Source organism: Saccostrea cucullata, unplaced genomic scaffold, assembly GCF_032062105.1.
Source record: "Saccostrea cucullata isolate Sc308-1 unplaced genomic scaffold, CSIRO_AGI_Scuc_v1 ctg128, whole genome shotgun sequence".
Lineage (NCBI taxonomy): Eukaryota > Metazoa > Mollusca > Bivalvia > Ostreida > Ostreidae > Saccostrea > Saccostrea cuccullata.
In genome coordinates, this window is record NW_026935471.1 from 587195 (window position 1) to 659283 (window position 72089).

The 72089-nt window shown below is 32.3% G+C and overlaps 5 protein-coding genes across 5 annotated transcripts in view; 3 read left to right on the top strand and 2 right to left on the bottom strand.

Annotated features, from left to right (window-relative positions):
- Positions 1-458, top strand: part of LOC134242959 (T-box transcription factor TBX20-like) — a 9202-nt gene extending 8744 nt beyond the window's left edge. The window contains exon 7 of the mRNA XM_062725171.1: positions 1-458. This exon is cut by the window's left edge and continues 612 nt beyond it. The gene's annotated coding sequence lies outside the window, so the exon portion shown is untranslated.
- Positions 459-32901: 32443 nt separating this feature from the next.
- On the top strand, positions 32902-38052 carry LOC134242960 (ras-related protein Rab-22A-like). The gene is made up of 7 exons (XM_062725172.1): positions 32902-33054; positions 33346-33425; positions 33677-33758; positions 34210-34281; positions 34627-34750; positions 35093-35185; positions 36629-38052. The coding sequence occupies exons 1-7, from the start codon at positions 33019-33021 to the stop codon at positions 36751-36753; spliced, it is 612 nt and encodes a 203-aa protein (XP_062581156.1). The 5' UTR covers positions 32902-33018; the 3' UTR covers positions 36754-38052.
- A 1033-nt stretch (positions 38053-39085) lies between these two features.
- On the bottom strand, positions 39086-50462 carry LOC134242961 (uncharacterized). The gene is made up of 4 exons (XM_062725174.1): positions 50313-50462; positions 41630-41942; positions 41339-41540; positions 39086-41255 (listed from the first exon to the last, which is right to left on the bottom strand). Exons 1-4 carry the CDS (start codon positions 50382-50384, stop codon positions 39092-39094), a joined length of 2751 nt encoding a protein of 916 aa, XP_062581158.1. The 5' UTR covers positions 50385-50462; the 3' UTR covers positions 39086-39091.
- A 1888-nt stretch (positions 50463-52350) lies between these two features.
- Positions 52351-58009, top strand: LOC134242962 (DENN domain-containing protein 11-like). Its single transcript, XM_062725175.1, is given in 10 exon segments — positions 52351-52541; positions 53102-53201; positions 53656-53735; positions 53738-53828; positions 54154-54301; positions 54517-54655; positions 55157-55279; positions 55363-55513; positions 55604-55672; positions 55779-58009. Coding segments are annotated over 10 exon segments (1278 nt in total). The 5' UTR covers positions 52351-52363; the 3' UTR covers positions 55978-58009.
- Positions 58010-62034: 4025 nt separating this feature from the next.
- LOC134242971 (exosome complex exonuclease RRP44-like) lies at positions 62035-71941 on the bottom strand. Its single transcript, XM_062725184.1, has 22 exons — positions 71658-71941; positions 71250-71312; positions 70950-71044; positions 70581-70771; positions 69399-69472; positions 69044-69196; positions 68795-68950; positions 68445-68570; positions 68109-68246; positions 67720-67866; positions 67504-67620; positions 67309-67410; positions 66195-66259; positions 65873-65957; positions 65548-65675; positions 65335-65421; positions 64801-64957; positions 64369-64589; positions 64155-64245; positions 63977-64054; positions 63577-63723; positions 62035-62115 (listed from the first exon to the last, which is right to left on the bottom strand). Exons 1-22 carry the CDS (start codon positions 71871-71873, stop codon positions 62035-62037), a joined length of 2718 nt encoding a protein of 905 aa, XP_062581168.1. The 5' UTR covers positions 71874-71941.
- Between the last annotated feature and the right edge of the window lie 148 nt (positions 71942-72089).

Genomic DNA, 72089 nt, shown 5'->3' on the forward strand with positions numbered 1-72089 from the left:
CTTCGATAGAAGAATTTGTTTTTATAAAGAAGATGATCATATTTTGTCGCAAGTGCATGCAACAGAAGGGAAACATTTTTGGACTATATATACATCATAAGTGAAAAGCTGAAACAGCCATATAATATAAATTAAGGTCACATGTCTTTATTTTTTTTTTGTTCTGAGCATGCGTTATCTTTTAAGATGTCATTTATATATTGTTTTCTCAGGTCAGTGATTGAGGAAATCTACAAGACTCTTGTTTACTCGTGTGACATAGTTGTTTTGTTGATTAGTGCTAATTCTATGTGCTTTAGAAGTTGTGATATGTTTTATCCTAAAGTATAACGTTTGTGATTGATTATTGCATTTTACTTAATACTATTAATAAACAAATGAGACACAACACAATTTTGAATGTTGTTTATTTCAAAGCACCACAATTAAGAACATGCAAAATATAATTGATCAATAGACTAGATGTAATGTTGATGATAAATAAAGACAACACATCTAATTTTTTTCTCATTGAAATGTGTTTTTGTTTTGATAAAGTGGATTCAGTCAACGTCTGTTTAGTTTATAAATAAATTACAAAATTGTTTAAAATGCTGTAGAAATTTATTTAAAAACTGCTTCTGATCTTGAAAAAGAAAAAAAGACAAGAATTTTGTTTAGGAAAAAGAAATACTTCACTATATTTATATGTTAACAATTAAATATAAAAATATTTATCCCTGAATCTATTTTGAAAGTTAAACCATGACCAAGGCAAGCAAAAATGTGAACATAGATTTGCTTACTTATTAATATTGTGAATTACAGTACTGTATATTAATCGATTTTCAGCCCCTGAAATGCAATTAAAACTTAAAAAAGTCTTGAAACTTAAATGAAATTTAAAAATAAACTCAACTTAAACATATTTTATCATTTTAATTCGCTTAAGTTAAAATTTTATTTCTTGGGTGAAAATCGATAAATATAATTCACAATATTATTAAGTTATAAACAGTAAAGACGTATCGATTTAAACAATAAATATACATTGATCTAAAAATTATCCAAAAATTACATTTTCTCAGTAGAACATTCAAGAAGATTTCAGTTAGTGGAATAAACTTATTCTATTATAATATTTCAACCACCATTTGCCAGATGTGTGTGTTGACGAAATTGAAATCTACCGAAACGAAACGAAACCTACCGAAACGAAACGAAATGGATGAAACGAAATCAAAAGGGCTCGAAACAAAACTTTTGTTGTATATTTTTACATCATATGAAATTTATATATATGGTCGGAAGGATATTAAAAGGGGGGGGGGGGGTTAACCAACAAAAATATGCCTATATTATCTTTGCGTCTTATCATTTTACATACTAGTATAAAAAAGTGTAAGTTAAACTCCTTATTTTTTCACATATTTTGAATTGTATTTAATTAAAGGCAACTTCTTTTGTTCAAAAGATTCATTGCTTTAAGTTTTATCGACTTATATTGATTTTCATTGATATATCTAGATAAATATTATAAGGACTGAAAATAAGAGAGAAGAAAACCCATATTGAAATTTTCTGGTAAACATGTAAATACATCATTAGACTGAGAAGGGAAAATATCAATAATTTAAATTTTATATATTCATATCGATATAGCTAAATATTTATTTTTCATTTCGACAATACCATATTGATATGATTAAATATTTTGTTTCATATTAATTGTAATAATATCAAATATTTTGAAAAATTAAAATAATATTTAAGTTTTATCGACTTAAACATTAATTGACAGATATAATGCAATAAACATATATTTATATGTATTAAACAGTACTATAAAAATGTTGCCTTTAATATAATATGTCTATAAAAAACATTTTAATTGCCTTTAAATTCAAAATATGTAAAACATTTTATAAATAATATGTTTATAAATAATATGTTGATAAGATGATAAAATATACGACTATCTCTACAAAGATATACATGTAACACAACAAGTACAGAGCCCTTTACTCACTAATTGAAATCTAAACATGTCATCCTAATATCTGACAAATCAACAATACATACTAATAATATTCTGACAAGTTTAAAACATAAATGTCTAACTTTTAGACATAATATTTCTGACAATTTTACGTAAATACCTAACAAATCGATATACATGTACTAGTATTTGTATGTGCTGACTGGTAAGATGTTATGTGTACTTATCAGAAAATTATGCCTGATGACTTGTTAGATGCTATTTCGAATTGTCAGATAATTATTTCAACTTTTCAGATATTTATATCCAAATTTGCCACATAATTATGATTACTTGAAAGAAAGGGATGTTTTAAAACTTGTAGTATGGTTAGTGTTGAGTTGTCATGCAGTTCTTCGTGTCAACTTGTCAGTTTATCAGAAAAATATGTTGTCAGCTGAGGCACGGAATGTGTACAGAGACGTTATTACGTCTATCCTTTTAAACACAGTCAAAAAATATATGGTAAATCAAAATATATCTGTCATACTGACATAAATTTTCTACAAGTCGACATAAACATCTGAGAAATAGATACATATATACAACTGATAAGTGGTAGCAGAACATGGCCACTATTCTGAGAAATAGATACAGATGTAGAACTGATAAGTGGAAGCAGAAAATGGCCACCATATTAAACATCAATATAAACAAATGTGAAGAAAACAAAGAGTGATTAATCTAAATAAATACACAATCAACACAAATAAGATGAATGGATAACAGAACACGATCCTGAAAATTCCAGCAAGGGATAATGTGTTTCGAAGAAGCAAGCATCCCCTGTTGACAGGTCACACCCACCTTGTGTCATTTGTATTTATCTGGTAAACAAAAAATTACGGGAAAGGAAAATTTCAGAATTCAATTTTTATTGACAAAACACTTCACTGTAATACTTAAAGGCCTAGAAATTTTCATTAATGGCTGTATAAAGTGTGGAAAATTCATCATTAAACGTTTTCATGTTGCTGACATTGGGAAAAATGCATTTTTAAAAAAAAAATTCTATAAGTTCTTTGAAGTTTTTGAAAATCCACATTTGATTATTACCATTTCTTCAATAGCAACAGAGTTCTTCTGAAGTTTTTTTCCTTTACAGTAGTTATTATTTTAGTGAGGAGTAAAGACAGGGGCTTGTAGAGCATAGCACATGTATATGTTGTCGGTGCCAGTAAATGCTCTTGCAGGACCCTGCTATACATGTATATTATGATCGCAAGCACTTTAACGAAAAACTTTAGATTTTAAACCAATATCTGACCGAAAGTTTCAAAATATGTCCCCATACATGATGGTTATAATTTCTTTTTAATTTCTATTTTATTATTTGTTGAAAGCGAAACACCCTTTTTTATTACTCATGCTTCTACCCTGAACCAATAAAATTTGCTCCCCCGATTTAAGATAATTTTTTTATGTTTAAGTTATATTCTAATTAACCAAAACATTATTAAAAGAAACCTTATTTTGATTGAATTCGGCGGGTGTGATCGTCAGTAGGAGATTCTTACTCTTCCATGGCACCTCATCCCTCCTCAGTTTTCAGAGGTCCTTGATGGCTCTGCTCACAACTTGTTTAAATAAATTTTTGAGAAGGATTTTTTTTCTTTATCTTCACATTTGACAAGGAAGAGAAAGGTTTTGATTTTTTTAAATTGATATTGATATCCTTTTAAAAATAAAATTTATATCAATCATCTTTTTTTCAACTCTCCTAAATTATGAACATGAAAATTGTTATGAATATAAAATTTAATTGTGTATGTTTATTTTATTCTTGAATTTTTTTTCTATGAAAAGTTATTTTTTACTCCCTAACCCTTTCCCTAACCTATTATCTTATTTTTTTTTCATTTCACAGAAATCTTTTTAAGACGTTTAATTTTGTTTTTATAGTTAGATTTGAATTAGAAGTGGATTTGAGCAAAATTTACGCTTGATTTGTTTTTATTAAATTTATTAACATCCATGAATACAACTGTAACATTAACATAGGTCTTAGGCTGTTTGAAGTAGTAGATTTGTCACATTCTGAATTAGTTTGTTGACCACATTCTTATCATTGCTGTGAACTTTCGGACTGGGTGTGTATTTTTTATACCAGCTCAAGAAATGATAAAAAATACCTCTATATACATGTATAAAATTACCTCTTATTCATTGAAATATTTGACTTTTCTGAAGAATTATTCCTTACATATATTGCTCTGTTGTTGTTATTTTATTACACAATTGTTGTTTTTACTTTTTAAAAATTACATTTTTTTTTTTTGAATACATCATTTTATCGTTCATTTTGACATTTTGTGTATCGCTCAACAACAACAAAAAATAATAAGATAATCTTGTCCTTACAAGCAATGTAAGAGTTATTCATTTTTATATGCCACCTCAATAATTAAAGTTTTCACACAACTTTTCTAAGCAACACTTTAAAACATTTCATATTTAAATGAGACTATCATTTTGAACTCGTTGTAATTGTTGTAATTTTGACAAATTGCAGTAATGCTGTTACCTTTTTTACCTTAAAACTCTAAATTTTGCACCAAGTTCGTGTCTTTTTCGACGAAAAAAAAAACATTTTCAAAATGCCACTCAATAATATATTTTTTGGCAAGTCTTTGTAAATTTGCTAATAGCGGACCAACATTGCCTCAGAGTTCTGGTAACCAAATGTTTTCCTTTTTGGAATTTTTGATTAGCTTAAAAGAGATATTTTGTGACGGTCATCGTTTATTTTAAATCTTAAAAAAGAACACAAAACAAATTTCTAACACGCAAAACTTATACAAAGATGCTAACGAGAGCAAAAAGTTTTCAGATCTGAAAATAAAAGTGTTTTACTTCGTTTTCCACGCCTGCTTATTATCAAATTCACTGAACAGAATTTGCAGATACCTTTTGTAATAAATCATTTTCACCCCTTTTTCAAATAATTTAAATGTTTGGAACAATGACTTGTTTTTCCCGAGACACCTGCGCATTTATACAGTGATAGTTCACGTTAATGCCGAGCAGTTCCGCATGTGTAGCATTTCATGTCTCTGCCTAGACTCCCCCTGTCGACCCACGTGGATACTGGAGGGGTTAACACGAGTCTGGATGTGTCAGGATTTCCTTGCATTAACGGGTTAGCGAAAACCTTTTGCTCAATGACACCTCCCTGACAGCCAACAAACAAGCGTCTGGTGAATCAGATTGGGTAGTTTAACAGTCATTTCACTTATTTTACAAGAATTCTTGTGACTAAGTGGGTCCTGTTTTACTTACCGAATCTTCTGACATATTAAGTTCATGTACTCGAAATACATAAATAGCTTGTTTTCTTGACAGTTTTCAGAGCATTTATTGTACTTTTGCATTATTATGTCAACTAATTGGTGTCTCTTTCATACAGACATTAAAACCCTCTCAATAAAATATGGAAACAATGGATTTAATGTTATGCGACTGCTAGCAGCCACCAAAGTCAATATTAATGGCCAGTGTCAAATGTGTACCTCTATAGCACCAAACAGTAATCGGTTGTAGACATTTAGTTCGTTAGCAATTCCTGATCAATTTTCTTGGCGCGCTCTCCCTTGCGATATTCGGAAGGCATCGGATGTCTTTGTGGTAATTTTATACGATCAGTGGGAGCTATATAGAGCATTGTTACCGGCTAATTCGATCACCACAATCGGTCATATTTACATCTTGTCAGAACTCCTTTCATTTACAATGAAAATGGACAAGAAACAGATAAATTTTATCTTGCCACATGAAATATGTAAATTTCCCTGTAATCACATTACCGTTTCTGGCAGCATCTCGCTTGCAGTATAAATTCGACTAAATGATTCTGTCGGGATAATGATTTGTCAGGCTTTGGTATCAATGTGCAAGTTTAACAATAGCACAGAGGAGACACAGGGATAACCCTAGGCGTTTTACTTATACATAAAGCTGACTCTGTCAATATTTACACCGTGTCACTTGCAAAGTCAATACAAATAATGGTACATTTGGAAACAAATTATTCCAATAAGAAAGACAATCCAAATTTTGTCTCTCTGAATAAACAAATGAGAAAGAAATTTTTAAATAAATGTTTTGCCTGTGGTGAGGGCTTATTTTTATTTTCAAAAATACAGGAAAAATAAAAATTCGTTATAATGCAAAAACGAAAAGGTGGAAGAAAATTTATTACACCTTTCAAATGCACCATAAAGCATTTAAGTAGAAAAAAATAGTATTACAAATTTCCAAAGGGAGTTGTAGAGCAAAGTGAAAAGCACTGTCCCGGCTTTCGATGAAAAAAAAATTGGAATGCGTTTTTCCTAAATTTAATGAAAGAAATTTATAATTTTATAAAAAATCAATGACCGTAAAACTTTAGACACAAAATTTATAATGAGAGGAACTTAGTAAGTTGCATAGAATTCGTTTCCAATCATTTTGATTTATTCAATAAAATATGTTCAAAACAACTTAAACAAATAAAAAAAAAATATATTGAAAGGATCTTCATTCATTATTCTAATAATCATTGAAAATTATTCCCCATCAAGCATTTTCTTCCATCAAATCAACTCGTAAATAATAATAAAAAGTAATAAAACATATATACATGTGATAATTGTTATCCTGCTACATAAAGGATAGAAAAACTGACGATGGAAAAGCTGGAGTCATCACGTTTATCATAAGCTTTTGTTGTCAGGTTACCGTTCACGCCTGTTTGTAGAAAAAAAATCCAAATGTAAAATCATATACATGTCAGACTCTATAGTATCTTTTATCCTTAGTTCAAAGGAATATATCAATGAAATAGTATGAAATTTAATAATCGTTTATTGAAAAAAAAATGATGAATTAAAGGCTACAGCCGTAGATTTCCTTTCTTCAGACAAAAGTTTTTTGAATGAATACTACTGCTTTATATGAGTACAAAAAGGTCTGCTAATAACAGATGCAGTCGGTTACCCTGAGAATTCCGGCAGATCGTTAGAAGACTTGATCTGCAAAAACTATAAAGATATTGCCAATTAGAAATTCAAGCATCATTTTTGTCCCCCGCTTTCGCGAAAGCGAGGGGACATTAAATCTCATTCATCTGTCCGTCAGTCTGTCCGTCCGTCACAAAAACTTTAACCTTGCCCATAACATTTGATTTAGTGGAGCTATGACTTCCATATTTCATATGTGTATTCCTTGTGACAAGACCTTTCTTTGGGTACCACCAAATTTGACCTTTTGACCTTGACCTTGGAGTTTGACCCACTTTTACACAAAAATTCCAATCTTTTACTTTGGCTATAACTTTTGAATCGTAAAACTAGGACTTCTATATTTCACATATGTATTCTTTGTAGCAAGACCTTTTATTGGATACCAACAACTTTGACCTTTTGACCTTGACCTTGGAGATTTCCGTACTTATGTAAAACTTTAACTTTGACCATAACTTTTGAATGGTAAGCCTTAGGGCTTTCATACTTCCTATTTATAGTTCTTCTGAGAAAACCTTTCATTGAATACCAAGAACTTTGCCCCTTGGACCTTGACCTTTGAGTGTCGCCAACTTTTCAAAAACTTTTACCTTGGCCACAACTTTTGAACAGTTGATACCAGGACTTTCATATTTCACATATGTATTTTTTGTGGCAAGACCTTTCATTTGATACCAACAATCCTTGACCTTTTGACCTTGACCTTGGAGATTTTTTGTACTTATGAGAAAACTTTAACCTTGATCATGACTTTTGAATGGTAAGGGCTAGTACTTTCATACTTCACATATGTAATCCCTTTAAAAAGACTTTTCATTGGATACCAAGAACATTAACCCTTTGACCTTGACCTTGGAATTCAGTGATAATTTCTAAATAGATGACTTATGATAGGGCGTTCATATTAGACACAAAATGTCACAGAAAATGACATCTCACCCAAAAAGACACCGAAAGCGGGGGACCACAATTCCTTGAATTTGCTTGTAATATAATGAATCAGGAGTACTTGTGTGTACAATCAGAATGTTTTTATCAAATTAATTTTCCAAATGACCAATGACAAAGTAAGTAATTAAATTTACGAGTTCCATTTCTATTGAAAAAAAGCAGTTGTCAGTAATGCAAAAATATCCCTGACTTTAAATTACTGTATAGGGAAAGGTTGTATAAAGTATTGAATAATTATACGTTTTGATGTTCAATTTTCTTAACTTTCTTTGTTTCAGCATATTTGAGAAATTGTGTTATTCCAATGAGGATTCTCAAAAATAAAAACTACAAACTTTTAGAAAAATTAAAATCGCATTTTTTTTTTTTATCAAAGTCAGTGACATCAAAACATTTAAATTTAACACTTAATACATATACAACATTTCCTCATTTTTTAAAATCATAGACATTCAATAAAACTGGAGCTCGAAAATTTTCCTTCCCTGTTAAAGGTAATCCACAAAATTACTTTGTTTAAAATAACCCTGATTCTACACACAAGTGCTCTGAGGTTGAAATTAAAATGATGCTGGATTTCCTTATAGAGATCATCTATATTAAGTCTTTGAGAACCGGGTCTTCCAAAAGACTCTCGATGGAGACCAATTGTGCTTCTTCATTTCCCGACCTGATTTAATATCCCTTTAAATTGGAATTTATTTATTTGTTTGTTTGTTGTTGTTTTTTTTAAACTCCTATATGAGAAGAAAAACAGTTTCTGTGCTCTTTATCCCGATAATCAGAACAATTTATTGAATGTCCACTCAATATTGAGCTCGAGGTTTAAAAAAAACGCCACTTAGACGTGTATCATGTATGGATATTTTACTGATTATAATTTTCATATTTTCTTTTGAGTATAATGAATGCTGATATTAGACATACCGGTACATGTAAATAGTTTTTTTCATCAAAGTTTGTTTTAATCAATTGCTGTTGAACTCTATTGTTTAGATCTTGTGTAGTTTGGAATCCAATATTTTTAAATAACTTACTAGTATCTTCTTCATTATTTGGAACCAAATAAAAATGACCAGAATTGAATTTTACCAATCGTTGATTCTGTTCTTCTGAATGAACTGTTTTAATTTAAAAAAAAAATCATCATTTATTTATTTGTCGTTTTATCTACTTTTTTAATTTGAAAACAGACCAATTCTAATCAAGATCAAGATTATCAGAACACATTTTTTTAATTTTACAGTTGTTGCGCCATGTTTTCGGATGTCTATAAATGCATAAAATTTTAAAAACTGTAATTGAGAGAAGTGATGCCCAATGATTTTTGGTTATCTTCAAGTTTTATAAAACTAAATGCGCAAACATTAATACAAACAATTTCATTTGATTTTTATCATTAACCTTTGAGAGTGTTGGTGTTTTTTTATTAATACAATATCATAAACGGAAATATGGAATAATAAGCATATTTAATATTAAAACTAAAATCATATTTATGCTGGTAAAGAATTAAATATCTTTTCTGGTATATATTTTGTTGCTCAATTTATTCTTTAAATACTTTTATGCCTTGTTATCAAAATTTCCATTAAATACAAAAGTATGGTAAATAACAATTACCTTTCTCTTTTTGATTATCAACATTATACTAATTTAACAAGAATTATATTTTAAACTTTTTAGTGGTTGACATATTGATATGTTTTTAAACATGGAGATAACGAACAGATTGAACTAATGCATTTTAAATTAAAACTCTACTAAAACGAAATTAAAGTACATGACATGTATGTTTAATTTTATAAAAGAAAATAATTATTGATCATCATGTTTTTATGCACATGCTCCATAAACAATACAATGACTCTATTGATTAGGACATAGGAAAATTATTATTCCTGCTTTAAAAAGTTTTGAGAATTTTTTTTAGTAATATCAATTTATTGCACATGCAAAATGACTCTATATATTTATGATACTCTTTTTCAAACTTCTTTTCTTTTATCTCAGTGGTAGTTTTGCAATAATGTTTAATTCTGTAAAAAGTTACTAGTATTTAAAAAATCTTAAACCCCAATTATGTAGCTTTAATTTACTATAGATTGTTTTTCAATGAAAACAAATTCATGATGAAACATGAAGAGACTGACAAATTTTGACATCCATGAAGTCATCACTGAGTCATCGATAAGTAATTCTTATTATCAAAAATTAACGAAAAAGACTTGTTGACAGAAAAGTTTTCAGCTGAGTGGATCGCTCTTTGTCAGTGGATACCGAGTGAGTCGTGACCACAGTGCCAGATGGTCATTTAAACTCAACAGAGTATCACAGCTAAAGATGGTTAAAACTTTCGTGATATTCTATGGTGGGAAATCTAAAATTCCACAAAAGCCCCTGTGTGATTTCATAGCCACATATGCAACACTGAGCGAAACGGGTTCTCATGCAGATTGTTTTGTAGGTCGGTATTCTAGTTTCTAGATTGAGGACCAGATAAGGTCTGGTTAAATTTTTGATAGAGATACAATCTGTAATACGTTCTGATATCAAATGATAAGGACTAAATTTCATGTTTTGGTGTGACTAAACTCTCAGGTGTGTTTTCGAGAGTTGGGAGGTTCATGGGTCTGCCATCCGATCCCCCTCGGTCCTACATACGTAACATACCGACTTCTGCCTTCCATCCCATATACTATGAGATACGTTTACATACATTTCATGCCCTGCCAGAAACTCAATGCATTTGTGTCATTGTGTGATGTTCAGAAAATTTAATTCCATCTTATTTTTAGTTTAACATCTGCACATTTCAAAATACAGGGAAAATTACATATCATATTTTAGAATTTTTGAGAACATCAACTGTGATACAGCAAAAGAGGCTTTGTCATATTATTTTTATCATAATTGTTTATCTCTAATTGTAAGAAAGATAAATGCTAAATGAGCTTTGAAATCGATTCATCTTCATTAAAAAATATCTTTACTAGAATCAATATTTATTTTATTATCAAATCTTCGAAATACAGTGTTTAAAAGGAAATCAAAGATGTGCTTTTGGCGGAACATATTAATAAGTCAAGTTAAACATTGATAAACAAGATACAAAAGAACAATTCTTACACTCTGAATATGTCATTTAAATATTTTTTAATTCAAGCAACATTTACAACATTGCCAAGGCGCAGAGATTTGGTAATGGAAATTAACATCAGTGCCTTGTATACCTATTAAAAAATCATATTGAAATGAAAGAACTATATGCGGTATATAGCATAAATTTGCCCCTACAGAAGTCAAATTTTGAAAACTTCCTGAAATGTGCTGAATTCAATAAATTGTATGAGAAATATAAATTAACAGAACATATTATAGTTTCATAGCAGTTTATCCACAATTTTTGTTTTTATGACGTCACAATTTAGTCCGATTTTATATCCTTTTTCAGAAAGAGGACAAAATGGACAAAATTTCATCAATTTTTGCTTTAAATTATAGAGCGCAAATTTGTTCAGGAACAATATTTACATATTTCATCGATATTATCATTCTTCACATTATATCAATATATTGATCCTGAACACACATGCGCTCGGTGACTTTTACTCAAAATATCGACGAAATATGTGCATTTTTCTGTGGAATTCATAAAAAACTTAAATTTACGTCATGTTTGTGACGTCATTACGTACATATGACGTCATTACTTCTGAAACTATTCAGTGCTTTGAAGTCAGCATATACTCCCCTGTTTAAGAACTTAATTAGATATACCTCCGTCAAAGTTTGATTTTGGGGGCAAATATTGGTTATTACCGAATAAAGTTCTTTAATTGATACAAAAAGGTTTCTAGTGACTAATTTATTATCTATCAAGATATGAACAATAATTTTAAGCAGGATTGATAAAACATAGGTAAAAACAAGAGGCCCATGGGCCTTATAGGTCACCTGAGCATTATGCAACAACTTTCCAGTGATTGAATTTGATTCATGTTTTAAGCCAGATATGGCATTCACAATTTTAAAGGCATTTGATCATCATAACAATACATTAGCAGTTGCTTAGTTTGTTTACTTAATACCCATATGCAGGGTAAGGGAACAAAAAATGCATTTCAACTAATCAGTAACATTCAGCAATAATCAGTAGTGCCCCTACCACACATGAACCCCTGACCCTTAGGCCTTGATATTTAATTAATACCAAGGAGCAGATTTCAAACCATTCATTTGTTTTCAGTATATAGGTACAGCCCCCCTTCTATGGTACCCCTGACCCTGGGGCCTTGAAATTCACAATTCTGGAAGATATGGGCCCTTGTCCAGCATAAATCTATAGGTACTTCATCAGCTTAAAACCCTGGAGCAGAGAAGAAAATTTTCAAAGATTTAATGTATTTTCACTATATAATCAATAGAGCCCTGCCCTAACACTAGAACCCCTGACCCTGGGGCTATAAAATTCACAATTTTGGAAGAGGCATTCTTACTCATTATAACTATGTACTTAGTTAGTTTATTTAATTGCTAGGAGCAGAGAAGAAGATTTTCAAAGAATTCAATTTTCTATATAATCAAAATGCTGACCCTGGGGCCATAAAACACAATTTTGGTAGAGGCATGCTCATCATAACTATCAATTAGTTTATGTAATACCCTGGAGCAGAGAAGAAGATTTTCAGAGAATTCATGTATTTTCACTATATAATCTATAGAGCCCCGCCCTAACACCAGAACCCCTGACCCTGGGGCCATAAAATTCACAACTTTGGTAGTGGCACTCTTGCTCATCATAACTATGTACTTAGTTGGTTTATTTAATACCCAGGAGCAGAGAAGAAGATTTTCAAAGAAATAATGCATTTTCACTACCTACTTATTTAGCCCCGCCCTAGCACTAGAACCCCTGACCCTGGGGCCATGAATTTCACAATTTTGGTAGAGGACTCATTGCTGATTACAATCATGCAAACAGTTTGACTGCTTGAACATTTTTTAAAGATTGCATTAAATTTAGTGGTTTTGGCCCCACCCCTCAGGCCCCAGGGGGGCAGGGATCATGAAATTCACAATTTTTGTTCCCCTTCACCCATAGATGCTTTAGGCCAAATTTGGTTGAAATTGGTTAAGTGGTTGCAGAGAAGAAAAAATGTTCAAATGTACAAATTTTATCTACGAAAACGCATAGCAATAGGTCACCGAGTTTACTCAGGTGACCTAAAAGATAAATGTGATGGAAAGTGACGGTAAATTTTATATAAATACTTTCATTTTAAACACATGTAACCTAATTTCTAATAAATTATTTTTTTTATCAAAAAGAATACTGAAATGAGCATTTCAGAAATCTTTTCCAAAAAAACCAATGTGCTGTGATCGACATTGAACATTTTTGTTACTTTTTCAATATACATGTATTTTCAAACCAAATATTTGTGTTTAAAGCATTTGTCTCAGTCAAATTTTCTTATGATTTTATACTACTTTAGTAGTCAGTATAAAATGTTTAAATTAATTTTCCAACAGTTTTATTCTATTTTGACAATCAACAATTTAATTTCAGTGACATTCTCATGCTGTTACACATCAAGAAAATTATTGTCTGGTAAGTATCCTTAAAACAAGAAAAAACATACCATTTTTGGCAAGAATTTCATAATCAAAATGCTTATACCTTTGTCATGTTATCAATTGAGTACCAATTAAAAAGCTCAACGATGAACTCTTCTTACTTCTTTTTTTTTTAGTGTTGATGGTGTTTTTATAAAAGCCTTGTCTTTGTTGATAAATTCTTTATCGGCAACTGGTTGTTAACATTTTTTTTAATTCATACAATATACTTTATAATATGAATCTTTTTTTCCTTGTGCTTTTTCAATATTTTCAATTCAAAAATGTTGTACGAATTTTATCTACAAACAAGAGTCTTTCCTACACTTTAAAATACTTCACAAAAAATTCAAAAATATATTGAGGATAAAGCTTATATCTAATATGTTCAGAATTTTTAAGAACTGTATAACCGACATGAATGGTATTGGATATACATATTTCTTTTCTGTAGCTTATATGATACTTAAATCATATTTTGATTATATATTGTGACTTTTATAGAATTCAGGTTGAAAGTTTAAAACAATCAAAATCTATTTTATTAACAGAAGAGTTAGTCTTTTTTTTCTTGCGTTTGAGCGAAATATTTGTATGCAGATACCAATAGATTGATTGATTGTATATTGTTTAACGTCCCTCTTGAGAATTTTTCACTCATATGGAGACGTCACCGAATGCCGGTGAACGGCTTCAAATTTAGACCTATACTCGGCACTCAGGGCCATTGAGCAGTGAGGGTTCTTTATCGTGCCAGCGCCTACCGTGACACGGGACCTACGTTTTTAAGGTCATATCCGAAAGACCCGTGACTTTCATAAAGCGCTTGGCGAAGGAACAACATTAAACCTTTGTTTACGTCTTAGGTATGACAGAAGAAATTGTCCCGGGCCTCTTGTGATCACGAAGCGAACGCTCTACCACTAGGCTACCGTGACCGGTCAGATACCAATAGAAAATATTTTTAAGTGCTATAAAGAAATTATTGTTGAATTCCAAATTTATAAACTCTGATCTTACACTTTAATGACATTGCATTAATTCAAAATCAATTAAGGTTGAAAATATTTTTGAGGGATCTGACCCTTATATCATTAAACGATTAAACAAGTTATGTATCCATGATGTTTATACTTATATGGCTTAAAATAAAACAGCTAGTCACGCGATAGTTAAAATCATTCTTCTATCAAAGCTTCGGTTTGGGCGCCTTTGGTTCTGGTAAAATGCGATCCTCTCTCAGATTCTTATCTTCCCTGGATATTGGTAAATCTAGTCTTCGCAGGGTGTAGTACTGATGTCACTGTATACATAGCTGGACAATAAACCCTGAGTGGCTGGGTATCGGATGGATTGTAGGTATACGGAATTTACCGGGGGATGCCAAGTGGATTGTGTTGGTATGTGTGATTGCCTTTGTGAGATATATAATAGGATGAAGCCAGATGACGTTGTCGCATGTCTTGGGTGACAGATTTGTAGTCTTGTGTCATGTCTAGAATGAGATTAATATTACATGAAAAAGGATTAACAAAGTACAAATTAAAATATGATATAGCTTCAATGTTTCGACCATTGTTTGAAAGACAATTAAGGGTTATAATGACAGTATTAGCGTGAATTATACAGGGCTCACATCTTGCTTACAGGTAAAAAGGATTTAGGAATATATGACATTGATAAAGCACTGGAATTAGTTTTATGAGTTCGATATTAAATGAAGTTTTGAGTAACATTTATTTTAAAATGCTCTCAATTTCCCCCAATAATTAATACAAAAAATACAATAATATAAAAAAAATATTTTTATTGTTTTGTATTTTTTCTTATTACATATGAACACAATTAAAATATTTTTAGAAAAAGATACGAACTTAATTAATCTTGATTACGAATATTCTCATTTTGACTATGAATATTCTAATAAATGAAAAGAAGAAAAAGGGTTTAGAGAAGGTACAAATGTACATGGTATACAGACAATATGATGAAATGAAAATATTGAATGCCAGTACATTTTGAAATAAAGTATACAATAGAATAAGAGTAAAAGGCTCGAGTCACATGGTTTGACTTTAATGAGGAGTGTTTGTATAGAATAAGGAATCAGTTCCAGTCCATCGCCTCAGGAACACACACTAATAAGTAAATAAAAAAAATTAGATTTTTTATTGGATGTTCAGTTTCTGCTTTAAAATTTTCGTATTCATATTTGGTATTGAATATCATTGAGCAAATTTTTAAACAAGTTTTTCTTGTCTAGAAAACATTTTTTTCAACCTTGTTAGTCAGGTTTTATAACATTTATTACACCAATAATGACCATGTTATGGGTACGTTTATATAAATTTATATGTAATATCCGAGTATAAACTGCTCTCTCCAGCGCCTCTACTTGGTTCCTGGGCTATTTGCATGTTCTCTTGCAATAGAAATTATGATTCTTGGAAGGTCACTCAGTTGATATATACGACACGGTCTATATTTGTATATGGTAAGCTTAAAATGTTCTGATTTCAATAATTTCAGTGAATATCTTATTTTAGAAGCATTCTTTAGGAAATGAAAATGTAGAGATGAATCCCCTTCCATGTAAGATCTGATGCCAGAAGCCACGATTAGATGATGGGTATTGTTAGCAAACTAAGTTGACTAGGAAGAGTGATATACACTCAAATGAGAATTTGTTTGTTGTTTAGCCAAAAACCATAAAACACAATGAGAATTACAAATAGATAAAAAACAAGTTTGAGTCTAAAAGTGAAGTGTCAAGGGTTAAGCATCGTATCACTTTAATAGAAGTGGAACATCAGCCAGGCGCCATGGAAAGGATTGAGAAGCCTTTACTCAACTGTCATGCCACACAAGAAAACTTTGTGGTGCACGTGTAGTGTTATTCCGCGATTTAACGAAGCGTGACTAGACTACTTTCACAATCATCTGACCTTTCTTATCCAGCACTTGATAAAATACAAAGGCAGTCTCGGATGGACTTTCAAATGTTCCGGTCTAATGAGAGTGAAATTGCCGGTAGACGATGTAAGATCTTGGAAATTGATTCAATATAAAACAGACAATATTGACGGCATAGGTAATTAATATCAAGCGCCTTTTACCATTCAAAGCTTTGAAACATACACGGATCCAACTATCTAGGCGATTTCCCGATAAGCCTTTTCTCTCTGCTTACAAGAGAACTTCTAGATGCGAACAGAGACTGTATAACAAATTCAGACTCTTGACTGCGAATTTGTTAAGCTAATCTGTTTATATGTTTTATCAGATTACAGAAGGTGAGGTTTTCCGCGCCAAAAAAGGCAGCATGTTGGGTGAGTGGTCACGCTATGGCTCAGAGTTCAGAACCAATGATGCAAACTCAAAGGAAATGAAAACACCAAGATAAAGCTGACAAACTGTCATAACAAAGGAAACGCTTTTATATAATAGAAGTTAAGTTTTTGTTTTATGTTTAAGATAATCTTTTTACAGGGCTCTATTGGTGAAATGGCAAGGAAATAAAATATTACCCGCTAGCTTTTATCATAGACTTAAAGCATCAACTTTAGGGCTATGGTTTTGTGTAGTGTTCGATTTAATTTTCGGTTTAAGTTACAAAATAGTCTTCTCTTTAATTCGTTTTAAACTTTTTTCGGTATTTCCTGTTTATCTAGTTTTTCATAAAATTGCAATGAAATACTAAACACTACTTTTTAGGTAATTTTTTTTTCTATAAGCGTGATTGCTTGTTCCTACATTGTGTTGAGCATACGACCCAGCCCGACATTAACCCGAGAAGCTCCCATGTTGTTACAAGTCCCACATTTCTTAAATTTCCTCAAAATCATTCTACAACAAAGGTTTATATCAGTTCGCAAATATTTTGGCAAATTACGCGATATTTGGTATTATTAAATAACGACTCCACTTCACGAAATATCGGGTTAGGCCACAGTCAAACACAGAAACAATGGCTTCCTTGGCTACGGTGTAACAGATACAGAAGTTCAGAAAAACTTGATCTTAGTCCTTGGTTTCAAGTTGTTTGAAATTGGTTAGATTTACAACAACAACATCTTAATTTTCAGACCATATCTACGATGAGTTTATATTTCTGTCTTGAAATATTAAATTTCTTTTAAATTTGAATTGGGATCAATTGATTAATACAGAACAAATGAACTTCTTGCGAAGAAGCAAAAATGTCATGAATGTCCATTTAACGTGCCAAGTTAACCACTTATTTATTATAAATTGAATAACACTCAGCAATTAACTTAAAATTGATTCACACTTAAAAACTTGTATTAAAAAATGTTTTCGTTTCATCGATATATCAAATAATTTGAGAGAGATTGTTTCATATTTTATTATTGAATTAAACAGAAATTTCGTAACGTTTTAAAAATCAATTTCATAAAAAAAAAAACTACATACGATGCAAATCTCTGAAGAACGGATAAACCACCCCTGAAAACTCCAGAGGTGTGAACAGATGCATAGGAGGAAAAAGTATCCCGTTAGACCAGCCACATCCGCCGTGGGCCTTATGTAGCATTGACCATGTAGACAGAACATTCCGTATATAGTCAATTTCACAATAAAAACAATTGGTATGAAACAAGTAAACCAAAATTCGACCCATCGATGTCGAGTGTACGAAATGCCCACTTTAAAAGAATTATTTGTAACATCAACTTATCTGCCAGTAGCCTTCTTCGGTTTAAAAATTGATTGTCTTGATTATCGAAAAAATTGGAAGATGTAAACACCATACCCAGGTGATAGCTTGATATACCTACAAAAATAAGGAAAGTTGACAATGTAAAAAAAGTTTAAGTTTGTCATATGTATAATTTAGTTCTTAATGTTGTTATAAATTAAAGGTTTACTTAAAGGAGACTTGCAATTAATCGCTTTTTCTTTAAGGTTAAGCAGATTTTATGTAGCAATATTATTTTTAAAAGTTTATAAGGTAGTGCTGTTAGACTGAATTGTTTTAATTAACTTTGCTTAAACAATATCAGAGTTTAGGGGTCTAAATATATGTATATCTTTAATAGCTTAATGAACTTTTATTGCCAAAAAAATAATATTTGGAATTAAAGAATTGCCAGTTAGAAAAGTGATATAAATCATATCTTTTTATTTATATAAAGGCAATAAATTTATTTGTAAAGCGTCCTGCTAAGTTTAAAAAGTCTTAAGGTTCAAAAGAGTCCTGATGCTAAGTTTAGAAAGTCTTCTAAATCGGCGACGGAGAGGTGAGGTATGCAGTACGCAATAGGTTCCGGCTTTTGATGTCAACATGACGGATTGTGCTTAATAACGCAGAACGGGGAGACTTTAGAGTAGAGTACATCACCTTGTCGCTGCCAGATGCTCTAACCAGTTTATCAGTTCATTGTATGAAGCTGGGATATCTGGCAAAGAAAAGAAAGCTTTGATTACCTTTATGACTATAAATTTATTTTCGATAATTTCATTACCTTTCATCTCTGATTATGGGAATAGCTCTAAAGAGCTTCTGTAGAAAAATTATTAAGAAGGTTTTTTTTATCAATAAATTTATCTACTTTACTTTAGAAAATATATACGTATTTGTCATTAAAATTATATTTTAAACAAACATATATTATCGTATACTTTGTATATAACTATACAGCGTGTGGCATCTACGTAAGTGGCAAGTGAAAGCCGTTTATATGTCTGTCGACATTTGACTTCCTCTAACTAGTTCTCAAGCTTTGCGGTATAAATTAAGAATATTGTCCGAGTTTTTGCATTACATAAAATGAGAAAAAAAACACATTAATATTAGCATACTATGCGTAGATACCTACCTCCCAAAATGGTGTTTTCTCCTGCAATTCTCTGCCTATTGAATGAATATGTAATGTGAATATAGAAAATGTCGCAAGAGTGTTGACTGATAGAAACAGACGGATTGAGTTAATGTATAAATAGCATTCAACTTTAATGCGGATTTCTAACAAGAAATAAGAAACGACGAAGAGGGGAGAAATAAAAACGTTTCGTTAAATTGGTATCTTATTGCATTTTCTTTCTTTTACAAAAGTAATTTTCAGGAAACCACATGCCCGTGAAACACGTAACATCAAACAACAGTTCTGTTACCAATGAGCCTTTATATTACCTGGATGTGAACAGACGAACGAAATAAGAGAACGATTTATCCAATAAAGTGTGTCTAATGAACAGATAATTTGACACTTTATCACTCTGATCTCATGGTAAGAAGGTGTTATCATATCATTGTAAGCATCTTTACAAGATTCGTTTCATTTTTTGTTACTGCCTCTAACTTGAAACAGATTTAAGTCAAATGTAAAAAGTCGAAATTTCCTGTTTTAAACAATGAGATACAGCGTGCGAAGATTTTGCTATTTTGGCAAAAAAGAATAAGCTGTAAATCTTTAATTTATATTTCTCTTCTTGTGTGGGTTTCACTAACTGTGAGTCGTTGAACATTACTCTCAAAACATTGAAACAGAATAGAAACATTTTTTTTGCGACCTCCCTTTGGTCACGAATCTTTTATGTGTCCCTCAGATAGATTCGATATCGGGTGTTTGCATTGTATCGAATATACACATTCAACAACAAAAACTAATAATATTGATTTAATGTGAAAAATGAAGATGTCAAACAGTTTTCAAGGCCAAAAGTCAAATCGAAGAAAAATCGAACAAATGTGGAGCTAGGCAAGCTGCAAGGACCCATCGACTGTATTTGCTAACAATACATTAATTTCGAATGTGGACTTTTTAAGTATAAGGGAATTTCGATATCTTCGTATCATTAAATTATTTGTCAACAGCTTGCTTATGTTAAGGCATTGTTCCAACGGAGATCATGGTCTTATGTATCGAATCAGCTGGGAGAAATTACTCTATATGCAGGTGATAATGCTATATTGCGACAAAGAAGGAAAACTGACGATAGAAATGTTTTAAGTCATCATGTTTTTTCATAAAGATTCGTTGTTCGTTTGCCATAAATGTCTTCCTCTAATACAATATCCAAATATAAAACATATGTGTCAGACTATATATGTGCATGGTGTCTTTTAATTATAAATTAACAATATCTTTTTCCATTCATGTACGTTGCTTGATATGTCCCATTGAACGTGGTATAAAAGACACCAAAGAGTCTGCCATATCTGCTTCATATTTAGATTTGTACCGAGTATAGACGGTAAGGGCCAAATAACAAGTACATTGTATGACAAACGAGATGACTTCATTTTTTCCATCGTCAGCTTTCCTTTCTTATTGTTTAAGTATTGGCCTCCAAACTTATTCGGTACTTCAGATCATGATCAATTTACAGACAATTTTTAACCTAGGGCAGGACATCCAGAGATAAATTTTTGCTGCAGCAAATTTTTGTTCAACAACCTTTTTTAAAGTCAACATTTTGTAAATTTTAAGGTCGTTATAATGAGCTTGTTAGCAAATATAACCTATCGTGGCTGTCTCATATACCAATCATTAGGCTACTTGATCTACTCGATCAATATACATAAAGCTCATGGCGGGCGTGACCAGTCAACAGGATATGCATTCCTCCTCCCTGACACCTGAATTTTTGGGGGTTCTGTGTTTCCACTTTTCAAAGATTTATATTCTTTGTAAATATTTGTAGACCAATCTCTATTAGATATATTCACCTTTTTCTATTCAAAGTGATATATAGAATAAAATAAATATTGTTAATTGATGAAAACGTGATCGATGTATCTTTTTTATCGAATTTGAGCCACAGCTTGCGACTTCTCTCCAAGTAATAGCTTTTGGATAAATATACTTTTCTATTATAATAAAATAAATGCTGCTTTATATGCATTAAAAAAATACTTGTATTCTTTTTTATAGATGGCTGCAAGTAGTAACCATGGGAATTCAAATATATTGTTTTAAACCTTGACTTGTTGTAAAACAAAAAGCACATAAATGGCAATCAGAAGCATCTTTTTAATATCAGATTGTGAGTATTTGTGTTTACAATCAGAATTTTCACAAAATAATTTTGCAGAAGAGCATTCTAAGTGAACTTACACTTAAGGTTTGTGACATAAAATTTTCTATTGTTCCTTGAAGATTTTTGAGTATCCACATCTGATTAACAGAACTTTTCAAATAATTGCTTTTTGTTTGCTGTATACTTATGAACTGCTGTTAATATTTTGTTTAGGAATGTAGAGAAGGTTTGATAAAACATTACCTTAACTCGATATATGTTTCTGAATTTGTGCTTGGAGATTATTTTATAGTATTGTATTGGAGTCCAGCATGATAATTCAAATTCTTTTGGAAGTATTTTTAAAAAGCTAAAAATTGGCATATAATTTTAGATAATTACCTCCTTAGAATTTGAGCTATGAGTATATGATGGATGTCACTTGCGGAATTAATTCGTAGATTCCCCTAAAATAAAATTAAAAATAATAATGAGCTTCACAAACAAGGCATTGTTGTTACGTGTTTTGTTAGCTGGGTACATATTGATTGTGTTTCATATAATTTTTTTCTCACTTCTAAATTATTGAATACAGAGAGATACATGGGTTTCAGATTGCCCTCAATCGTTCAATGTGAGATTTCACCGTCCGATACTTTTATTCTATTCTGACAATGTGTCTTCTTTTTCATGTTGGGTCCATCGCCTTCTTCTCTAATCTTCTACAAAATTCATAATATTTATAAAATTTTGATGGTGAATACCAGAGTTCCCTATTTTGGTCCTTTTAAACTATGCGATTCCAAGTCCTCATTATTAACTATATATACATCATTCGACTGTAATAACTTGTCCATAAGTAAATTGGTTATCACTGTTTGATATCCATGCAAACATCTAAAGTAAAGATAAGGAAAGGTTTGTTAACAATGATTTTTTCAAATACATGCGCACTCAAAAATAGTTCACTTACTGAACTTAAAAGGAAAAAATAAAGTGGAAATATCAAAATACATGCTTTTAGAATTTCAAAAGTTGCTGAAAGATGTAAAGATACGGTATCCGAATACACACCTTATAAAGGAGCTGCTAAAAATAAAATAAATACAACTTGTTGTTAATATTTTATCATCGGGACAATCAATGCACTTTATCGTGTTAAAAACAGCTTCCAGATCATATACCTTACCAGGAATTTATTACCTAACGCTGACATCAACAGTCATTTAGATTAAATATGATATAAACTATCAACGCATCCATCTGCCTACCGTATGGAATTATGGGATATATCTCGCATGTCATTGGATATCAGATGTCTTTCTGCTCTTCTGTGGTCCACGGATACAATACATGTTGGTGCCTATGATATCTCGTGGTTTTTATCATTGTATCGTGCGAAATCTCGTCAAGTTCTCGCCAGGGTGTTGAGTTTCCACAATTGGACGTGTAGTCATGGCGTTGTCATGGATCCCTGCAGCATCAAGCCTATCGTGATCTATATAGCGTGCGACCTCTGCCATCCTCTCGCCCTATGATTCATCCTACCTGTGATCAAACTTTCATGATCTTGTTTCAGGTGCTCTATAGGATAATATTATCATAAATTATGCCACTAAAGGCCCCATATGAACAAGCTATCTGACTCTGAGCATGGTTTTATTTCTATTTATGTTCTATTACGACAAGAACAATAAATATGAATTTTTAAGCCATATAACATGTATATTGTTTGACACAACCTGGATTAATTGTATGTGAGAAAAAAAATATTTCACCATAGACTACTAGCACAGTTTTTTTCATGAAAACCATGAAAACTTATTAAATGCTTATAAAAAAATCTTCAGTAACAGATGTATGTACTTTTCAAAAAAATATTTAAAAAATGAAAAAGGAATACCAGTCTGTGTCCATCACATGTACCTATATTTAATTTCAATTAAACGGCGGAAAAAAAGTCAATGTCATTGCAATTATTTTTAATAAGATTGTTATTTTCGCCAATATTTTGCATGGAATTGCTAGAGGTAGTGACGTGTTAATCCAGCATTGTGTTGCCATGAAATTTTGGGAACATTTTGGAATTATAACTAGCTTTTTTGGTTGAGCTCACAATCAATACTATATCACAAATGTGAATTGGACGATCTTATCAGCCGGAATATTCTCGTCTCCGATGGAGCACTGATATTTAGGCACAACCAACCCAATTAGGAATTATCCCCGGCAGATCACGGGCATGGGACTCTTCTCGAACCGCTCAGCAATTATCCTTAAAACGTACGTGGTTATTATTTGATAACAAACATCATCGTGGCGATATAGGATTAAATATGGTATCTTTATCAAAATTAAGATCTCGGTGTGAAAACAGCAAGTGCCCATCACAGGGTCTCTAAAGGATCGAACCTCATCCCAGCTATCAAGAAGCGCATCGACGCGGCCATGTTGTAATTTGTCAGATCGTTATCCAGACTGGGAATGGTCACTTAAGCTTCCCCTGTCGCTCCACAGCCACTTTAGCTGCGAAAACTCGACAAGATGGTATCCCAGATAAGCCAAAATTGTCAAAGACAGACAAATTGCGATAGATTCTTGGTAAAGTTTGATGATATCAGACCAAAAAAGGTAGACAACCTACATGTTAAAAAACAACAATACTTCAACCATGTCCCAAAGCAACGGCCAAAGGAAGAGTGCAAAAACACTTTTAAAATTGTTGGCTGGGAAATCCTTTGAAAACTGTTTCATTTATTATTCCTCTACAGAATACTTCTACATAAAGTTCGTGTGAATTTATTATTTCACTTCAGTATATTTTTATGTAAGGAGGATGTGAATTTTTTAATTGTTTCTTATGGATCTATTTATTTAGTTTAAGAATGAAATTCAATGCATGATCCGAATGATAAATGTTATGTTTATAAATAAGGAATATTGTTTTCTTATATATGACATCACGAATTTTAGAACGTTTCTCATTCACATTAAAAAGAAAATGTAAAGAAATAACTTAAAGTAAATTGTTCATCAATAATTCTTCACACTTTTTTATAAAGTTTATATTCTGCTGTTGTTTTCTAAGAAAACTATAGCTTTTTACACGCAAATATCATATAAAAGAATATTAGAATAATTTTTTTTAAATATGAATGATTCTTGTCTTGTTTGTTTTGTTTTTTTTTTAAATTACACATGTAGAAAATGGAAGAATTTATCTTCATCAGTATAATTAACAATGTACAAATTGATCACTGTATACTCATTCATTACGCAGTGTATGAGGGCCATTCAGTAAATTATGCACTATATACATGTATCATCTAAAAATAAGAAGAGTGCGTAATACATATTTTAATAGTTTCAATCCCTGAAAGCACTTAATGTCATCCTTTACACATGTCTTAGAACTCCATATCCTTGACCAGAAAACCTCAGCATACTCATCTTTAGGTATGTCCCAAAGACACTGATGAATATCATTTCCCATGACATATCTGGTTTTGTACAATCTTCCTTCGATTGTTTTCATGCGTTTTAAGACTATTTAAAGAGATTACAATGCCTGGGATTTAGCTGATATGGGTGATGGAAAAGTATTGTATACTTCCTTTTATTCAAAATCTTAGTTATTTCTCTAAGCTTATATGCAGCTGCGTTGTCAGACACACGAACAATATCCTATAGTCACCGATATTTGGACTTTCTTGGCAGGAAAACTGTTTAACTTTAATTTCCTTAGTGCAATTCGAACATAAAAATAACCATTGCAAGTATACCACTTGGATGGGTGTACATGTTTTAAATATACGAAAACTAATAAAACATGTTTGGGGCCAATGCTTCTCTTCGTCATAATTGACAAATTTCTTTGATTCCACATTTTTGAGTAATAATCTTACTTATTTTTGGCTATCAAAAGTGCACCTATGTTTTGTCATTTATCAGGTAAGTTTATCAAATCTTCTATTTTGTTAAAAGATTAATTTTGTTATTAAATTAGACTGTTGGCACATTTAACGGAAAAAATAGGGCACCTACCTGATAGAAATATTTTTTTTTTTTTTAGAATTCTACAAAATGCTCTAATGATTTAATATCTAGTATCTTAACAATGTATTTCCATGTAAATCTAGCATTTTCAGATATGATGTGGCACACAACATTGATGTTTTTTGTGTCCCCACAAATTTCGACCAGATTGACCGTTATACTATAGTACTTAAACTCTCCTTTTTACTTCTGAATTATTGAATCCATCTGAAAAGTACGAGTATACAGCGTTAAAGATCATTTTTTCGACATAAAAAAAATCATATCTTAAATATGAATTCTTCGGCGATTTATGTAAAAAGCACAGTTTTCACACATTTTCTTGGCAGAGATCAGTTATAAACAGTTTTCGCTCAGTGTTGTGACCATGTTTACTTTAAAAGTGAATTTCTTTGCGATGACAAAAGGAAAATACATGGGATTTTCTGTATTTAGAAGCTCTTTTACGGAACTTTTCGACTGTACAAAATAAAATCGAATGCCTCACCAGTTATTATGATATACTGTCTATTGCATTACTTATTGAACGACCCTCGTAATACAAAAAACGATAATGCAATGCAAACAAAACAACTGATTAAATGAATAAAGTATACTTTATTCATTTAATCAGTTATTTTGTTGCTGCTTTTGCATTTAGAAATTTAGTTTGATTCAGAAAAATATTAATTTAATACAGGCGAAAAAATGGCGTTTTCTTTCAAGTGCCGTATGATATATGTTCCTTATTTTTCTACCGTCAAATATTTTTGTCATTGAAAATTGACATTAATTAAAGGTTCTATGCTTTTGTTGCAGTTTTACACTTTTCAGAGTTTCTGGTTTTCGATTTAATTCTTTTTTACATACGAGATCTGTATATATTTTAATCGGATTTAATGTCCCTTTGGCTAGCTTTTGCAAATAAAAAATTATATTCGTAATCGTTAACGCAATTATATTTCATTCTAAAGAGAAAATTTTGAAATACGAGAAACATTCCAACACCTGAAGTATTCTGACGTATTCCAAAAAAGGCCAGTTCCTGATCGGTGGTCCTCCGCTGCAGGTGTTAGTCTGTAATTTACAGCACACTTGCAGTCAGTTGGCAGCTAATTGATCATTAGTTCTTTTCTAATCAAGCCTTAGTTACGCGTCATTTCCGCTGCACTCTCACACCCGTGCCAAAAAGCGCAATCTCCACAACACTCGCAATTCCGCGAGATTACACGAGATAACATCCACATTTGAACATTATTTCTTTTTTGTTTTGAAATAGTTGGATAAAAAATATTGAGAGATACCGTTTCTTCGCTTGAGTTAAAATTCTTCATTACAAATCTAAAATATCTCACGATAATTTGACACGGAACCAGGCAAAAACAGATGCGCGAAGAAACCCGAGGTCAAGTTTAAATGTGATTATATGTCGGTGAATTTATTACGTCACATATCACATATCTCAAGAGGAACTGTGATAAAAACTTGTCAATATTAAAAGAAAATGGTGTTCAACTAAAGAACATCATTAAATGCACCTGTCCAACAAAACATTTCATTATAAAACATGTTATATAAATATAAATCATTTTCTTTGCATCATGTTTTCCCAACTGAACACTGCTTTCCACAAATAGCTAGAAAAAAATAGACAACAAATATATACTAATATATATTCTTGTTGAAAATTGGAAGAGAAATCGTGCTGCAGTTGTGAATTATTCATAAATACAAATTTCTTTTGAGTAAAACAAGAGTTTTATCGCATGCTGATTTCTATGCTAGAATTTTTTATCAGCATTAAATTGGGGGGGGGGGGTAGGAATGGAGACTAGTGAAAAGACAGTTTTCTCGTTTGTTCGTAGAGCCTGGAATTATTCTTTAAATTTCTTTTTGTGATTACAAGCCAGCATGCTTTTTAAAAAATTGCAATAAAGATTTTACTACTTTGTTCAATAATTTATTTCCTAATCTTTTTGAATCCCGTACATATTTAAAATTGATCAATACATACCACCAAGAATTTTCACATGTTTAAAGCATCTCAAATTTTGTTCTCACAAAATATTCGAGAGTCGTTCAATAAATAATGCAAACTGTCATCTAAAATTAAGAAAAGTACTTAATACATATTTTTACTAATATCCAAATACTCAAGCATATCATTTCACTCTATACATATGTCTTAGGTCTTTGTTACCGTGAGCAGAAAATCTCAGCATGCATATACTCATCTTTAGGTATAAAGACTTTGATGAGTATCATTTCACATGGATATCTGATATTGTACAATCTTCCTTAGATTGTTTTCATGCGTTTTGAAAATAAAAATGGTCATCTCACAATGGCTGAGATCTAGTAAATGTGGGTAATGTAATTTAAGCTCTGTATACTTTCTTTACTTCAACATCTTATGTCTCTAAACTTATCTGTATAGCTCTGCGTTGTCAGGTACAGGAAAATTACCCTGAGGACCGGTGTTTGGACTTCCTTTGCAGGAAATCTGTTTAACTTTCCTTAGTGCAATTCGAACATAAAAGTTACCATTGCTAGTCCTTCATTTGGATGTACAGTATGTATGTACGAGGGGTGATCAAAAAGTTCGCGAACTAAGACTTGGGTTTTGATGGCCACCATGCTCATTCTGCAAAAGGATACCATTATCCACCCACACTATTGCAGAGGTTAGGCAATTTCTGACAAATGGACTGTTTTTGTTGCAAAAAATAACTTGCATGGTAAGAAATATAAGAGTCCAAATAAAATTTAAGCTTCTGTGACAGAAAGCTAAAGAGCATGTCACGTGATCGCCTATATTACGTGATCTGCGCATGGGCAGAATGGTTGCAGATGCGCATTAATATAGGAGAGGACTACTTTGAAACATTTTCAACACTAAAACCCCATATCATTTCCTTTTGGGAAGTTTAATATTCAATTAGTTCGCGAACTTTTTGATCAACCCTCGTATATGTTTTGCTGGACCTCTCGAAATACGTTGCTTCTCTCTACCATAATAAGATGACACATTTTCCTTTATTGCACATTTTTTTTAATTTATCTTATTTTTCGGCTATAGAAAATGCATCTATGGTTTTCCAATCCATCAAGCAAGTTTATCAAAAATTCTATTTTTTTTAAAAAATGTTTTAATAGACCGTTGGCACATTTAATATCTGTTTTCTTTTTCTAAGGCATATGAAAAAAGGCACCTATTTGAAAGATATATATATATACTTTATTTTCAGAATTCTGTAATATGCTGTGATAATGAAATGTTTAGTCTCTTAACAATCTTTCGGTGTACAATGTAATTAAATCTAGCATTTTCAGATATCAGTATCGATATGTTTGGTGTCCCGACCAGTTTGGTTGTTAAATTTTACCCTTTCTTCCTTTTGAATTATTGAATCCATAGATGAGAACTATACAGTGTTAAAGATTATTTCTTCCACATATAAAAGTCATATCTTATATATGAGTTCTATATTCTTGTACATTTTTCACATATATACGCTCTCAATTTCATAGTCTTGGCAGAGATCATTTATAAACAGTTTCAGCTCAGTATAGTGAGCATCTAACTTTAAAAGTGAATTTCTTTGCGAGTACAATAGTGTTTTCTGTGATTGTGAGCTCTTTAATAGGACTTTTCATCTGTGAAAAAATAAAATTATATACTGGTAGTTCTACAATTAATATAATATACTGAAAATTACATTACTTATTGAACGACCCATTGTGAAGACAAACAAATAGTAACAAAATTGTTTATTGGTAATCTCTATATAAGCTTTCATCTATAGGAATATATATAAAATCTTCTATGTGTACACCATTGGGATTTTTTTTTTATCATTATTATACCGGTGTTTCATAACAATTTTAAGAGTACCCCTTACAGATATTTGCTAAAGAAAAAATTGCCATGAATTCCCCTGGATGTATATTTGCAATACAGCTGTATAGCAAATTTTCATTCTACGGAAGAAACCCTCTTTTGCAAATATCCTGGAGCCAAATTATTGCTATAATTATTGCAAATTCCCCCCTTTACCGGTGGGAGTTAGTTGTGGTTCCTTTACTGGCTGACCTGTTTTGAAATTCCTAAGGAGCAGAATTTATTCGACAACTTCAGTGTGAGATGAAGAAAAATATTGGTGTGGTCTTCAACTCGACATTTTAATATACATGTATAAACGTTGTTCAAGTGTATTACCAATTCACACAACAGTCACTTTCATTCATATGTGCTGATTCGATATCCCATTGAACTTTAAATAAAAACACTACGGAAACGGTCACTTCTGTTTCTTATTTGAAATGCTATTAAGCCGATAACAGCAGACTAACAACTAAAATGTGACAAACCCTATGTGAAAAACGAGATGAATTCAATTTTTCCATCGTCAGCATTCCTTATATTTATGTACGAATATCCCGCTACCTCATTTAAAGTTGGAGTTTCCTACTTCTACATGTATGGTAGTTATTATGACCTCGTTAGCAAATATAACTTTCCATTGGGTCATTTCTGCCGACTTGTTTCATATTTATGGTTAGTCCTTTGTTTTATACTGAACTGGACCACGGAATGTTCCGTCTACCGGACAAACACTTACGGCCTGGACTGGTCAATAAGGGATGCTCTCTCCTCCTAGGAACCTGATCCCACCTCTGGAATTTCCAGGGGTTCGTGCTTTCATTTGTATGTATTGGAATAAATTCTATTCTATTCTATTCTGTATTGTCTGTATATTTGTTTGAGATCGATCACTGTTGGTTAACAGTTACTTCACTTTTACATGCATATTTATTAGAGAACCGGGATGTTTGAATTATAAAAGCTGTTCCCCCAAAAATTATTGTATCATTATTATATTGTTTGCAGCTAACATTCAGGTTTCACACTGAAATGTCCAACATGATACATTGTGAACAATATTGATGGAAATTTAGAATAAGAAATAGTTTACTCTCTTGGTCCTATGATAGATTTTTTGTGTCGAGAGTAAATAGCTTTAGTTGTGTTCAAGTTTTTGTTGTTGTTGAGAAATTTTAAACAGTTAAAAGAAGCAGAAAAATGGTGTCTAAGAAGGTGAAAAAGAACCTCATCTATATCAAAAAAGCAAATTCTTAAAATCCTCAAACAGCACTGGCTGGAGTAATTTAGCAAACGTCTGTTCACAAGCCCCAACTGTTCGTCTTTTTGTTCCCGATGTCCGATGCTCTCTCATGCTTAAAATCTGAAAATTAACTGACTGTTATAATATGTCCTTGGATGGCCGGACCGGCTTACAAATTTGGCAGTTTTGCGAATTAGGATAACATTTCACCAAACCGCAAAAACCAGCTATTGCAACTTTGACGAAATTTGTCTGTAAACAGGCGCGTATTTATTTAATTAGCATCCTACTCGACAGCGCAAACAAAGGCTTATTATTCAACATTTATCATAGAGCCTCGTTTAATACAAGAGAGCTTTAATGTGTATAAAATTGCTTGTTTTTGTATTATAATAAAATTTACCAATAAGAAACAAGCCTAGCGAGTTCAATCCATCTGCTTCAGAAAGCTCGCAAGATCTTGCAAGATATTTCTTTTCTTCTTGCTTTTGATTTTGTTGTGGTGATGCCAATATCCATAATATTGGCAAAACATGTTTAATATCAAGCATATCCAGAGTATTGATAGGAATAAAAAGAGAGAATTTAAAAAGGTATCTTGCTTTCTTTTTTTTTTTTTTTTTTTTTGAGTTTATTTCAAATTATACGTTTGATTATGTGTGTAGGAATTAATTCACAAAGAAAACTAGAATAAAATATTGATGACTTGAAATAAATAATACAACAGAGTCTGACACATCTCTATCATGTTTGTATATTTTGCTAACCAGAAATCAACAACAAAACTGTATGATAAACGTGACGAATTTAAATTGACTTCCGTTTATATCCTCCAGTCAGTTCAATATGCAAAAGCATCTCTAGCTACATACGGACATTTTCACAAACGAGACAAGCTTCTGAAAAACAAGTTGATGAAAATGGGATATCCATAGTATCATTTAGGCTATCATTTCGCAAGTTCTTTGGTATAGATACAACGACTTTGCCAGCAAATACAATCTAACATTTAGTCGAAGCTAACTAACACTTTTCATACCAATGTTGTAATGCCATTATTTACACACTTCGTCGTCTACGGATTCAGTTTCCGATTACCCGATCATGTGTAGGGGCACTGGGGGGGGGTATTGTTAACTTTTTATATCAATTTAAATTTACCACTGAGTGGTCATGCGGCATTGTTACAGAATGTATTTAGCATTTTCATTGAAAAATAAAGCTGAATTTGACCTTTTTTTCGTTTTGGGGTATTTTTGAAGTGTCGCACGAATCTGGTAATTATCTTAAACATTGCTGGATTACCATCTTGAAAATTATACTTTTTATAAGAGATTTTTTTAAAATTCATTTTGTTATTTAGCAAACGTTATATAATCTAACAAACCATATTAGGCACATGCATTATATTACCAACTACAAATGCCTAAGTTGCTAACATGGTCAAAAATTAACTCACGTCTATTATATTATAGGGAGACCTTAATACATGTATTTATTACTGAGTGAGTATTTATTTGTTTATTTATATTTATTTATTTTTATTTATTTATTTATTCATTTACTTATTTGCTTATTTATTCATTTATTTAAATTTTATTTTATTTTGATTTATTTTATCATATTTATTAATTTCATTTTTTCTTGTTTTAGTTTATCCTTTTTAACATAATTATGTTAACATCTCATTAAAAAAAATATTTTATTTATTTATCTACATTGTTTTTATTTTATTAGAGATTCCCGCCATTTCTATTTCCCCGCAATTTAGATTTTTTGTGATAAATACCTGAGATATTTATTTGGTAAATATTTTTTTTGATTTGGCTGAATTTCTGATATAAGAAAGCTTGGCGGATCGGTACATATGTACTACTGAAAAACTGTAAAGATCATAGGACATATATCCAAATAGGCAGGGATTTTTATGAAACTTTTTTAAAAATTTATTTTAGCTTCAAAATAAAATGTTATGTAGTTATGTGATAAATTTACAGTATTTCTTTTATTTTTCTTTTATAGGAATTTCATTCGGAAAAAATGAAAAAATAATAAGACCGGTTTAGAATAAAATTTTGTGATAAAAATATGTTCTAAGATTTTTTCAGTTGCACTTGTCCTTTTTTAATAGGTAAGGGACGATAACTCTTACCGCTTGACTTTACGTTGATCATGTGACTCAATTGCAAAATGGTAGCTGTGGAACCTAGCGAAGGTTAGAGAACGAAATGAAGGCATATCTAATGAATTGGAAAGAGAGTTAAATAAAGAGAAATGTCGAAAAGTAATGGCAGTTCGTGAAGTTAAAGTTTGTTTACTGGGGGTAAGGTTGTGAACAGTTCTGTTATGTAATGTAAACAAATACAAAACACCAAAAGAGAAAGTAAAGATTGATCAGTTGATTCATTATTGATATGATACCAAAACATGTGTTGTAAATATACATTATTTCTTACATTTTGTGATTTAGTTATAATCAATACTACTAAAAGTGTGTGAGTTTCTCCTAATTTTGAACAGAATACACATGTATCATTGTATGTTTCTGCAGGGGGGGGGGGGGGGGCATTAGGTACATGTATGTTTGTTGATGTTTACCTTTGATTGTTGACAGGATTCGGGAGTTGGGAAGTCCAGTATTGTTCTGCGATTTGTCAATGATTCTTTCAAGCCAGCATTAGAGAGTACAATAGGGTATGGATTTATTATGTACCTCAAACAAAAGTAGACAGTTCCCAGTGTACACTGTAACACACTGATACAGGATTTTTTAAAGGCCTACATGTAACATGTTGGGTACAACAGGAAATTCGAAAGTCAATTGTGTGTTCTAAAATTCAGACATGATAAACAGACTACAAACTAAAAACAAAATGTTTCTAAGATATGTTTTTACTCATATTTTAACAAAAAAAAATATTTTAGTATTTATTGCTTCTTTTTAGTGCTTCCTTTATGACCAAGAGAGTAGAGGTGTATGATGTATCGTATCAATTCCAGATATGGGACACGGCAGGCCAAGAAAAGGTAGGATCCAAATCAGAAAAAAGTGGATCTCAATTCAATAACAGTATCAAAATTAGTGGAAGGTTTTCTAATGGTCTTTCATAAATAAATGTACAAAATAGCAATCTATTAATGAAAAAAGATGTCAAAATTTGATGTAAACAAAGAATACATGTATGTAGTTAACTGTAAATGTATGATATATTGCTGTATGATAATTTGCACATATTGAATTTTCAGCAAGTGAGTCAGAGTGTAGATTTAATTTAGCACTTATTTTAGTTTCAGATATATGAATATACAATTTACATAGACAAGACAATTAGCGACATGTTCTTAATTTAGCCAAGGCTTTCCACGAAAGGCACTAAGGAGAATACAAAGCCAAATGTTATACATTTACAGTATAAAGAAAAATTAAATTGTTGATATAATTTGAAAATACTGTTGACAAATTCTCTTTGTTCCACAGTATAGGTCCTTGGCTCCCATGTATTACAGAGGGGCAGCTGCTGCCATCATTGTGTATGACATCACAAGGGAGGTAATTATCAATTGACCAACCAAATAATGTATCTTTATCCAAGAACTCCTGACACTTGATACCCAGCTAGATATAGCTGCATTTAGGAACAAAGTTATTTAACTGTTTCTAACAAAATTTAATGTTCATATGAAATATCTAAAATGATGAATATGTGAACAATAAAATCCATATTCAATTTCACAAAATTTCAGTTGTGGTTATGCTGGTATAAAATGTATCTGTTAATCAAAGCCAGTAAATTTTAAAAAAACAACTGCTTTCAAAGTGAAACAAAATTGGCTCAATATTTTCTATTCATTCTTATGATGAAAGTACATTGTAAGTGTGCTATTTTTATTACAGGCCACCTTTAGAACCGTTAAGGACTGGGTGAGGGAGTTAAAAAGAAACGGCACACCAGACATGGTGATAGCTATCGCGGGAAACAAAAGTGACCTTAATGACCTGAGAGAGGTCAGATATCGTGGTAAGTAAATATAAAATACATGATACCTGTCTAGAAATCTATTAAGCAATATGTGGCTATTAGGACATTGGAATGCATGCTTGAAGCTTTATTAGGGCATTTAGTGAATATAGCTTTAGTTTATTGGTTGCTTTCATTCAGTCAGTTGAAGTGTTGGTTGCAGGATAAACATATCTACAAAATGTATATTGTGAAACTTTATTTTAATAAGTTCTTGAGTTCACCAAGTAGGAATTATTTGGGGGATTATCATATGATCCCAGTGTGAGTTTTACTTTTGGAGACTTCATTTCCATGAATATATTACTAGTATATGGTTTATTAATCAATTTCTGTTTTCAGATGCTGAAGAGTACGCCCGGTCCATAGGGGCCCTCTTTATTGAGACAAGTGCTCTGTCAGCAGTTAATGTACCACAGCTGTTTACCGCAATAGGTTTGTAGTGGCTGTATTGTCTTTTTTTTATACGCCCGTCTTAAGACGGGACGTATTATGTTATAGGCTTCATGTCCGTCCGTCTGTCCGTCTGTCAGCAAAACTTGGTCATAACTTTAATACTACTAGGCCTAGGATTATCAAACTTTGTCATCTGATGCATCTTGGGTAGAAGGTGTGTCGTTATAACCATATAAAAAATATAGCCAAATTAAATTTATATAACTAGAAAACGATAAGACCTACAATCATCAAACTTGGCCAGTTTATGCATCTTAGGTATATCACTGTGACCTTTAATTTAAGTGATTTTTTAAAAAGAAATGTGTCTTTTTACTATTCATTTACACATCCCAAATAATGTAAGAGTCTTGCACTGTTCTTATTAAAAAAGTGTTAAATTTTAAGAAAATACTTATTTTTTCTAAGCATATACTTGACAGCAATCTATAACAAATATAATGTATGTCAGAGAAATCCTGCCTCTCCCATGAGTGTAATTATCAAGCACTCAAGAAGAATTTTGATAACAGAAAATTGCATGTCAAATTAGAGAGAAATTAATGGGTTTTGAGTGCGAGGAGCCAACAGACAGAACATTGTTTACTCTATATCCCTTAGTATTGGGCAAATGGGTAAGCCTGTTTGATTAAAAATAGCTTTTGTTGTAATTTTAAAATGAATTTGATGAAAAGTAATGAAAACTAATTTGATTTGCATAATAGACTAATCTGATATTATGTAATATTATTAATTTTAAAAATAATTTTATGGGGTGGCATGGAATCAGCATGTCCATATTTACATATTATAAACCTACTTTCTGTACCCCCCCAAAAAAAATCAGTATTTTATATGTTTTTAAAAAAAAATTATTAGTACCATTATCTCTTGGTAGTAAAGACAACAAGCATTCAGTTAAAGATTAATTTTTCAATGTTGGAAGGCTAGCTGTCTCAGTCGTTCTGATTAAGCTGTATCCTTTGGGGATTAGACAGAGGAGCTGTTGGTCATTTGATGGCCTAGTCTTTTCTTTTCAAAATTAATTTCATAGATTAAGTTGTTAAGACTAATTTGATGATGGGCATTTGACAAGGTCTAACACAACCAGCACAGAAATCTATCGGTGATGTAATATTTATTATAATTGATGCCTACATCACAGGGGATGGATAAATATTTTAAGGAATGGAAAAATCATCAAAATTAGAATGATTGATGTGATTTTCTTGCACCTAAACTGTTCAAGAAAATTGTGTAATTTTTTGACGGGCGTATCATGCTGTGGCGCGGCACTTTATTTTAAATACATTATAAAGAACATAGTGTAGGCTCTAATGATATGGCACATTAAGTAAACACTTATGCACCACTAAATTTGAAGTGTCTCTGAGTATGATACTGTGATATATCATTACAATGTCAAACATGACCTACTTTCAGCTGATGGACTTCCTCCCGAGGACCCGGTGTCTGCCCGACCAGGAGGTACTATCCACCTACGTCCCCAGGACAAAAACGCAGAGACAAAGTCATCCTGTTGTGGATCCAAGAACAAGCCAAGATGACCAAGTGATCTTTAGAGAAATACCTCCTATCATAAAATTTTTATACACGATCATTTTTTTTTATTGAAATCATGAAGATTTTTAATTTATATATAATCTCATACAATTGAACACATTTTAGGCATAATGTGAAAAAGTGAAAAAGATGCTGTATTTGAATATAATTACAAGTTAGTGCATGTATTATTTCTAGTGGTGTTTGAAACACATTTATGCTGTATATTGCTACTTGTGCATCTAGACGTTTGTTTATCAGCTGTTTTTTAATGAAAGTCTCTTTAGAGGTTTATTTGATATGCACTTAAAAACCAAGTTATGTTAGGGTTTAATTGATATAAACATTTTTTCCATGGAATCATAATTTCAATTCAATACATTGGTGTAAAATTACCAGTACATAGATTATTTTTTAATGCACTTTAGGTACACTATGACAATTTCAGTGAAAAATTTGTAACTGTGTACAATACATCTACAGTACTTGATAACAGATAATAATTATAAATTTATAATATATATTTAAGCAGATTAGAACTTAAAACTTTGTTATAATAACCCTTTTCAATCAATTGTCCAAAACTTTCATACAATGGTTCTAAAATGAATATAATTGCTTGGAGAGGGGGGGGGGGGTCAACTATAAATTGAACGTTTTAAACCCTAATGTCTTCCAATTTCTTTTGTTGTGTACATTTCTGTTCCTCTTAAATACTTGTGTGTTAATAATATAGGTATATAAAAAAAAAAAAGAACACTAGTTTTAAGGAAAATTTTAAGAAATAAAAATGGCTAAAGAGTTTTTTCGGGAAAAAGCTTGGGGTTATAAGTTTGAAAATTTCTTTAAATAAGTAAGTAGAAATGGCATTATTTAAATTTTTATTTACTGATTTTCTTTGATTCCACAAATTAAAAAAAAAACTTACAGCTAATTTAGTAATATTCTAAAAAAGAAAACCTTTTACTGCTAATTTGGTTATTCATGAAATTGGTGGAAGTGGTACTTAAGTGAAATTGTAAGAATTGTATTTCTTGCAAGATGTCAGTATTTGTAATGTACAGTTCAATGCATGGAAAAGGATACATTAATATTTACATACTATCTTAATGGCTGTTATAAAACCTCTGTTTAACAGAGAAGGACTATGCAGGGTTGTATTATAATGTATATCCTGCAATTTTTATTACTATTTATTATCAGACATTCCAATGACCCACCTTGACTTGGTTTATGTTTTTAAAAAGTTTTTATATGTTGTACTTCTATTTTAAACCTTTAAAAATAAACAAACATGAAGTTTTGTTTTATTTTTTTCATGACTGACATTTTTCCCTCTCAATTATGAGTCCTTGTGAAGGGCCACTGTGGCACAGATTAATTAAATGACTGATTGATTGATTGCATGTTGTTTAACGTCCCTCTCAAGAATTTTTCACTCACATGGAGACTCCACCACTTGCAGGTGGAGAGCTACAAATTTTGTCCTATGCTCAGCACTCAGGGCCATTGGGCAGTAAGAGATCTTTTTTGTGCCAGCACCTACTGCGAAATGGGACCTTGGTCTCCACATCCCACAGAGGGATTCAAACCCGCAACGTAAGGATCAACTCCTTACTTTGCTACTCCAGATCAGACACTCTAACCACAAACCACTGCACCACGCAGGCAACGATTAAGTAAAGGAGTTGATGCACAATATTTTTCAAACCATTTTTCTTCAATAGACATGAAGCATCATTTTTCAAAGAGGGAGTAGGCTGAAAAAAAGAAAAAATAAACACCAGCCATACACACCAATAAATCACACAAAACTTAACAAAAAGTTGTAAATGTAGAAATGCAGAGAAATCAAAATCTCTCTTTATATATGATATATGTGCAAATCTGTGTGATTGAAATACATACCAGCCTTATTTTGAATCACACAAAACGTTTAATTAAAAACATTCACATTGATACTGAAAAAGTAAAATGTTAAATCATACACTGTCCAAGAGCTATCAATTTAAATGGGTCCTAGAATAAAATGTGTAAAAATAAAGAAAATTTAAAAATTAAAAAAATTCTGGCAAAAAAACTAAAAGGTACTTGTACATTATGTTTGTGGAAGATGAAGCACATCTTAATATTAAATACAGTACGTATATCATCTCCCCCACTAGAAAAAAGGTGCAAGATTTTGATGTCATTTTTATGCACTGGAGGAATCAAAACTAAGCAAGGTTTATGATTATACGTATTTTACGGTATTTATTTTGTGATTATGTACATTGATAGTCTTCATTATGAAGACTATTACAAGCTATAGTCTATAACTGCCATCATTCACTATAACTGCCATCATTCACTTGGTTGTAAAAGTGAAGGTTCCACGTACACAGGTTCTTTCTCTTCCATTGCAAGATAAACATCCTCCGTGTCTGGTGTCTGATTTGAAGACGATTCTGTCTCATCAAAGTCAATCAAGTCTTTTTCCTCCTGAATAATCTCAGTTTTATTTTCAACATTCCCTTCTTCTGTGGTTTCTGTTTCGGAACTGTTAGAATTTCGGCTTGCTGAGTTTCTCGAGTTCTCTGCAAAACTTTCCATAGCTCCACTATAACGCGCTATATTTGGAAAAGGGTTATTTGGCAAAGTGTTTTGTGTTCCATCGGGTTTTGTAAATTTAACTTGTGATATTCCAGTGCCGTGCTGATTGTTTTTAATTTCTTCAAAACCGAATGGTAACATAACGTCCAAAACCGGCACCTTCTTGGACAGGTCTGGAATATCCTCACCTAGAAGATCCACAACCGACGCTTGCTTTGTAGGGTTCAAAACCGGAAGCTTTTTCGAAGATATATATGAAGCTTCTCCAGTAAGAAAATCTTTCGAAATGTCATCTTGGCCTTTCTTTGACGATGGTTTAGAATCGATCACCTCTGTCTCAGGCGGAAGTGCTGGTGTTTGAATTGAAACGTTGGATTCATAAAATCGGTTACAATTGGCTTTTGCTGTACGATTCAGAGGCCATGTTTTGATTGAAGAAATTGGAGATTCGGTGTTTTCTTTTTCAGCTTCTGCTGGTATAGTCTCGTATAAATCTTGATCATACTCTGGTGTATTTGTTTCAACAACATTTGCATTTCTTTCAACACTAGCGTAAAGATCATTACTACCCGTATTTTGTCCTATGGGCCAACTAGCAATTGCTGCTATTTCATGCTCTGTATCTTCAGAATCTGAACTTGACGAGGATGACCGATTGTTTCCAAAGGCAGGGAAGGAGACCCTTTTTCTTTTCGGGACTTTTAACACTTTTCTCGATGGAGGTAAACTTGCAGGGCGTTCGGGGAGACTTGGAGGGACCTCCTCTGGGGGCTTATCGTTCATCCCCAAAAACTTGTTCAAGTCTTTTCTGTATTTATCAAGGTCTTCATACTCACTTTCCATATTTGCATATCCAGTTTCACAGGCAACTGTCTTGGTAGGTTCGGAGTTTGAACGTTCGTTTTTGGGTTCATTGAAGCACATACTCTCTGGCTGAGAAAACGATCTAGTAAACCCAGAACTTCCACTCTCGGTGACGACGATTGCCTCTGGAATAGAGACCCTTATTTCTGAATACGAAATAGCACTATCAAACGATTCTTTGTTTCGATGAACCTGTTCGTCTGCCGTGGATGGCTGGTAACTTGAAGGACAAGAAACTCCCGAATCGTGTGATTCGATGGAAGCTGAACGTTTCTCTTCTAAGTTTTCACTAGCCATATGCATATCACTCTGTGCGTTGTGATCTTCGGTTGTACCTATGCATGGTCTTTCGTTAACATTGGGAGAAATGTTCTCGGTTACATCTGAACTCGATGTAGTCTTTGGAATTTCAGATTCCTTTGCACCAGTTTCACATTCCTGGTTGTCTCTGTGTTTAATATTAGCTGGTATGTGACTGTAGCCATGGCTGTCTAACATGACTTCCAATGGTTTAGAACTATTTTCTGTTGCAACACAGACTTTAGCAACTATTTCTGGTTTTATCTCCAATTTGGCTTTATCTTTTAATGTCAAAATATCATACTGGTGTGGAGATTTATCCGACTGAACATGCAGAGAAAGACTTCTTGTGTGTGAATGCGAGTTTTCTTCAGACCTTTCTTCACTAATGTTACTTCCGAGTGTTAAAGAATTACATCGAACTCTAGAGAAATTATCATTCTTTTCTTGCCAGCAAGCAGTTCTCTCCAGAGCGCTTTTGATAGACAAGGTTGGGGAGTTGGTTACAGGACTAGATACTGATTTGTTGCTTTCTGCAGAAGACGAAGCTCGACTTCTTTGTCCGGAATTCGATAAAATGTTGTGAAATCCTCGCTCCATCGACATAGTTCTGTCCCGGGAATCCTGACTCAGACAAGATCGCCTTTTCCTCATTTCGATTGCCTTGTTGATGTTTGTCTTGATCGCCTGCAATATTGCATGTACCAGTGTCGTCTGGAACTCGAATTTGGCTTCTCCACAGCTAGCTTTCCTACAAAAATTATTTATTAAGATAACTATTCCAAAGGTATCAATTCTTCAGAGAATAATAAAGACTGATTAAACGTTACTTACGCCCCACTTTCTATAAACAGGATGTTCTGTCTGCTTGTATCCATGTAGAATCGCTTCAGACAGTCCAGCCTCCATTCCATTCCAGTCTGTCCATTGGTCCCTTCTATAGTAATCACTTCTGGAGATACCACCATTAGGTATTCCCCATGTAAGTTGCAGCGCTTAGCGTCATCATTTGAAACGACAGCAACAGGGAATCCATCTTAAAATGGAATACTTATTATGAAAGCATGAAAGTCACAGCATGAAATGATTGATCAAATCGGATTGCTATCCTTTTTTAAAACTTACCCTGTTCTGTTACTCTCTGGTTTGGCAAGAATATTTGTTTGAAGGCCAATATCCACTGATCTGTTTCGTGTTGTGTCTGTGCACATAGAACAAGGATTGGTGTGCTTTGTACGATCTGGAATGCCAGTTTGTGAGTTTTGGAAGAGCATGGCTCAACAGCTGTGACATTTTCCAAAAGATATGTCTGTTTGTCGGCAGATGGAGGATTTGTTTTTGAGGAAGCCTCGTTCAGAAAGAAATCTAGTTTTGCTGCTAGAGTTCCAGATGCTAAATTGCTCATTTCCTGCATGACAGCCCATTTTCTTCTCCATGTCTGAAAATAAATAATTCTTTTTGATATTTGAGATTATTTTGTAAAAATTAAATGAAGTGAAATTATGTTTTATTTTTACTTAGTAAGTACTGTATATCTATATGTCCTAATTACTTGAAAAAAAATCTAGAGGGCTAGATTTTACACTGTAAAAATTGTGTTTAGGATTTAAACACTTCTATGACGTGTTTAGATCTAAACATGTATAGAAATATGTTTAACAACTAAACACTTATGTCTAAACTTGTTTTATATCTAAACGTATTTAGAAATTAAACACGTTCTGCTGTAAAATGCAGAGTTACGGAAATGACACAAATACTCGTATATTTGACGTTAATTTGCCATCGAAACAAAGTAAATTTAAGGGACGTATCAAGGAGAGATACTGACAACCCAATGGATAAACATGGAGAAATATTGAAAATCATTTGAAAGGCATCTTTTTGCTGCAATATATTAAAGGTATGTTTTCTTTTTATTAATTTAAGATTTGCATTATTAAACAACGATGAGCAATGTAAACATTGCTTGAGGTCGTTTATAGACTTGTAGTTCCAATGCAACTTGAAAAATTGATGTCAATGGGCAGCATACGGTACTTTTACTTAAAAGTCTGACTTTCTTTCCTACAGGTTATGTGAGTGGTCCGGATTGAACTCAAAGCATGTACGTATCAAAGTACCTGCATCTGTGCATGGCGTCATCTTCAAGTGCAAATTGTTGTTCCGTGACCAACACTAAGAAACGTATATTTTAAGAAGTGTATTGGGCTACCCTTAATTCGACAATGTTCGGTGGATTTGAATACATGTACAGTACCAGTACCTAAAATTATCATTTTGTGATTATCCTTGTGCATTTGAAATGGATTACTTTTCAGCAGTTTAATACTGATGGGATATTATATCATGTGGTGCTATGTAGTGCTTTAGGACTGCTGAAGTTATATTGATGACTGACATATTGAACACTCTGCAACCGATTGACACTGTAATTAATCATGCAAAATATTATATGAAATAGATATTTTATAATTTTAATTAAAATATCTTTAATAATGCATTATTAAAAAGATTAAAGGAAGTTTTGATATAAAGTTGCTAGCTTATTTTATTTTTGTTGCTCATCCCTGCGTTATAAATATAATGTATATCATGCTGATAGAACTTATAGAGATAAAAATATTAAATTTGTGTAAAAAAACAGCACACAATTGTTAAGTATCTACATATTTAAACAATCAGAGGCCTTATGATGAATAATTTATATCCGTGAATTTTTTGAAAATTTTGACAATATTATGTGGATTAAGTAATATGCTCTTTATGCCATTAAAATTTACAAGTGTTCATACATGTAGTTTTTCTGCAGCTACACTTGTTTTAATATGTTAAATCTAGATATGTTGAATTTCTAAGCACATAATTAAGAAATGTGTTTAAAATTCAAAATGCCAAGCACTTTTTTTCACCTTCTTTTTTATATGTTGAAAAACATGTAAAATTTCTAAACATGTTAGAAAGTGAGTAAACACTTGAGTGCTTAGATTTAAACACTTTCTCAAACGTGTTTAGAAACTAAACATGTTTAGGAATTAAACATATAAAAAAGAAGGTGACAAAAAAGTGTTTAGAAAAGTGTTTGAATTCTAAACACATTTCTTACAGTGTAGACAAAGAGATTTGACCCAGTAACCTGCGTTTTGGCAACAGCCTCAAGTACATATACATAGAAATTGGCTTTAATCAATTGCAACTGTTATCAGTGTGGAGATATGTAAATTAATGGATACATGATATGTACGTGAATTTGATAAAGAATGAAAGGGGAAGGACAATTCATCGGGGTCTGTTATGTATTGGTCGAGCGATCATTGTTTTTGTTTACTCAGTATCTTTCATATACATTTAGTATCTATAGAAGACAAAGTTATGTAAACTTAAGAATACAAATTTTATAGAGCGTAAAATTAAAGAAAAATTTAATTATCATAAAACCAAAAAGAAGGATAATATGGAGAGCGCAATTTTAGGAAAATCAAAGAAATTTTCCTCAGCATTTTTTTTCTCAAGAACAGCAAGGCTTAACTGTATTGTCGTTGAGAGGTAGATTGTGATATCCAGGTTTCAATGGGGTTTAGGTAGTATGAGAGTGTCGCTTAGCTTTTGTTTACTTCGTATGAACAACAAACAAAGCAAATCTTTGAACAAGGCAAAAACACGGACCCTTGAAAATACCAGAGGTTCGATCAGATACATTGAAAGAGGAAGCATCCCCTATAAATCCGCCATGGAGATCGTGAACCCTATGTATTGATTAAGTAGATGAAACATTCCGTAGCATCCACAAGTCATTTTACGTTATTTATTACGCTATGTGACAGTATACAAAACTACCAGATTTAAAAAGCGTATTTAACACATTTTCGTGTCTCTAACTTCAAAAAATCTAATTGAACTGTAAAGATAAATTGTTAAACAATCTAAAAATTATAATTTTGTAATTTTTTATCGCTGTATTTTGTTTAAATTTCTTTCAAATGTTCAAGCATGTTCTGAAATAAAACGTCACGATTTTAGCGCGTCGTAAAAACCGCATTCTTTTATTCCGCTGTTTATTGGACAACGGAGGATATATTCAGATTTCTTTGTACAGTGGTAGATACAGCTGATCATTCTGAATATAATGATACCAAACACAACTAGCCAGATTCGTATATTGCTATGATCATGGATAGTCAAATGTAAGCTTTTTTTCGGAGAGTTTTTTCACTCGTTTGACGAACCGGTTGCATATGTGTTACAATAATAGATCGAAAGAGAATCTTCTCCTCTTTAGGAAACTGTGTAGATTTATTTTCCTTACATCGGCGCTAAAAAGCGATCCTTCAAATAACAACACCACATATAGCCAGCGTGAATGATATTTGACGTCATTTTCACGCCTTTCACGATTCCTGGAAACTGTTTTGTAATGGAGTTTGTTTACTGTAACTATAGAAATATTCAGAGGGGGATAACTCTCGATGTCTTTTTTATGGGGTACCCGAAAGGGTCATTTTAAATATAATAATTTTTTTTCTAAGAAAAAATACTAATTAAACATGTCAAAAATATAATAAAACATGGAACGATGATTAGAACTGAAAAAAAACTTCTATAAAGTAAAACTGACGTTATAATTTTGAAGCAGTAAGAAATAAAATAAAAATGTAAGAAAATAAGTATCTAGTGTAAAGAAAAAATACAATAGCCTTCTGATTTTTTAATTAAAAGAAATGTAAATAAATTCAATAATTGAGTTCATAAATAAATTAGCCTTTTTATGATATGTTAAATTCTTGAAGACTGTGCTTACAAAATTCATGTCACAAAAATTTTTGTAAGGTTTGTAAAGTACATGGGATATCTTTTTATAATCATAACGTTCATTTTTTCCATTGATATACAGTTTATGTCTATACATTGGCACTGTTTTGAAACTTAACATATATAGTTTTATTTTTATATACAACACAAATATATTGGTAAAAATATAAGTATTTGCCAGGAGCTCATTTTTTTTCAAGAGACATGCCTGGTCCGAGAATTTTTCGTTTGACAGCGAGGGAAGTAAGGCTTACAAAAATTCTAGAATCATTTTCCATGGATGTAGATCATATGCCTTTAATTATGTTGTGTAAATATATATTATATTTGACTGGTAAGTACTATTTCTAAAATTTCTAAGTATTCTTGATTAAAAACTAGCAATAAATTATAGGCGTGTCAGAGCATAAACGTCGGAAGCAAATAGAAAGTGGGGTGACTAATTGAAAGTTCGGGGGGGGGGGGTCTAAAACAATGAAAATGGTAAACCACAATTTTTTTGGCTATATAATATCTATCTTTGCAAAAAAAGTGGGGGGGGGGCTAAGCCCCCAAGATCCCCCCCCCCCCCGGGTTAGAACTATGTAGAGTATGAACATATGGATGGGTAGATGGATAGATAATAAAAATCAAATAGGCAAAATAATATAACTGATGCATCAATGGAGTCTTGAATAAACATTTAATCAAGAAAATTAAATTTGTGGTCCCCCCAGCTGCATTTCATTTCCGGAATTTTTCATTGAGAGCTTCTCGGATGGCTCATGCATTGCACCTCGAAGATATGAATGGAGCGAAGCGGAGTCAGCCAAGGATTGCCAATTGGGAAATTTTCGATATTTTCAACTTTTCATGGCCGACATGTTTTAGTTTTCATTTCTGTCATTTTAAAATTTTCATTTCTGACTCTTTACAGATTGTGCTTTTTGGTAAATAAAACAGGATTGAAGATTCACTTATGAAAAAATTCATTTGCGCAATAAGAATAAATTAAAATATTTACATTCACTGTGTTTTTCTACTAAGCCAACTGTGAAATTGATTTGAAAATCATTTTCGTGTATACTCACGTATAGAAATATACACGGAGACTTAAAAACATTCCTTAAGTATATATCAAATGTCTTGGACAAAGGTTCGGTCCAGTCATTGACATCTAATTTAGTGAAAACTGCATGCTCATTGAGTTCTTTGATGTAATCTTAGTGCTGCATGTACATATGTACTATACATGTACGTGTATATACAAAACGTTTATTTGTTTTACCGGCTGTTTGTGTCTTTGTGGGTGATATGTCATTATTTATGGCATATTGTGCCAAATATGAACGAAGTTATAACCAAAGTTGTTTTATTTGAAAATTAGGTCAAACATAAAGGTCAAGATCAAAGGGGGTAAAAAATCTGTGCTGAAATATTTTGACACACATAATGAACTTGTCTAATAAGAAAGCCTTATCTCTTCTCAACCAAAAAGTTATAAGGGGAAAATAAAAGTATGTCAAATGTCAAGGTTCAAGGTCACAAGGTCAAAATCCATAGTGTATCAAGAAACGGTAATATACATATGAAATGTGAAAGCCGTATCTTTTCCATCGTCACAAACCACGACTAAAATGTACTGTCCTCTACAAAAATTTGAATTTTCAAATAAAATTTGTCATATACAAATTTTAATTGAAAAATTCAAATTTTTGTAGAGGACAGTACGATCCTATCACATAATAGTAAGCGAACTCCGAACAGTGGCTTGTGACTATATATATATATATGGATCTTTTCTCATTCAAAAGATATGACCAAGGTTCAAGTTTTTGAAAAGTAGGTCAAACTTCAAGATCAAGGTCATGGGGTAAAAAGAAATTATAGTGTATTTAGAAAGGTATTGTCACAGTTAAAACGCATGAATTAAATACAAAAATTCTCTTCTCTGTTCTAATTCAAAAGATATGACCAAGGTTAATTTTTTATGACATACGAACAGATTTAGTCTGACTGACAAACGGACAGACGAATAAGATTAAAAGACTCCTCGCTTTCGCGAAAGCTGGACAAATCAAATGTTTTACACGGGATAAAGAGAGGGAGATAGAGAATGAGAGAGAGAGAGAGAGATAAAAAAAATAGAGAGAGAAAAAAGGGAAAGAAAATGATAAAAGGCTTTAATAATTCACAAACAACCTTTAACACACATTAGAAAAGATCTAAATGTTTAACTTAATGTCGTTCAAATAAATTTTTAATTACCCCCCCCCTCTTTTTCTCTTTCAGAATTTATTATATGCTGCTGTCATATTTATGATTAATACTCCGCAAAAAATTTTTTTTATGTCCAGTTCAAACATAATTGTTTGAAGTATTTTTTAATTACATATATTTAATTTATTCAGATAATAACTCTCCGATACCTAATCTAAATAATTTAAGATTTACATCACGCTCCCAGTCAATACTCGTTCCTGATCAATTCTCCGCATCATATCATATGTATTTGTATGAAGAATTTAAAATGCAGTTATTATTATTTTTTAAAAATAATTTACATCAAAATTTCATGATTTTTAGTTTCCTTTGTATAAGTGGATATCACTCCAACTCTCTATAAATCCCATGCGCCGATCCAGGAGTTAAAGGGGCGCCAAAATATAGGCAGGGTCTGGGCGCCGCCTCGAGGCGAAGCCCCCGGAAGGTCCCGGATTCTAGATTTTGTAGGTAAATTTGATGCCTACCGTGTAGACATTTTTACATTTTCTCGACGAAACTATGATTTACGCTAACTTTGACAATTTTAAGGGTGCACCCCCCCTTAAATCCGCCACTGAATCCTGTAATTGCATGCGTTGTGCCTAACCCAAAGATTAATTTTACAAAAACATAAAAACAGTCTTTAAATTTCTAGAGATTCTAGAAAAATCAGCTTCCAAACAAAAGAACTTCCAATATTTTTAAAAGAGTTGACCCAGGGGTTTTAGTTGTGTTGAATTCAAATTCTGAATATTACAGTTTAAATCGGATTGAGCTTTTGTTCAGCTTATTTCTTTTGCGTAACATTGAATTTACCGTTATAGTTTACACATAATCCCAGGTAATAAAAAAGATAGTTGACAATTTCCAAAATTTCATGATTATAAGTCCATGAAAAACTATCGCTTCCTCTTGTCCTGAATACTTAAATTTTGGTTTTTGCGGTGTAACGAGTCAAGTATATTCTATAATTCTTCTCTTGAGTTACAGTGTAGCGAAAACATGACACTATTTAACACGATATATATAATCTAGTAAATCATGCTTTTTTGTAGGTTTTCAATTGCTATGCCATGGAATAATAATAGATATAATTTAGTATTTTTGCTTTATTTAAAAATAATTTGTGATCATTTTTATTGATTGGATTTGTTGACGTCTTATTATAAGCATAACGTCAACGTAACGTTGCGTGTCTTGTATGACCCAATTAATTATACAGGAAGAAGACTCTCACTATCTAACGATTCAGGTCAATCTATGTGCTTGATGCAATTGAACTTTAATAATTCTGGTTCTGGGTAAAAGAAAAAAGAAGAGAGAGAATATATTTTGAATTTATTACTTACGGTTTTGACCTCGATGATACAAGATATTTTCTTCAGAAAAGTGGTCACACACTATGGCAATACCGTTACATTTTGCAATCTATTTTTAGTAACAATGCTTCACCAGAAAATATAAAAATTATTTTTTTCTTAAATGATTTTTAATAAGCTTTGATTTGATATATAACACAAGCGGCAAATACTAAATATAAAATTTGACTTGTGGATGCTACATTCCGTAATCAAATTTATTACAAAAAGAAATGCTTATTAATTGGTTTGAAAAAAAAAATCAGCAAAATACGACCCATGCAATAATGTTGACTGTTGCTACGCAGGAGGGCGTGGCTTCATTATTCAGCGGGTAATAGTGCTTTTTAGTAAATGTTTCTCGATGAATCAGATTCAAGTAATTTACATGAAAGTATAATATTAAATGTTATTTGCTAACAAGTTCTTAATAACAACCATAATTTACGAAATGCCGACTTTAAACAAAGTTGATGAAATCCCTGAAACATCAACATATCTGTGTGTAACCTGTTTCAGTTTATAAATTGATCGTATTTGGAGAATGCTTTTGGGTATCGATTAAGTTGGGAGACATCTGATAGCGAAATATTCCTTAAAAAATAACGCTGACAATGCAAAAGCTTAAGTCTATATTGTTTGTCAAACAATTTAGTGATCATTTTTAATTGATGACTTTAAACTGTTTTAAAAATAAGATCAATGTTATATCTCATGTTGTAATAAGAATACTTGCCAATTCAATTCAATTCAATTTATTCACTCAAAACCATGTAAATGATACATGAGGTACAAAACATATAAAACATATATACATATAATACAGTGGGTCAAGCAGAGGATACACATATGCTAAATAAATTCTCAGTATCAGTTAATAACCTTGGTCCTGACTATGATTCAGTAAGTACTTGTTTATTTCACATCATTGAGTTTTCTTCTATAATTATTCCAAGAAAAAAAATTAAAATTCTTTACTTACATACAAATAAACACATAAATATAGTTAAAAAATAGATCAAGCACCATGGTTGAATCTTACATAATAAGTCAATAGTTTCAATTTATTTTTTGTGTACTTATCAAACAGAGGTATATGCACATAATCAAGCAAAAATGTTAAACCAATATACTAGTAATGCCTTTGTTACACAATAAATTTATAATTATAACTTATATATATATTTTCTCCTGCAAAATAATAGTTTGATATATTTTTCTCCATTTATATGATAAATGGTCTACTTCAAGAGATTAACACTGTTTTTCTTTTTTATTTAAAACCATCAACTGTCTACCTCACTGTTTCATTTCTAAATTATTTGTTTATAATTATATAAACACGGTGTACCTCAAGTTTTCTTTTTAATATTTCTTTATGATTATAAATGATCTACCTTAAGTTTTCTTCCTTTAATACACGAGGGTTCCTTAACCTCCAGATATCCACATTTTTGCACTCCCTCCATTCAATACCCGTGTGCAAGTCTCGACGGTTCGTTTGATAATAGTTCCCCTATCTCTTCTGCATTAATATGCATTATGAAAATATACCTGCATGAGATATCCCCCCTTAGCTGTATCGACCCCTGGTTATCACCGACTGTGGTAAACCAGGTTTAGTGTACGTACCAGTATAAGCTGTGAACGACAGAGGGAGATTTACAATTACGTATTTAATAAGAAAGATTAATACAAGAAATTAAGTTGGAATTTCATGAATTTTTAACTTTTATCTATCTATAAATATCAATAACATTTTGCCAAATGTAAACATTAAGAATGACAACTTCGAGTTGGAAACCAACAGAATTTACGTATATATAAATCTATTCCTTTTATCTGGATAACGAAGAAGCCACAGTAGTTATTTTATTATCTACGTAAAATATTGGCATATAAAAATAATATTTTGGGAAACATTTTTTTTAAAAATATATTTTCATTTTTTTTTTACAGAAAAAAATTGGATTCCCCCACCCCCCTATGAAACCGAAAATTCCGAAACCCTGTTGCACTTCTACAAAAAGCATCAATTATCTTCCAAAAGATAATTTCATTAAAATGAAAAATGTAAGATAAAGTTTTTGGAACCATGGTTTTAACCCCCCCCCTCCCCGTTCGGTCCCTAGGTTAAAAAAATGAATATTACAAAAGTTTATGACTGCACATTTTAACATATTTCATATTGCAGATTTTATGTGGATGCTCAATGAGGTTTCGGCATTTTATCTTCAGGACATAACAACCAAATTCAAAGAATTGTGGTCCCCCGCTTTCGGAGTCTTTGATGGTGAGATTTCATTTTTTATGGCATATTGTGTCAAATATGAAGGCCCTTTCATTTGTCATTCAGAAGTTATCACCGTTGTTGATTTATTTATTTATTTATTTATTTATTTATTTATTTATTTATTTTTTGAAAATTAGGTCAATTGTGAAAGTCATGGTCAAGGGGTCAGAAATCAGAGCATGCTCGGAAATATCTTGTCACAGGAAATGCAGACGTCAAATATGAAAGCCCTGTCTCTTCGATCTATAGGAAAAATCAACATTTTTGAAAATAAGGTCAAAATTCAAGGATATGGTCACAAGATCAACTAGAGGTACTGTGAGCAATGAGCTCACTAAATGATACTCCCGCCTCCCATATGAATATGATGGCAGTATCCATGTTTTGTTGTGGGAAACCCAAAAATTAATGTGTCGGATCAGGGATCTATATACTAACGTTAGTATATAGGTCCCTGGTCGGATCAAAAACTAAAATAGGAGTGTGCACAATGGCAATATGTAAAGAAGATACTGTCGAAAGTCTCATCAAATTTCATCCCATGGTATGAGAGGAGTTGCAGATAAGAGATGGGTACTCCAGAGCATAACAAGCGGGCAGACGGACATCCCGATTACTATATAACCCAGCTCCCGCTTTTCAACCAGAGGCATAAAAACATAGTGTAAATTTTAGAAGGGTCTTGTCACAAGCAATACACATATGAAAGCCATATGACTTCTCGTTCAAAAGTCATGAGCAAAGTTTAAAGTTTTTGAAAAGTAGGTCAAAATTCAATGTCACGAGGTCAAAAATCACACTGTTTTTAGAAAGGTCTTTCCACAGATAATACACATCTTTAATATGAAAGCCCTGTCTCTTTTCATTCCAAAGATATGACCAAGGTTAAATTTTTTGTGACGGACAAACAGACTGACAGACGAATGAATGAGCAATTAATATCGTTAGGCTTATCTTATTTCTCGTCTATATGGTGCATAATTATTCTGGTAAAATTATAGTACAATAGTGAAACACTTGTACATTAGATTTTAAAAATTATTGTAAAGTATTTGGATACCCCCCCCCCTTTTTTTCCACTTCCAACCAAGGCGGAAGAAGGGGGGGTGACAAAGAGGAATAACTCTTACCGGAAGTAACGTAATCAATATAAACATGGCAGATGATGAAAAATCCCCACTGCTGCAATCTTCAGATGATGATGAAGGCCCGCGACTCAGACACAGCCACACCTTCCCCACCACACACCGGAACTTGGATCTAAGTTCTGTCACACCCACAGAGGAGGATCACATTGTCTGTGTGTTCGTTGTGACGTTTGACACACGGTCAGGTAAGTTGGGATGCTTGCTGAGATCACAGAGATAGACCTTTCATCTGTTTACTCTGGGTAGGCTTATGAGAAAATTAGTAACATTTTACAAGTGAAATAATTCAGTTGCATAATGAATTATTAGACTGAAATACCCAACGAAACTTAAGTATTATGAATAATAATTCATGTTATGATACTTGATTCAAATTTCTATTAGGCCTAATATTAAAGTGTTTAGGAAAGTTGTATTTTTAGCTTGTTGGAGAATAGCTTTATCACTAACAAATTAACTATGATGTTTTTAACTTTTTATGGAACAAGAATAAAAAGTGCTACAGGTCACTCTATTGATAGATCAGGCCCGAGCCCATAAAACTTAGACAAGCTCACTTTTGATCTCATTCTCACTTTTACCAATGGAATATGTAGTGGAAAAGTGAGACTGGGATCAAAAGAGAGCTTATCTAATTTTCTGACCCAAGAACCTGATTATAATAAATGATTATAAATTTTCTTTTTTACACTTTTGATCATTTTTAATTGATTCCATTAAATCTTTAATTGCTTTTAATTTCTAGGAAATATGATAGAGTGGTGTACCCCTGATGACTTTGAGCTGGATGGCGTGGAGTTCAAAGCAATGGTCAGTGGATCTCACACACAACAAAAGGACTTTGTGTAAGTACGACCTTGTATATTCACGTACATTTGTTTGGAAAAAGTTATGAGGAGATAAGACAGTACTCTGCATTGTGTGGATTGTTTTTTGAAACTGAGAAAGTCGACAAGTACTATTATGATGACAACAGTTGACTTTATATAATAAAGTTACAATATCAAATGTAAATTGGTACCAAATGTTTTAAATCTGTGTGCAATTCATGACAACATGTGTGGTAAAGTGGAAGTTTGGGAACAGAAATGAAAATGCATCATTTGGATAAGACTGTGTAAGAAGACTAGACTTTATTTTCAATTTTTCATATTCACAGAACTTAATCTGTCATTGTAATTAATTTAAAATTGTCTTTTTTGTATACATTCAGTTAAAAACATTTAAGAATGGCAGAAATCTATCATCAATATACTTCTATATCATCACTAGATTATCTGTATGTATTTTGTGTTCCAGTTACTTCAGAAAGGATCGTTTGTATGGACTGGCCTGTTATGAGAAGATGTCGGTGGAGAGTGAGATTGAGCGAGGGGCCAATCAAAGTACATAGGGATATATAGGAAAAATCTTTAAAAATCTTCTTACACACTTCTCTACCGACACATACAGTTCTTAGAGTCACAAGTCAGGTACCCCCTCTGGGATTTTTAGCTCTTCCAGTAGTCTACCCCATCCTCTTCATCCCATCCTTCCCATTACTCTACAAAGGCCTTGTCTGATAACAAGTCAAGTGCAACCTTGACATCTCTTGAAGTAGAAAATCTACCGTACTTTTCCTTCATTGTCTCATTAAATGTTAAAGCATCAAAGATAATTGAAAGCACTTTCATTTAACATTGAATGTATTCTATGAAGGAAGTATCATGGATAATTTTGATTCAGACATTAAACACATTCTATTAAATCTCATTCATATACAATAACTATACATGTATTTTGATTTTTTATTTTCAGGCACCAGTTGGAGTTACCAGGTATTTATTCTCAGCTTCAGGCTTTCTACAATGATAAGAAAGGAGTGCTTCCAGAGTCAGCCAGCTCAAGGGGGGTAACTCCCACCTCCACACCTTCCACCCCAAGTAGTCTGCTGCCAGAAATGAAGGTGGGTTTTCTGCTGGGTATTTTATATAAAGTCACTGATACTTAGCGATATTTAGAAAATAGGAGTCTGATGACTAAACATCTGTTTGTCGTACAATTCAAAATTTTACTAGAACATTCCAATTTAGGAAAAATGAATTGAAATCTGGAATTTCAGAATTGCATTTTTAATACAGAGGTGTACCCATCCCTGAAATTAAATTACTTACCTTACAGATAACCCACCCTGCTGGCTGCTTCTCACAGTTTATTAAGTTTTTTGGTGCAAACATCTTTATATTATGGAAGTTGGTTCTTCTGCAGAAGAGGATACTGTTTTTCTCTCCACCTCCAATAGGGGTGGTCTGCTATAAAGGTAAGCTACAATGCTCTTTAGCAAAGATGGTCAGTAAATATTACATGTATATGAAAAATTAAAAGTTCAACACACTCTTAACTTGATTCAATTAATGTTTGTTTTTTGTAGCAGGTCTTTTCCTATGTAACAATTAAACACTAGGACGAAGTTTGCTGGTTATGCTTAATACCTGGTAATAAAATGTAGAACAAGACCTCGATATGTAATCTGTGATATTTCTAATTACAAAGTCTACTTTATGACAGTGCTGACCTATTTATGGATTGTTAGACGTATGCAGATCTTAGAGTAATATTAAATAATAATAAAAATTAGATAGAGGCATGGAATTTATAGGGAATGTTATCTAAAAGAAAAATGCATTTACAAGTATAAAACTACATATGCTGGGTACTTGGATGTTCCAGTCTGAGAGAGGATTTTTGTTTATTGTTGTTCAATTGAATTATTTAGAGGGGGTTTTTGTTTATTATTGTTCAATGGAATTATTTATTGTAGTTTACTGTGCATGTTGTCTTGGAAACCATGAGGTAGGAAAACTAGGACATGAGGTACAACCCCATTTCTACGTGAATGTTGCTGATATAGAAACATTGGAAACAGAAGTGGCCTACATTGCATGTATGTAATCAGCATGTATTTTGTAACCATTCAAGAAAATGCATCTTTGAGTATGACATTTTGATATATGTTTTGCACTGCAGGTACAACAGAGAAGATTTTTGAAACAAAGACATATTTACACGATGTTTACGTAGATAACCAGGTTATTACGGCCCATACTCCCGTCATACAAGACCTGCTGAAACTGAGTGATGCTGACAAGGACAAATACAACAAACTCTTAAATCGCAGGTAGGCCGTATGGGCCAGGATTTTCATTCCATGAATAAATTATGGAAAATTATTTTTGTCTTTCTACATGGAGAACTATTTCTGTTACAGGTCTGCAAACCAATTTTCCTATGAGGGTATGGGAGAGGATGTGGTGGATGAAGAGGAATTAATTACAGCGTAAGATTTTGAAATGTTGAATAACAGGTTGTTCCTTTTAATATCTTACTTGCATTAATGTATAATGATTAACAAACAAGATTTTAAATGAGAGTGCTCCTTTCAGGTTTTTTACCCAGCAGAACAATGACCTGTTCAGCACACTCCTGGATGTGGCCCACTCACATGACCGTCAGCTGACCTCCGATCACATGAGGAGCATGGGCCTCGACCCTCAAGGAGATCGCACCTTCCTCATGGAGCTGGTGGAGCATTATGGGATAGATGTTGTCCTCATGGTAGACAACCCTTGCTGCCCTAAATGATTTTCGTTCGTTTTTGGGGAAGGAAAAAATAACAAGGTAGATGAGTAATAAACTGCTCAATTCCTTGTAACATCCTCCAGCATCTGTGAAACAGTTTCTCAGTTCATACATCTTACATGTTTCCCAGAAATGTCAATGGTTTTGGGGCCATAGTTTACATGAATGAGATTTGTTGTCTGTGATAGTTCTATCTGTATGTTACGGTGTTATGACAATTTTTTGCTATTAATGATCATGCTCAATGGGGATTTGCACTGCTTTTTTTAAACAAACTGAGAGAAGAACTAGCGTACATGTAGCTCTCATAAATATTATCACCAGAAAAATTACTTATTGTACAGGACTTGTATAACATGGTCACATGAAGGAGTCTATGGTGTAATATGTTACATGTATACATAAAACCACAGTGTGTATCATTCCCAGGAAGTTGGAGTTTCACATATAATTCAAAAAATCAAAGATAAAAATAATAGCTAAATGTATTACATTGTAATTTAAAGTAACAATTCACATCAACTCAAAACAGACCAATCTGTAGCAAAATTAGTTTTGTCATATTTAGTGTTCAGATTTGAATGATACAAAAAGTAAATGGAATTACAATTATTTGCATGCATGTTCAATTTTCGAATTCAGAAATTACAGCATTTATAGGAAATTATTGTAGCATTTTATATATGCATAAATTGGATATATTAACAGTGACAGTAGGATTCCTTAGATATATAAGTACATGTAGTCCTTGGATTAGGTAAAATATAATGAATAGTTTTGTTTATGTTTTGCACACATTTTTGTTATGTTGGCATTCTTATGATTTGTTGAGAAATGCACTTGTTTAATTAATGAATATTGTGCAGGGTTGTTATTAAATCAATGCATTGGACATATACATGATATATTATAGTCTTTGCAATTAGGATTATTTAATTTGATTTTTTATGGAGTTTATTTAACATTCCTTAATATTTTCTTTAATTCATTACAACAATTAATGAAAGTGTAACTACTATTTTAAATTTATATTATGTTGTATTAAACTATTTATTGTGACAATGATGGGTAGCTAAATGTTGTGGAGATGTTCTGTAGAAGTTTTACCCCCAAAGACAAGATATATTCCTTTCTATTTACTATTTTAAGAACACAAACACATTTGTTAATAATACATGTATTAATAAGTCTTCCTTTGTCCTGCAGTAGATACCTAGGAGATAATTAATACTAGATGTGGGCACAATTGATGCTAAAGTGTATTTTGTTATTTATAGTTATATATAACCACATAGAAATATAAGACTGCATGATTCTTTTTTCTTGAACCCTGTATGTCAGGTTGTAGTAAGATCAATGTTTTTCAGTCAGTGAAAATGTATCTAATGTAATTTTAAATTTTATTTAAATGCTGCATTATGTATATTTGAAGCTTCTTTTATACTGCTTTGATCTCAAGTTGTAGAGCACAAATGATCTTAAAATTTGGACTTGAAAAGTAAGAATGACAAATATTTGTTGTTTCTTGAAGCCAACTCATGCATTGATTGAAAAGAAGTGACCTTAGTTACAAATGTTAAAGGAGTCTGGAGTAAGGAGTTGGTGTCTTAATTCTGTAAATCTATATGTAGATCCTATTCTTTGTATAAAAATGTAATGTAGGATGTGCAACCCAAGTGGATGCACATATCTGACACAACCCTCATTTGAAATCTCTACATTTTTAGTAAAAACAGAGGAATCTACAGACGCAAGACAGGTTTATACATGTACTTGAATGACTGTGATATTGAAAAGCATACACAAAAATTGTGACAGCAATTGTTCATTAATAAGATTGGTTGGGTACCATGGATGCACAGAAAGCATTGGGCAGTTAATCTTAAAAAAAAAAGAAAGTGACACTTTACATTCCTTAGCTGCAAGTCTTTCCTAATGTATTCCTTTATTATGTGGATTTAATCAACATTTCAGACACAAAAAAAATCAATTCATTAAAATGTGTAGTTAGGCTCAGGGTGTAAATGACAATGAATAAAATAAAGCTTTGCCTTTTAATGAAAGCTTCAATAAATGCTCATAAAAGTCTCATCATTTTCAATCCATGTGTTTTCAGATTTGAAATTAATCATTAAGTGTATAGTTATTGCTTTGAGAAAGCTTTTCTTGTCTAAGAGTGCCCATTTGTCTGCCAAGTGTTGTTTGTAAACATTTCACTTTAAAAATCTTTCCATAGCAACAAGGTAAAGCCACTTTTTCAAGGAGAGATAATCAAAATATATTGAAACTATGTTAGATATGAAGATCACTTCAAGAGTACCGATAATAACATTCAAATTTGTTCAAAACAATTCTGGGGCTAAAATGGAGTTGTAATTGGGGGTGGGTGGGTGTCACCCTTATTATTCAAATTTTTCAGAACAAATACAGCAAGGTTGTCATATGTCAAATATTATCATCTCCATGTAGTCTAGAATCCGATTTGTTAAAATGTTGGCCTCTGGGACTAGAATGTATTGTAATATTTTGTTACACTTAGGAAAAATCTAAAATCTCAAGAATATATTGTTTCAGGTGAGCATTATAACCCCATGGGCCAACAGGTTGATACATTTTCAGTATTTTCTCAGATGAATTTGCTAAAGCCAAAATTTTATATGTATAAGGCCATCTTTAAAAAAATTGTTTGGTTGCCCTCTCCCGACTGACTGCCTAAAAGTGGTCTTATACTCAAATTTTTTTCAACCCCCAAGAAGCAATTATTTTTTATGTGTTCTGGAAAATATAATTTTAAAAATTAGCATTGAAATTGATTTTATTTGAGATAAAAAAAAAATTCACCTACCTACCGACCCAATATTTCAGACAGTCAGGGGACGGCAAACATTTTTCTTAAGTTGGCTAATTGCTTAAAATTAAATCCAATCAGATATGTCATGTATTTTAAATAGATCTATTGTACTTTAAGTTCTGTACATATTTTTAAAATTCTATATTATTACAATTGGGTGGAGCTTGTATTACACCAAATGAACAAATTGTTTACATGCTGAGAAAGAGAATGGTGTTAGTTTTGCTTTAGTATTGTGTAAGACATCTTACTTATTGTTTATACATTGTACTTTTAAACAATTCATGCTGATTAATCATGTCTAGCCAAATTTTTTTCTTTATATGTTCACTTTACCTAGTGCAATATACTGCTTTATAAAAGTCTAAAAAAAATCATCTTGTTATAAAATAAAATATGAATTTAAAATTTGAACTGGTTGTCTCTTTAGAATAGCAAAGCACTACATGTATTACATATCATTATAACTATCTATAGTGAAATGTGATATTTTATGCCTTAAGAAACCGGAAACAAAGGCATCTATAGCTTGAAAGCTTTGGAAAAGGCCATTGAAATCTCTCCAAAAATCACCATATATCATGACCCTCTCCCCTGGCAAAAATTTTATTTTAAACAAGATATGTTCACATTGCTCACCTGAGAAGCAACCATTCTGTTCTTTATAAGATTTCCCCCTTGTAATACATAAAAATCCCCACTGAACTTAATTTAGAAAATTTAATCTACACTACCCCAGGATGCTTAAAATTTGCTTTTCTGGCCCATTGGTTCTTGAGAAGAAGGTTTTCAAAGATTTTTCCTATATATTTCTATGTAAAAGTTTGATTATCCATTGTAGCCCTGCCCTACCCCAATGGGTAATGATTTGAACAATTTAGAATCTACACTACCCCAGGATTGTTCCACATAAGTTTCAGCTTTCCTGGCTGAGTGGTTCTTGAGAAGAAGATTTTTAAAGATTTTTCCTATATATTTCTATGTAAAACTTTGATTCCCCATGTCTGACAAAATGTTTTGAACAATTTAGAATCCACACTACCCAAGGATTGTTCCACATAAGTTTCAGCTTTTCTGGCCCAGTGATTCTTGAAGATTTTTAAAGATTTTTCCTGAATATTTCAATGTAAAACTTATATTCCCTATTGTGGCCCCCAACCTACCACCGGGGGTCATGATTTTAACAATTCAGAATCTACACTACCCCATGGTGCTACCACATAAGTTTCAGCTTTTCTGGCCCAGTGGTTCTTCTGAAGAAGATTTTTTAATGACCCCACCCTTTTTAGGTCACCTGAGTAACTCAGGTGACCTACTGAAAATTTGGTGTCGTATCGTGTGTTAACAAAATTTTCAGCTTCTTCTCTGAAACCACTAAACCAATTTCAACCAAATTTTGTATACAGCATCTACAGGTAGTGTAGATTCAAAAATTTATTTCATGGTCCATGACCCCCAGGGGTAGGGGTGGGGCCAAAACCCTAAAATTATTGCAATCTTTAAAAAGTTTTACATAGAAATATATAAGAAAATTCTTTAAAAATCTTCATTCAGGGGTTCTAGTGCTAGGGTGGGGCTATATAGATTATATAGTGAAAATGCATTATTTCTTTGAAAATCTTCTTCTCTGCTCCTGGGTACTAAATAAACTAAGTAAGTACATAGTTATGATGAGCAAGAGTGCCTTTTTCAAAATTGTGAATTCTATGGCCCCAGGGTCAGGGGTTCTGGTGTTAAGGTGGGACCTAAGTTTCATATAGAAATATATAAGAAAATTCTTTAAAAATCTTCTTGCTTCTGGGTAATAGCAAAGCCATAATTGCACATAGTTATATGGAAGCAAGAGTGCCTTTTCCAAAATTTATTTTATGGCCCCAGGGTCAGGGGTTCTGGTGTTAGGATGGGGCTCTATTGATTATATAGTGAAAATGCATTAATTCTTTTAAAATCTTCTTCTCTGCTTCTGAGTATTAAATAAATAACAAAGCACATAATTGATCATGCCCTTTCCAAAATTGTGAATTTTATGGCCCCTCAGGGGTAGTGTTAGATTCATGATTATATGTAAAAAATACATTAATTCTTTGAATATATTTTCCTTTGCTTTTGGGTTTTATGCCAATGATTCAATTATATATATTTATGATGAAGGAAGGTGCATCTAGCAAAGTGTTTTTTTTTTGCTCCCTGTCATGAGGGGGGGGGGGGGAAATGAAAATAAATTAATGCTTTGAAATCAAGCTCAGTGTATAAATAATTTAATTATAAAATTTGCAAAATTTTGAAATATGTGGCCCCTGAGTCAGTGGTTCCTTTTTGAGGTGCACAACTGATAAAATGTATTTGCTGACTCTGGTCATTGTTTACAAAATGATGCTAAATTAATAATTATGATAAGCAATGGTGCCTCTTCCAAAATTGTGAATTGTGAATTTCATGGCCTCTCTTTAATGGCTGAACCAAAGTGTTTAAAGTTGACAATATATAGGTGAATAATTCTTTGTTTTGTCTTCTCAAGAATAGCAAAGCCATAATTGATCATATTTAACAATTTAAATTTCCCTTCACCAAAGGATGCTTTGATTAAATTTGGTCAAAATTGACCCAATGGGGGTAGGGCGAAGCGAAAATGTGAAAAGTTTACATAGAAATATATAGGAAAATTCGGAAAAATCACGACGAACAAAATGTGATAGCAAAGCCATGAGCCTTGGTCAGGTGAGCTATAAAATGTTTCTCATTTAAGACTTGTTAATAATCCCCTCCAATTTCATACTAGATGTATTTTTCCAGCCACAGTGCTTCAGATATAAACCGATGTGGCCGATGGGCAACCATTTTTCAAACTGACCCCTTGTTCCTGGGAAGGATAAAAAGGATTTTGAAAAAAATGCTTGACAAACACTGACACATTTATTTGATACATCTTTATTTCTATAACAAAATGTGTGTAACTGAATCCATACTTTTTTATGGGACAATTACAAACATTGCAACTTATGCAAAACAAACATACAGTTTCCAACAACTGATCAGTATATTCTACTGAATATTTGTTAACACAGTTACATGTTTGGTTTTACTTTTACATGTAAATGTCAATATTTTTCTGCCTCTGATAGTGTTTTCACAGAGACAATTCCAGTTACTATTGTGCCCCATTACATCTTTATCTTGTTAAACCCTGGTAATTCTTTATCTTTTATCATTCAGGTCTTCATTTTCTTTGTCGGGGGTTCTAAGTCGCTGTCTTCTGAGGGTGGGGCTGGTGGGACACTAAATCCCTCTATCTGTAGAAATAATGTTTACATACAATGTTGTGAGAATTGAACAAAAATCCTTCCTGCAATAATTATCAAACATAAAAATCTTGGATATATATGACTGTCAAAACCCAAATTTGACAAGGAAACAATAAATTCCAAGATTTTTATGTTTGAGTTGTGAAAGATCAAAGTTCGATGTTCCGTTGATAAACATGCAATTGTATTACCTAGTGACAATGATTTAATTACATGTACATATAATGAAGATCCATACCCTACAAAGTTTTTACATTGGACTCTATAGTTTTGAATTGACTTTCCCACAAGTCTGGGTGTGTTTAATATTCAGTTTGATAAAAAACAAGAGGCCCATGGGGCCACATGTCACTTGCATACCATACCTTGTAATACATATTGTGACCCCAACCCAGATCATAATTTAGACAATGAATTACATAAGTTTCAGCCCAGTGGTTCTTGAGAAGAAGATTTCAAAGATTTTTCCTACATATTTCAATGTAAAAATTTGATTCCCTATTGTGGCCCCGCCCTTACCCCGGGGGTAATGATTTGAACAATTTGTAATCTACACTCCCCCAAGATGCTTCCACATAAGTTTCAGCTTTTCTGGCCCAGTGGTTCTTGAGAAGAAGATTTTCAAAGATTTTTCCTATATATTTCTATGTAAAACGGGGGTTATGATTTGAACAATTGGACTACACTCCCCCAGGATGCTTCCACATAAGTTTCAGCTTTTCTGGCCAAGTGGTTCTTAAGAACAGTTTTTTCCTATATATTTCACTATCGTGGCCCTGCCCTACCCCCGGGAGTCATGATTTGAACAATTTAGAATCTACACTCCCCCAGGATGCTTCCACATAAGTTTCATCTTTTCTGGCCCAGTGGTTCTTGAGAAGAAGATTTTTTAATGACCCCACCTTAAGTTTGAGGGGTGTCATTTTAACAATTTAAATTCCCCTTGTAACCAAGTTTGGTCAAAATTGGCACAGTGGTTCTTGAGAAGAAGTCAAAAATGTGAAAAGTTTACAGACGGACGGACAGACAGAGAGACGGACGGACAGATGAACGACAGACAAAATGTGATCAGAAAAGCTCACTTGAGCCTTCGGCTCAGGTGAGCTAAAAATACCATTCCTTAGAATGTTATGGGATCAGATTCAATTAAATCATGTTTTCCCAACGGAGGTTTCATTTATTCCATCCATTTAATTTTCAAGCATAGTACAGTGGTGTCTTGCTAATCCAAATGCCAGTCTTCTTTTGAGACATTTTTGGGAAAATTTTTCTATTTATGTATACCAAATATGTCTTATTTATCTGGATGATTCATTAATTCAAACAATTTGCATGGGGAACACAAGCTTCAAGATTAACAAGGCACCAGTGTATGGGTTTTGATGAAATGTTCAAAATTTCTTTAAGAAATCAAAAGTAAGCAAAACTGGACTGTGTTTAAAGACAAACCTGTTCATCATATTCAAAAGTAACACCCTTGGAGTCCAGATAAAGGGTTGCCTCTAGTCCATACTTAGGAATCAGGATCTGAAGCGCATTCTTACGTACAAACAGGACATATCCCTCATTATCCACCTGTCTGTTTTTGAAAAATATCTAACAAAAAAAAATTCAATAAAAGAACTACCTGTAGTTATATCCACTGACATGTACAAATACAGTAAATAAGGAGAAATCACATATTTTCTTGGGGTTCAATTTTCAAGGTATGAAATGGAAATGTAAGGGTCAACAATTTCCCTGTATACAATAGCCTTTTGATGAGGTCAATCTCAAAATAAAAAGACCATAAAGAAAAGCAGATATAATTTGATATTAATGTAGTAGAATATCAGGTAGGGGTACTTACATGTGTATGAAGGTTGACTGATGCCCGACCTGCATACTGTGCCATCTTGTGACGGTAGTTCAAATTATTGCATACTGCCTGATAAATCAGAAAATTTCACATGTACAAAACATTTTAGTTTATATTATTATTACATGTATACAATATAATGAATCATACTTCAGACACTGTCAGATACCTGTGTTTTATACTTGTCTGTTAATTCTGGATAAGAAGAGTCTGCTCCAATACAAACAGCCAATAGACGGTGAACTATGATATCAGAGTACCTACAAAACATCAGTCATTCAATACAGTGTTTACATTAAGAAATAAAGAATCTCTCAGCATATTCATTTATTTAACCTTTAAATTGAATCTGATAAATCAGCTGTTTACAAGTTTGAATCCACCTTCTTATTGGTGATGTAAAGTGTGTGTAAATCTCCGCGGCCAGACCATAGTGAAGATATTCAGTGGGGGGTAACATTCCACTACAGAAATACACGGCCTGGGTCATACACCGAGTCGTCATGATCCTCAACATCACATTAAAGTAGGGATCATCGGGTATAACAGCTCTCTCCAGACTGTCGGCCAAAGACTTACCACTGGACACATCTATCTTAAAACCCTACAATGATGGAGAATGACATTAAAATAGATGGTCATTGACCCCATGTGACATTTTTTTTTCTTTTGAAACAAAATATTTCCCTTATTAGTTATTACAAGCTAGAAAGATATTGTTTTAAAATTTCCATCTTATTAAAGAATGGGAAAGAGGACACACAAAGTAGTGCTTTTGTATAAGCGCATGTACTGTGTATATATTTTTTTAGTACCTTTGACTGAGCTGCTTTGATGAGGGGGTCAAAGTTGGATGGTGGGGGGATTGGATGCCTCCTCAGACAGGAACAGTCAGGGAATTCCTGGAGGGTCTTCTGAGCAGTGGACACATTGGCTAATAACATGAACTCCTCCACCATGAAATTGGTGTCTCTATAATTATAAGAAAATAATGCTAAAAATAAATTATTTTTTTCTGCAAAGTCTACACTGTATATCAAAATTATCTGTTTTTCTAGATAGCTATGTACAGGTATAATGTACAGATTATAACATTTCTTTTCACTGAGTAATACTTTAGTTTTATACAGCATTAATTAAAAGAATACTAAAAGCCCAGCTATAAATCTTAACACTGGAGAAAATGACAAATTTTCATTAAAGGGAGAAATTCTACATAATCCAAACAATCATTATTAAGTTAATTGTAAGATTGAACATATGGTCTGATCAACTGAAGTGAGTCTGACATTACCATAATAAAACATTATTTTTAAATACGTGTAATTACATTAGATAAATTTACGAACCTGATTTGTTTAGTTTCAACATCAATAGGATCATGAGTCTCACTGTCAATCTGGAACCTCACTTCATTAGAGGCTAATGTTAATGCACTGTATATGGAAAGAGGAGAGAAAAATTAAGCTATTCATGTGTCATGATATCATTAATACTAATTTTCTTATGCAATGAATGCAAATAACAAATCAGAACTATAATCTGTTGCGATTATATCCCACCCTTTATCAATCCTCTTTCTCTTCAGTATTTTAGCCAGACTGTTGAGATTCCTCAGACTCTTAGTGACAGTGTCCGTCATCTTGGGGTCATCAATTCTCATTTGGGCCTCGGCATAAGTTAAGGCTGCCTGATAATTAAATGAGAATTCTTAATGTATATACATACTGCTCGTTGACTTTTAAGTTAAAAATTACAGCTTTTGGTTTGGTAAACTTATCAACAAATGTGTAAACTCTGTTCAATGTGATATATACATGTGATTGTGCTTTGGATATTATCAAAGATGTAAACTCTGTTCTTTGTGATAAATATATGTGACTGTACCTTAGATTTGATGACACTCTTGGTACACTTTGTTGTTACAATCTCTGCATCATGGGTCAGTTCCCATATGACAGAAAAGGCAAATCTGAAATGAGAAACATTGTATTGGAATTATATGCTACCTTCCATAGACAAGACATTATAATATTGGAATTTGGGACCCCCCCCCCCCCTTACATTTAGTATATTAGACACTGTTCCTCATTTTTTTAAATTTTAATAATAAATATTCAAGTAAAAATATATACATTTTGTAAGGACTGCAATCAAGTACAGAAAAAAAAATCTTATTACATGTAAAAAGCTAGAAAACAATTTTCACCTTTCCACATTAGACCTTAGTGAACACAGATTGGAGCTCAGCAGTTCTGGAACCATATCTATTCTCTGTGGAAGTATAAAGCTACACATAAACATATATCTGCAAATAAACATTATAATCAGGTGAACTGTACGATTGAACTATGATCTCTCAACTGAAGTGAGTGCATCTCTCTGACATGAGCCATAATCAAACATTTTTTTATATAACCAGTCTGATAATTAAGCAAATTTACTATTGATTTCTTTAGTTTCAACATCAATTGATCCTGAAGTCAAAATGCAGTCCCACTGTGCATATTCTATTAAAATTTGCCCTTGATACCTCGAAGTGGCTATGTGTATACAAAGTTACATAATTAGCAACATTACCTGGACAATTTAATGCAATAAATGCAAATAAGCAAATCTTTCATATAACGGGATGTTTATTCAGGTGACACTTATACTGCAAGGTGATAATTGATTTATAATTAATCTTTTGTTGCCTATATGCTATTAAAATAATTATCATCGACTTTATTACGATAATTTAGAAACGCAGTGTCACTGAGAAATTGTAATTGCAGATTACAAGACGAAACACTTAATAAATTTAATTTTTATTTCAAATCAGTGTCAAAGTTTAGCAAAATATGAAAATTCAGAAACAGTCTTTCTGTCAATATGATCACTATTGTTGGACAAATACTGACAGAATTTCGTTCAATGCACATGTTTGGAAAAGTCGCAATGCTATATGTACCACGCAACGCTGGTAAAATGTCGTTTTCATACAACGAATGCGTAGTATGGTGTCCATATGATAAAGAGTAAATAAATATACATGAACTGACGATGTTTAATAAATATTCATCTAAAATACGAAAACATATCGTTATTTTATAAAATCCATGTGTAAAATGGTAGGTCTACATGAAAATCATTACATCCAGTAAGACTAATTTTAAAACCTGTCAAACAAACCTTAGTGAACACAGATGGACTCAGCAGTTCGTAACTCTTGATCTCTGTGAAAGTATAAAGCTACAGGTATACATGTAAATACACTTGAACATTATAATATATATAATATACAAATTTTAATGAGAAATATTTTGAGTACTGGTGTTAACCTTATCTGTGAGATAGACAGTGGTTCCTCTTCTCTCTGCCTCTTTATCAATAGCAGTACCAGGCCGGATAAAGTGAGACACATCTGCTATGTGAACACCCACCTAAAATAAAGAGGAATCATTTGGAACAATAAGCTAAACATACATGTATATACAAGAAGTCTGTGGCAGAAATAGTCTTCTATGTTTCAGTACCTCTAAGTTTCCGTTAGGTAGATCCCTGCAGTGTAAGGCGTCATCAATATCAGTACAGCCTGGAGGATCCACACTACAAATGTCAAGGTCACGGAAGTCTTCACGCCTCTCCATATCCTACAGATAAATATCGGACAAGTCAAAATTGTCAAAAAATGCATAAAAATTAAGACAAAAATTTATACATGTGTCTAAATTCAAAAAAGAACACCTGACCTCCTTTGTGATTTCCCATGGAAGTTTGGGCAGACAGTTGAGGACCGCCTCTGAGAAGCTAGCGTGGGGGATATCATGCTCTAACAACAAAACTTCATTCTCTGTTTCCTTGTCTCCAACATTTCCAAGCTTCCTTACGAAATGTCCCTACATAAAAATAAAATTTTAGAAATACATGTACATGAAAAGAACATAAACAATGTGTACATGTTTTGTTTACTATTTTATCATCTTGCCATATGAATAAACACAGTTATTGGTAGTGCTTCTTTGTATATATTTGTGAATACAAAAAATCTTCATCTTTTACAACAAATGTTTATAAATATCAAAATAGTCCATATGACTTCACTATAACTGAGATTTTCTTTACCAAGATGTAAACAAACCTGTGGATATCGAGATGTCCTCGGCCAGCTATCAATGGCCACAACAATCCTCTGGTTCATTAAATCTGCTGCTTGTCTTGTCTCTATTCTAATTTTGGGAATTTTCTTGTCTGCAGTAACCACTAGATGTCTTGTTGCCTTAAAGCAGAAAACACGATAATAAAAAAATATTTACTTTTGCTCTCATTATTGCTCTTTATATCATTATTATCTAATATGTAAATTTTAAATTATCAAATAAATGATGATGAGAAAAATCCCATTTTAAGAAACAAAGGATATTAACAATTTACTCAGCATTGTTAATGTAGATTTTAACTTTGGAATACACTGTACCTGTTTGAGCATTGAGGGTTGTAACATGCCACAATACTGCCTCCAGTTCCTCTTTATAATCCCCACAACTTTACCTGTGGGCTGTCGTAACTCTTTAGGAACCTTCCTGCGTTTCTTCTCCAAAGTCTTCAAAACAAGACAGAAATTCTAAGAAACACCTTTTAAAAATTTTCTATACATTTGTGATTCTTTAACCTTAATATTTTTTTCATTCCTCTCCTCCACAGAAAGAAGAATAACTAAGATTACAAATCTGAAATATTTTCCTGTGGATTGTACCAGTCCTTGTACATAACTTACACCAATACTTCACAAGTAACAGTACATCTTTACACCCCCATCCTCATCACCTTTTCTTCCTCCTCTTCATCTGTATCATCTTTATCTTCCGTGTGGACAAGAATCATGGATGACGGACAACTCCATTCCTCTTCCTCCAACATCTCCACGGCAACAATGTCATCATGAACAGCTCTGTTTAAATGCTGAAGTCCTTGTATGAATATCTGCAACCAAATATTAAACACTATTTAATGCTTACACACAGTTTAGAAGGAATGAAACTTGGAATCAGCATTTCATTATAGCTGAAAGTTTACCATTTTTTCTTCCTCAGACACACTGACATTAGCCTCAGTGTAGTTTTCTCTACTAGCCATGAACTTCCCTTGTCGATATTTCCCAGTCTTGAGACCTTTCTGTATCACTGACAGGGGGAGATGTTCTGGATACTGAACTTTATCACCTGAAAACTGATTATAAACAAAATATCCATTAGTCGGGAAAAGAATAAAATTTGTTTTATAGCACTTTAATTTCTGCAATTAAATTACATAAAGTCATAATTGTTAATATTATTCCTGTTTCCATTATTTAAGTCAAAGTATCTGTACAAGAAATTACATTATGAATTGATTTCAAGCATCATTCTGATAACTTTAATTTAAAACTGACCACTTTAGACCCTGCAAGTGACAGCCTGTCAACTAAATCTTTTCCATCTTTTAAACTTCTCACATACTGGTGTACTGTAACAGTGTCAGATACAGGCTTATTAATTAAAGTCACATAATATGTTGTTTTCTTACATGAATCAATGATTACTTTACTTTGTAAATTTCTATAAATATTACAATACATTTACTCAACAATAATTTACAAATGTAAGCTGTGAAAACTTCCAGTGAAAATTGCTTTGGCAACTTGATACTACAATTATTAACAAAACATTCATATACTTTTAATACTTCATTTAAATTTAAAGAAGAATGTTTTTGAAATCTCTCTTGGGAAATGGACTTCAGTGCAACAAATATCAAGAACTGGTATCAATTACGACCCCGGATACTAGTGATGGGGAATCGGAAAAAAATCATAATCGATTGTTGGTAATAATCGGCTGGGCATAATCGATTAATAATCGATTATAATCGAAATTTTGAACTTTAATAAAATTAATATAGAAAAGTTAAAACTTATTCAGATTTCTGTCAGACTTTTACAAAAAAATCATTTACTTACATAAAATATTCAAAAATGTTAATGAAATTTCTTTTTTAAAAAGTGGAAAATAGTATTGTGTTTACTTTAAACAATATAAGACTATTGAAACAGAATGGGAATTTATTTTTTTTATAAAGTCCATGCAATGGGTATTTTACTGATATCAGCCCCACCTTTCATTTAATACATGTATGTATTTATTTCTTAAAATTAGTTTTAATTAGTTAAAATTGCAAGTTGCAAAAGTAATTATCCAGAAGTTAGACTTGTATTTATGGTTATAATTACGTTTAAAGATTGACTAGACTAATTATGTTTTCCTTTACTTGCAATATTACCGTTTCCTGGTATTAGTCTAACCCCATATTCAATCATGGCGGTAAAAGTATCAACAAGACACGGGATCCTTCCATGTTTTCAACATTCATCACTACTTTTATGCTCTTTGCACTTGGATTTGGTAATAAAATTAAAGTATGACAATTTTATTTTTTGTTAGCGATGTCGGCGACATTTATTTTATAATCGATTAGTAGCATCGAAGAGCTTCTAACGACCGACAATCGATTGTCGCTGACAATCGTTCCATCACTACCGGATACCTCCTTTTTCTATAATAAAAACCTGACTCACTTGTGTAGCTCTTTAGACCTTGATCAAGTGCTTTCTTTCGATTGTCTGCATCATTGGTCAGCAGCAGAGTTTGTATCTTCCCCTGTGTGTTTGTCTGTAGGTGCTGGTTGTACCATTTAGCAGCCTCCCTGATCGCCCGGTCATTTCTGTCATTAGAGGATTCCCCAGGCTCCCTCTCAACATAGGTATGCCTGAAAATAATTAAAAGGTATTTCTGAAATATAGCATGTCTTAAGTTTTTATTGAAACCAAACCCAAGTGTAGGAAGAGAATGATTTTAAAAGAACAGCAGAGCTTACATGTATTCTATTCTTAGTTACAAACAATCGTGAAAATAACCTTTGAATATGCCCTGTTCTCATAGCTTACTTGTTAAACTCATTACAGAAGCTGTAGAAATGTTTATCTGGATTGCATAAGATGTCTCTAAGTCTCTTGTATATTGGAAGACTTCTGTGGCGAACCTGCAAAAAATGATAATACAGTTTCAATACTTTTACTGTTTAATTAGAAGATATACAGAGTTGTATTTAATTTAGTATATTTCATGATGTTTTAAGACTTAAATACTACAACTTTCTGTGTTGACAATCATTTTTTTGGTGGCGAAAGTGTTAATTTCAATCACATGTACAATGTATTACAAATTAAAAAAAAAAAAGAAATTACCTCCTCTAAAACTGTTTGAAGTATGATGACATTCCTTATTCTTGGATCCTCAACTACATCAATCTATTTCGAAGAATATAAAAATAAAATTTGAAAAAAAAAATTATTGTAATTGAAAGTATGAACAAATAAATATTTATATACTATTAAAATTCATAGTTCTTGACGGGACGAGAAATTCCGGATAGAATTAAAAAAATGTTTCCTGGGTCAAAAAATTTTCAGTTGAGTCACTTTTCAACAGTTTGTTGGGAAAGGGCAGAAAGACATCTTTTTAAAGGTGGCCTGTTATAACTGTCAGTTCTATAAATGTAGTACATGTAATTCATATTCAAAGGGAAAAAGTACCTGTTTGTATTTTCTGCAAACCACTAAAATGCGAAAAAAAATACACGCAACAAATCTAACCTGGTGTAGAATGACATTAGTATCTGGGCACAGAAAATGTAAATCATTGCACATTTCACTCTGGCTGGCACAATCAGCCTCCAAAGTTGAGGGCCCCTCACATTCGTTGCAACCTTCAGCACCACATGCTATGTCATCACGTAAATAGTGCTCGCGAACAATTTTTAAAATTTTCCCTGTCTTAGTCTTCTTTATGAATGTCTTAGAAGTTAGCATTTTTGTCCCTTATTGTTATATACGATCTGAAACGTTTTAATCTTAATCAACTTGGTGGAAAACATGTGTTGATTGGATGTCGCTATTCGCAATGTCGTGAAGTCACCTTTGAAAAATATAAATTTATCGGTTATATCTAATTATGAATAACGAACCCGAGTATTTTTTCCCCCATAAGTAGAAGCGTAAGTCATAATATATCCGTTAAAAATAAGA

Coding starts and splice junctions, on each gene's coding strand:
- LOC134242971 (XM_062725184.1), bottom strand. CDS start 71,873: ATGCTAACTTCTAAGACATTCATAAAGAAGACTAAGACAGGGAAAATT. Junction 69,473..70,580: donor AGGTCTAAAGAGCTACACAA/GTGAGTCAGGTT, acceptor ACACTGTTACAG/TACACCAGTATGTGAGAAGT. Junction 67,621..67,719: donor CATGGGAAATCACAAAGGAG/GTCAGGTGTTCT, acceptor ATTTATCTGTAG/GATATGGAGAGGCGTGAAGA.
- LOC134242961 (XM_062725174.1), bottom strand. CDS start 50,384: ATGGAGGGAGTGCAAAAATGTGGATATCTGGAGGTTAAGGAACCCTCG. Junction 41,943..50,312: donor TTAAAGGAAGAAAACTTAAG/GTAGATCATTTA, acceptor ATTTATTTTCAG/ACATGGAGAAGAAAATGGGC. Junction 41,256..41,338: donor CTGTTTATAGAAAGTGGGGC/GTAAGTAACGTT, acceptor TAATTTTTGTAG/GAAAGCTAGCTGTGGAGAAG.
- LOC134242960 (XM_062725172.1), top strand. CDS start 33,019: ATGGCAGTTCGTGAAGTTAAAGTTTGTTTACTGGGG. Junction 33,426..33,676: donor GCATTAGAGAGTACAATAGG/GTATGGATTTAT, acceptor GCTTCTTTTTAG/TGCTTCCTTTATGACCAAGA. Junction 34,282..34,626: donor TGTATGACATCACAAGGGAG/GTAATTATCAAT, acceptor TTTTTATTACAG/GCCACCTTTAGAACCGTTAA.